General features: G+C 43.9%; 3 protein-coding genes and 1 long non-coding RNA gene across 12 annotated transcripts in view; 2 read left to right on the forward strand and 2 right to left on the reverse strand.

The window, feature by feature from the left end:
* LOC115195002 (tumor necrosis factor ligand superfamily member 10) overlaps window positions 1-95 on the forward strand; it is a 30,878-nt gene extending 30,783 nt beyond the window's left edge. Inside the window, exon 6 of the mRNA XM_029754902.1 lies at window positions 1-95. This exon is cut by the window's left edge and continues 265 nt beyond it. Within this exon, the coding sequence (XP_029610762.1) occupies window positions 1-26 (26 nt within the window). The 3' untranslated portion in view covers window positions 27-95.
* Window positions 96-2,496: 2,401 nt separating this feature from the next.
* On the forward strand, window positions 2,497-5,282 carry LOC115194660 (uncharacterized). Of its 2 annotated transcripts, none has more exons than XR_003878427.1 (2): window positions 2,497-3,163; window positions 3,224-5,282. It is a non-coding gene; the product is annotated as an uncharacterized LOC115194660 (long non-coding RNA). The 2 variants fall into 2 exon arrangements; XR_003878426.1 differs by having other exon boundaries at window positions 3,244-5,282.
* Window positions 5,283-11,493: 6,211 nt separating this feature from the next.
* Window positions 11,494-45,306, reverse strand: LOC115194653 (H(+)/Cl(-) exchange transporter 5). Of its 8 annotated transcripts, none has more exons than XM_029754521.1 (18): window positions 45,223-45,306; window positions 43,198-43,350; window positions 31,815-31,969; window positions 31,019-31,118; window positions 30,480-30,667; window positions 30,117-30,239; window positions 28,278-28,374; window positions 27,767-27,876; window positions 27,505-27,585; window positions 27,043-27,277; window positions 26,568-26,754; window positions 26,335-26,494; window positions 25,891-26,077; window positions 24,598-24,800; window positions 24,224-24,419; window positions 23,234-23,341; window positions 23,040-23,148; window positions 11,494-15,540 (listed from the first exon to the last, which is right to left on the reverse strand). In XM_029754521.1, the coding sequence occupies exons 2-18, from the start codon at window positions 43,340-43,342 to the stop codon at window positions 15,450-15,452; spliced, it is 2,475 nt and encodes an 824-aa protein (XP_029610381.1). In that variant the 5' UTR covers window positions 43,343-43,350; window positions 45,223-45,306; the 3' UTR covers window positions 11,494-15,449. The 8 variants fall into 8 exon arrangements, with proteins under 8 accessions (XP_029610381.1, XP_029610384.1, XP_029610383.1 ...); XM_029754524.1 differs by lacking the exon at window positions 45,223-45,306 and adding an exon at window positions 44,904-44,921; XM_029754523.1 differs by lacking the exon at window positions 45,223-45,306 and adding an exon at window positions 44,741-44,758.
* Window positions 45,307-53,532: 8,226 nt separating this feature from the next.
* On the reverse strand, window positions 53,533-56,130 carry LOC115194657 (protein Shroom4). Its single transcript, XM_029754532.1, has 3 exons — window positions 55,964-56,130; window positions 55,110-55,238; window positions 53,533-54,900 (listed from the first exon to the last, which is right to left on the reverse strand). Exons 1-3 carry the CDS (start codon window positions 56,078-56,080, stop codon window positions 54,742-54,744), a joined length of 405 nt encoding a protein of 134 aa, XP_029610392.1. The 5' UTR covers window positions 56,081-56,130; the 3' UTR covers window positions 53,533-54,741.
* Between the last annotated feature and the right edge of the window lie 1,476 nt (window positions 56,131-57,606).

Raw genomic sequence — 57,606 nt, forward strand, 5'->3', positions numbered from 1 at the left:
TTGGGGCATTCCGTTTGGACCTGTAAAGATGGACGGATGGAAAAGAGAGGGTGGTACACCGCCGGAAGAGGGGGATGGGTGGGATAAAAAGGAAAGGTGGACAGGGTCAGGACACTGCCAGGGTAAGAAAGGGGGGGGGGGGGGGGTGAGAGGAGAGGGGAGGAGGGGAGGGAGGAAGGGGGAAACCCCAAGGATGAAATCCCTACTCCCCCTGCTTCCCTGGACACTCCAAAGTGAATTCTAAAAGGGATCTGTGGATTCCATATGATTCTATATGATTCTATATGATTCCATATGATTATATATGATTCCATATGATTCTATATGATTCCATATGATTCCATATGATTATATATGAGAAAATGCTGGACAGACACTGAGGATCAAATGACAGAAGAATGTATTGGTTTATTGATATATAAATCACATAATAGAATGTGGATCTATGGAACAGAACGGTAGCGAGACAAAAAGATCACATTTGTGATGATGTGATAGCCAAGATTTGTGCCATGTGTTCATAGGTTACATACTGACTGTATAGAATGGAAGGAGTTGATCACAGAATGTAGAATGAGTTCTGTTCTATTCATTCTATTTGTATGAAGTTCACCATCTGTTCTGAGGGTTCTGACTGGACATATGGCCGTTTGGGAAATTAGAAAAAGTACTTTTATTTTGTATCTGTGTTGTGTACAGACCATTTGGAGGAAGAAGAAGAGTTGAGGACTTTTAGACACAGGATGTCAGACTGTTTGGAAGAGGATTCTTGCTTTAGTTGTGTATATGACATGGGACACTGTCAAGCAGGGAGAGAGAGAGACATGGGACACTGTCAAGCAGGGAGAGAGAGAGACATGGGACACTGTCAAGCAGGGAGAGAGAGAGGACTGGGGAGAGAGACATGGGACACTGTCAAGCAGGGAGAGAGAGAGACATGGGACACTGTCAAGCAGGGAGAGAGAGAGACATGGGACACTGTCAAGCAGGGAGAGAGAGAGACATGGGACACTGTCAAGCAGGGAGAGAGAGAGACATGGGACACTGTCAAGCAGGGAGAGAGAGAGACATGGGACACTGTCAAGCAGGGAGAGAGAGAGACATGGGACACTGTCAAGCAGGGAGAGAGAGAGACATGGGACACTGTCAAGCAGGGAGAGAGAGAGACATGGGACACTGTCAAGCAGGGAGAGAGAGAGAGAGAGCGAAAAAGAGAGAGAGAGAGTGAGAGTGAGAGATAGAGAGAGCGAGAGAGAGAGAGAGCGAGAGAGAGAGAGAGCGAGAGAGAGAATCTCTGTAGAATCTCTTACCTGAACTGTGGCACTTTCTCCCTCTCTCTCTCTAAAATTACTCTGTAGAATCTCTGTCTCTCTAAAATGACTGTAGATTCTCTCTCGCTCTAAAATTACTCTGTAGAATCTCTCTCTCTAAAATGACTGTAGATTCTCTCTCTCTAAAATGACTGTAAATTCTCTCTCTCTAAAATGACTGTAGATTCTCTCTTTCTAAAATGACTGTAGATTCTCTCTCTCTCTAAAATGGCTGTAGATTCTCTCTCTCTCTAAAATAACTGTAGATTCTCTCTCTCTCTAAAATGACTGTAGATTCTCTCTCTCTCTAAAATGACTCTGTAGATTCTCTCTCTCTCAGATGACTCTAGAAAGAGACAGCCAGCACAGATCCCCACCCTACACACACTCCTCTCTGACACACACACCTCCCTTTGCAGTCTGGTAAATGTCAGTGGCCAAGCGGAGTGTGTGTGTGTGTGTGTTTCTCCAGTGTTCCTTGGCTCCATGGTTGGCTCAGGGGTAAGGTTAAACAAGCGAACACACTGCAGCAGGGCTCACACACACTGACGCACACACACACTGACACACACACACAAAGCTGGTTGACATTCAATTTAACCCCTGCTTCCTAGAATCTGTGGGGTGGTTTGTATCTGTGTATAAAATTATTGTATGTATAGGTCTATACTGTGATTGTATAGTTCTATACTGTGATTGTATAGTTCTATATTGTGATTGTATAGGTCTATACTGGGATTGTATAGTTCTATACTGGGATTGTATAGTTCTATACTGGGATTGTATAGTTCTATACTGGGATTGTATAGTTCTATACTGGGATTGTATAGTTCTATACTGGGATTGTATAGTTCTATACTGGGATTGTATAGTTCTATACTGGGATTGTATAGTTCTATACTGTGATTGTATAGTTCTATACTGGGATTGTATAGTTCTATACTGGGATTGTATAGTTCTATACTGGGATTGTATAGTTCTATACTGGGATTGTATAGTTCTATACTGGGATTGTATAGTTCTATACTGGGATTGTATAGTTCTATACTGGGATTGTATAGTTCTATACTGGGATTGTATAGTTCTATACTGGGATTGTATAGTTCTATACTGGGATTGTATAGTTCTATACTGGGATTGTATAGTTCTATACTGGGATTGTATAGTTCTATACTATACTGGATTGTATAGTTCTATACTGGGATTGTATAGTTCTATACTGTGATTGTATAGTTCTATACTGGGATTGTATAGTTCTATACTGTGATTGTATAGTTCTATACTGGGATTGTATAGTTCTATACTGTGATTGTATAGTTCTATACTGGGATTGTATAGTTCTATACTGGGATTGTATAGTTCTATACTGGGATTGTATAGTTCTATACTGTGATTGTATAGTTCTATACTGGGATTGTATAGTTCTATACTGTGATTGTATAGTTCTATACTGGGATTGTATAGTTCTATACTGTGATTGTATAGTTCTATACTGGGATTGTATAGTTCTATACTGGGATTGTATAGTTCTATACTGGGATTGTATAGTTCTATACTGTGATTGTATAGTTCTATACTGGGATTGTATAGTTCTATACTGGGATTGTATAGTTCTATACTGGGATTGTATAGTTCTATACTGTGTAAAAATGAGGTTCACCCAAAGCGAAGCATAATAATAGTTTATTTCTTCTCACAGACATCTCTATTTGTGTCTGGTTGTTGTTTTAACCCTTCCACCATTGTTGAGCTTTAACCGAGTGACTCTCACTCACCTTTAGTCAGTCCTCCTAGCTCCCAATACCATGGAGAGCCACAACAACCACTACAGCCCACTAACGGTACCGAGCCAGGTGCAGCGGTACCGAGCCAGGTGCAGCGGTACCGAGCCACCTGCAGCGGTACCGAGCCAGCTGCAGCGGTACCGAGCCAGGTGCAGCGGTACCGAGCCAGGTGCAGCGGTACCGAGCCACCTGCAGCGGTACCGAGCCAGCTGCAGCGGTACCGAGCCACCTGCAGCGGTACCGAGCCACCTGCAGCGATACCGAGCCAGCTGCAGCGGTACCGAGCCAGCTGCGGTTGGAAGATTCCTGGGATTAGGAAGGAATAAGCAGACAATCCAGGAATCCTGAAATAACATCTGACATTTAGCAGAAGCTTTTATCTAAAGCAACTTACAGCAGTGAAACATTTTCATACTGGTGGCCCAGCAGGAATCAAACCCATGACCCTGGCATTACTAGCGTCATGCTCTACCAACTCAGCCGCACAGGACAACCAACTGGGAATTCTGGAAAACCTGGCACTTTGGGGAACGTTACCAGAATGTTATAAATAGTCCACCTACATGTTAACAGAATATGTTGTAGATATCTTGTTCCACAGTACATTGTCTTCCTCTATGGAGTCCCTCTTTGGATCGATATGTCATTGTAGTTATTTTGTGCACAGTAATAGTATATGATACACATCTACCAGAACTATCAGGAACAAACCTGTTGGCTGAACTCTGTTTAATCTGATTCATGTTCAGGGCTTCAACAATCTGTCATCAGTTATCAACTGAACCTATAGGCCATAGGAGGCTGGTGGCGCCTTAATTGGGGAGGCCGGGCTCGTGGTTTCCATGGTGTTTGATGCCATTCCATTTGCTCCGTTCCAGCCGTTATTATGAGCCGTCCTCCCCTCAACAGCCTCCACTGGTGTCGGCATGGATACAACACACACAGTTAGATGTAGTACCCACGCCCTGTAGGAATTGGCAAGGAGCTGTACGTCGTTTACATACAGATCCTGTTCAAACCAAACGTCTCTACTGCCGTGTTGGCTATGGGAATGTCATTATGTTGAATGTGTGTTGTAGACCATTTGCACAAAGTGGGTCCCGTGTGTGTTTTCATAGGTAAATAGGCCATGGAAAGCCTGACAGATTCAAAGCCTTATATGATTATAGTGTATCAATGTAATCACTGACAGATACTATGTGGGCTAGTTTCACTGTCTCTCCCTGTCCTTGGAAAAGATACTGAGTACATTATAACACTTCTCAGTTGTAATATTACTGTTCTTGTTTTATTTCCCATGGGAATGTGGTTCAATGATGTGAACCTCGCTCTGTGTGTGTGTGTGTGTGTGTGTGTGTGTGTGTGTGTGTGTGTGTGTGTGTGTGTGTGTGTACAAACATACAGTGAATGGCAACAACAAGGATGTTAATAGATTCCATTGAAATGACTTGGATTCACAGAACTTTAACCCGCCTAACAATATACGTTTTGTAAAAAGCATCCCAACAAATCAAAGTGTTGTGGACAACAACAGATTGGACAACAACAACAACATGTACCCATCAACGTTATTATAGGAACATGAAACTGAAGCTAAAAGGAAAACTAATGAGGAAGAAATTATTTTTTAAATGATTGAAAAACGAATAGAAATAAAAATGTATCTAAAAACACAAAACTATAATAACCTTGCTACCCATTCACTGGAGAGAGAGAGAGAGAGAGAGAGAGAGAGAGAGAGAGAGAGGCAGAGAGAAGGAGAGAGAGAGAGAGAATACATGTGTATAATGTAAATGTGATGTCATGTATGAGGGAAGAATATCATTATAAACCAGGGGACACATCCTCAGAACCAAATCCTATGTATGTTATTGGTCTTTGCACATCCTTGTTTTAATTCACTCCTAGTTTGCATCCAAAATGGCACCCTGTTCCATATATGATGCACTATTTTCAGTCCTACTGGCCCCGTTTAAAAGGAGTGCACTAAATAGGTAATGGGGTGCCATATGGGACGTAATCCTACCTGTTTCAACAAACTCTCTATAAATGTTTTTTCTGTTTCAACTTGTTTTGTAATGATCATATCATAATGCCACTTGTGGAATGTACATACATATATACATTTTATTCTGACATTACTTTGACTTAATGTTCAATTTGTGTGAAATAAAGTGCTGAATGATGATGATGCTGTATTGGATTATTATTATTGTATTTATTTTTTTACCTGATGCTCAAAGCATTTTAGGATTATATGACAAACTCACCTAATGTTCTGCCGATGTACTTGGTTCGTAATATTAACGTCTGTATTTATCAAACCTTTATGTATTTAACTAATAGTGTCATTGGGAAGCGTTTAACATCTATATTATGAGAGATGAGATAAGATAAGGTATGCCAACCGCAGTCGAATAAAAACAAATGAAAAACAAATAAAACAAATAAAAACAAATGATTTTCATAATAGCGAGATAGGACTGATAGTTTGGTTACCACGACAACTACCGTAGCTATCTAGTAAACTCTACTTCAGTGGATGTTGAACACATTTCTACTGGCAAATGAACACATTTCTAGCGGCAAAATGTGTTAAATTATATCCATGTTATGAAAGGGTTATAATCAATTTGAGGATCTATGTGATCTCTGTAAAATAACGCAACTCCGTGGAAGGTCAGTTCCACTCTGCTAGAGCGTCGTGTTCATTATTTTAATTATTATTATTTTCCGTAGAACTCATAGCCCGTCCTTGATTATCACTTACATATGCATGCATATTATTTTTATTACAGTCAACAGAAATTATCAACCCAAAAATAGATAAGAAAACAGTGACTTTTTGTTAGACGTGACTATGTAAACAAGTAGCTAGATAGAGTGGCAAATTAGATGATATGTTACGTACAGTACCAGTCAAAAGTTTGGACAAACCTACTCATTCAAGGGTTTTTATTTATTTTTACTATTTTCTACATTGTAGAATAATAGTGAAAACATGAAAACTATGAAATAACACATATGGAATCATGTAGTAAACCAAAAAAGTGTTCTATATATATTTTTTTAATATTCTTTAAAGTAGCCACCCTTTGCCTTGATGACATTTGCACACTCTTGGCATTCATTCAACCAGCTTCACCTGGAATGCTTTTCCAACAGTCTTGAATGAGTTCCCACATATGCTGAGCACTTGTTGGCTGCTTTTCCTTCACTCTGAAGTCCAACTCATCCCAAACCATCTCAACTGGGTTTAGGTCAGGTGATTGTGGAGACCAGGTCATCTGATGCAGCACTCCATCAGTCCTTCTTTGTCAAATAGCCCTTACACAGCCTGGAGGTGTGCTTTGAGTCATTGATCCCACCCACCCACCCACCGACTGACCGACCGGCCGGCCGGCAGGCAGGCAGATAGATAGTCTGTCTATCTGTCTGTCTGTCTAACAGACAAATGTGATGATCTTCAGCATCATGAGTCCCCGCCTGCTGGGGTCTGTTCAAAAAAGTTCACTACGTTCCTTGAAGTAGGCTAGGCTATTAATAACCCTACCATGATTAGATGGGTCAAAAGATTAAGGTTCCACCTTATAGATCTCACCAATCTGATCACTTCAACAAGACACGTTTAGAAAGTCTTCCTAGATGCCATGGATTTTCCTCCATCATAGGGTGAGTTGGGAAGCCACAGCGGTCCTTTTGTTCGGACGTGCCTCTCCCAAAATTCAGTGGACAACATTTAGAGCGGAAATATAAATAAATAAATACCTCATCTTCCGTTCCAGCAGTCGCGGCCGGCCCGCTGCGGCCAACCATCCAGTGAGTGTTTGTGCATGCCTGCGTGTTTGTGAATCCAGCGATCGGGACAAGCCCGCTGCGGTCAAATCACGCCTAGATCTCGAGACGAACATTCTGACCAAGATTCTAGCCACTGACCTTTTTATCCTATAGTAAACATCACATCAATCATAATAACACCACATAAAAAACAAGAATAATGATGATTTGTGAAGTATCTCGCCAGCAAAGAGGAGAGGGAGGAGAAAGCTATGTATTACAAATTCTAACCCCGTATAGACTGGTCCTCCTAACAGACTAGGTCTGTATAGACTGATCCTCCTAATAGACCAGGCCCATATAGACTGATCCTCCTAATAGACTAGGTCTGTATAGACTGACCCTCCTAATAGACTAGGTCTGTATAGACTGATCCTCATAATAGACTAGGTCTGTATAGACTAGGTCTGTATAGATTGGTCCTCCTAATAGACTAGGTCTGTATAGATTGGTCCTCCTAATAGACTAGGTCTGTATAGACTGGTCCTCCTAATAGACTAGGTCTGTATAGACTGATCCTCCTAATAGACTAGGTCTGTATAGACTGATCCTCCTAATAGACTAGGTCTGTATAGACTGGTCCTCATAATAGACTAGGTCTGTATAGACCAGGCCTGTATAGATTGGTCCTCCTAATAGACCAGGCCTGTATAGATTGGTCCTCCTAATAGACTAGGTCTGTATAGACTAGGTCTGTATAGACCAGGCCCGTATAGACTGATCCTCCTAATAGACTAGGTCTGTATAGACTGGTCCTCCTAATAGACTAGGTCTGTATAGATTAGGTCTGTATAGACTGGACCTGTATAGATTGGTCCTCCTAATAGACCAGGCCTGTATAGATTGGTCCTCCTAATAGACTAGGTCTGTATAGATTAGGTCTGTATAGACTGGACCTGTATAGATTGGTCCTCCTAATAGACCGGCTCAGAGGAAAAGGATTCCATCCTGGCCTTGTGACTCAAATGACACACATTCCTATCTGTCAGTGTGTGTGTGTGTGTATCAGATCGGAAGGAATTCAGGTTCTCTCCTCCTTCTTTGAGTGTGTGTGTGTGTGTGTGTGTCCCCGATGGGGAGGAATTTTGGTAATTCGAGTCGTGTGTATGTCCACAACACCACTTCATAACTGTGGGACATTTAATTGACAGGCTGGCTAATGGATGTTAACAGACACAACATTGGTCCAGAACTGAATAAACATTTAAACAGTTATCTGGATCAGAAGTGTGTTTGAGAGAGAGACAGACACAACGAGTTTGTGTGTTGGTGTGTGTGGTTTTTGGATCCTGGATTTCTATGGTGGTTAAATATGCTTTTTGACAAATACAGTGGATATAAAAAGTCTACAAACCCCTGTTAAAATGCCAGGTTTTTGTGATGTAAAATAATGAGACAAAGATAAATCATGTCAGAACTTTTTCTACTGTTAATGTGACCTATAATGTGAACAATTCAATTGAAAAACAAACTGAAATCTTCCAGGGGGGAAAATGAAAAATAAAAACCTTACAATAACCTGGTTGCATAAGTGTGCACACCCTCTTATAACTGGGGATGTGGCTGTGTTCAGAATGAACCAATCACATTCAAACTCATGTTAAATCGAAGTCATTACACACCTGCCATCATTTAAAGTGACTCTGATTAATCACAAATAAAGTTCAGCTGTTCTAGTAGGATTTTCCTGACATTTTCTTAGTTGCATCTCAGAGCAAAAGCCATGGTCCGCAGAGAGCTTCCAAAGCATCAGAGGGATCTCATTGTTGAAAGATATCAGTCAGGAGAAGGGTACAAAAGAATTTCCAAAGCATTACATATACCATGGAACACAGTGAAGACAGTCATCATCAAGTGGAGAAAATATGGCACCACAGAGACATTACCAAGAACTGGACGTCCCTCCAAAATGTATGAAAAGACGAGAAGAGAACTGGTGAGGGAGGCTTCCAAGAGGCCTACAGCAACATTAAAGGAACTGCAGGGATTTCTGGCAAGTACTGGCTGTGTGCTACATGTCACAACAATCTCCCGTATTCTTCATATGAATGGGCTATGGGGTAGGGTGGCAAGACGGAAGCCTTTTCTTACAATGAAAAACATCCAAGCCCGGCTGAAGTTTGCAAAAACAAACATCAAGTCCCCCAAAAGCACGTGGGAAAATGTGTTATGGTCTGATGAAACCAAGGTTGAACTTTTGGGCCATAATTCCAAAAGGTATGTTGTTTTTGCACCAAACACTGCACATCACCCAAAGAACACCATACCCACAGTGAAGCATGGTGGTGGCAGCATCATGCTTTGGGGCTGTTTTTCTTCTGCTGGAACCGGGGCCTTAGTCAGGGTGGAGGGAATTATGAACAGTTCCAAATACCAGCCAATTTTGGCACAAAACCTTCAGGCGTCCGTTAGAAAGCTGAAGAAGACGATCCAAAGCACACATCTAAATCCACGAAAGCATGGCTTCGCCAGAAGAAGATCAACATTTTGGAATGGCCCAGCCAGAGCCCAGACCTGAATCCAATTGAACATCTCTGGGGTGATCTGAAGAGGGCTGTGCACAGGAGATGTCCTCGCAATCTGACAGATTTGGAGCACTTTTGCAAAGAAGAGTAGGCAAATATTGCCACATCCAGATGTGCCATGCTAATAGACTCCTACCCAAAAAGACTGAGTGCTGTAATAAAATCAAAAGGTGCTTCAACAAAGTATTAGTTTAAGAGTGTGCACACTTATGCAACCAGGTTATTGTGAGTTTATTTTTTCCCCTCAAAGATTTGTTTTTCAATTGAATTGTTCACGTTATAGGTCACATTAAAAGGTGGAAAAAGTTCTGACGTGATTTCTTTGTCTCATTATTTTACATCAAAAACCTGGCATTTAAACAGGGGTGTGTAGACTTTAAATCCACTGTACATCACATTCTGAAAGCATTCAGACCTCTTGACTTTTTCCACGTTATTACGCTACAGCCTTACTCTAAAATGGTTGAAATCGTTTTTTTCCCCTTCAATCTACACATGACAAAATGATTACAATTAAAAAGCTTTATCATATTTACATAAGTATTCAGACCTTTTACTCAGTACTTTGTTGAAGCACCTTTGACAGCGATTACAGCCTCGAGTCTTCTTGGGTATGACGCAACAAGCTTGGCACACCTGTATTTGGGGAGTTTCTCCCATTCTTCTCTGCAGATCCTCTCAAGCTCTGTCAGGTTGGATGGGGAGCGTCACTGCACAGCTATTTTCAGGTCTCTCCAGAGATGTTCTATCAGGTTCGTGTCTGGGCTCTGGCTGGGCCACTCAAGGATATTCAGAGACTTGTCCCGAAGCCACTCCTGTGTTGTCTTGGCTGTGTGCTTAGGGTCGTTGCCCTGTTGGAAGGTGAACCTTCACTCAGTCTGAGATCCTGAGCGCTCTGGAGCAGGTTTTCATCAAGGATCTCTGTACTTTGCTTCGTTCTTCTTTGCCTCGATCCTGACTAGTCTCCCAGTCCCTGCCGCTGAAAAACATCCCCACAGCATGATGCTGCCACCACCATGCTTCACCGTAGGGATGGTGCCAGGTTTCTTCCAGACGTGATGCTTGACATTCAGGCCAAAGAGTTCAATCATGGTTTCATCAGACCAGGGAATCTTGTTTCTCATGGTCTGAGAGTCCTTTAGGTGCCTTTTGGCAAACTCCAAGTGGGCTGTCATGTGCCTTTTACTGAGGAGTGGCTTCAGTCTGGCCCCTCTACCATAAAAGGCCAGATTGGTGGAGAGCTGCAGAGATGGTTGTCCTTCTGGAAGGTTCTAACTCCACAGAGGAACTCGGGTTCTTGGTCACATCCCTGACCAAGGTCCTTCACCCCGGATTGCTCAGTTTGGCCAGTCAGCCAGTTCTAGATAAGAGTCTTGGTGATTCCAAACTTCTCCCATGTAAGAATGATGGAGGCCACTGTGTTCTTGGACCTTTAACGCTGCAGAAATGTTTTGGTACCTTTCCAAGGATCTGTGCCTCGACACAATCCTGTCTCGGAGCTCTATGGACAATTCCTTCGACCTCATGGCTTGGTTTTTTCTCTGACATGCACTGTCAACTGTGGGACCTTTTATAGACAGGTGTGTGCCTTTCCAAATCATGTCCAATCAATTGAATTTACCACAGGTGGACTCCAATCAAGTTGTAGAAACATCTCAAGGATGATCAATGGAAACAGGAAGCACCTGAGCTCAATTTCAAGTCTCATCGCAAAGGGTCTGAATATTTATGTATTTAAGGTATTTCTTTTTTAGAATTTTTCTAACATTTCTAAAAACCTGTTTTCACTTTGTCATTATGGGGTATTGTGTTTAGATTGATGAGGAAAACAAATGTTAACATTTTAGAATAAGGCTGCAACATAACAAAATGTGGAAAAAAGGAAGGGGTCTGAATGCCTTCCAAATGCGCTGTAGATTTGTTTGATTTAACCCGATTGCTGGGGTTTGGAATCCGTTGTATTAAGAACAACAATGACATCAAATTCCAGACACACTCATGGTTTGACACACACACACACACACACACACACGTCTCTCTGAATGCATAATTTAGATTTAATCAATTTAGCTGACAATATATTTAATCACAAACCCCATAACATTACAATCATAATGAAACATACATTTCCTTCTGTGCAAAAATAAATAATCATACAATAATGTAAACAAAATGGTACATATACATCATGTGAACAAAAACAATACAGACCAATCAATCATATATAAAAGTGTGTAAGCTTCTGCAGGGTGCTAAAACATACATGTCATCATGGTTCATATAACATGTATGTAAAGTAAGCTCTCAGCAGAGCGCTTAGCAAAATGTCCGTATCATCTTCATTGTGAAAGAAACTTCTGGGGAAACGTTTGAGTTTCTGGGGGAAACGTGTGTCTTGGGGATTTGGGCCCCTAGTGGTCACACTAATAGGTCACACAGAATGGACTCGCCCTTTAGAAAACAGGATTGATTGTCCTAAAGCCAGATGGTCTTGTAGTATATTGTGCATGGTTTCACCATGTGGTCATCTAGGGTGGGGTCAAATAGAAATCCCCTGAGTACTTAGACAGTTCTAGAATATAGACAAAAAAAAAAGTTCCAACACTTACTGCCAAGTATTTTGGTAAATTCTTGGGACTGTTCCGTATAACAACTTCAACTGAGCGTTAGGAACTCTGATTTCTAATCGACAATTTACATGAGCCACAAAGTTGAATCAAGGCATATCAATTACATGTAAGACATGGAACAGCGTAATTACATGTCTGTGGTATGATTGGGGTGACAGTGAAGGCCACAGGGTCTTGTTTGACTCAACTTTCCCCTCTCTCCTTTGTTCAGTATTTTTCTCAGGAGTGTTAACAAAGAATAATCCCTCCTTTAAATCCCCCTCTTTACACAACCTCCCATCCTGTCACACACCACCCCCCGTCGTATCAACAGTGTTGGCATTACCTCCATAGTTATCAGTCTACAGAGGTCTGTGTTGTTCTAAGAGGCAGTCAGGAAATGTGCTTCTAATGAGCTTTCACACCTCCTCACCCCCTAAAACCCCTGTCTGTGGTCAGGTGTAAGAAATTAAATCAACAACATCCTGGATAGATCAATTGGGGCCAGACAGAAAAACACACACACACACACACAGGGTGCTCTGAGCCTACTGCCCAGAATTCAGGGAGAATTGAGACTTCTAGAATTCTGGGAGGGGCACAAATATGGGAATCCCTCATAGGGCATGGTAACAATACAACATTCCACGTTCAGAAGGACAAATCATTTCACTTCTGATAAGCTTCTTAGGAACTGCCAGAGGTGCTCATTGTAAGTAGTCTCAGCGATAGTGCTTTTAAACCCCAACTATCAAACAAAGGTTGGCAGTAGCATAGGAAGTGGTCCCTACAGCATGGAGAAATAAAGAAACTGGCCAGGGCTCAGCACAAACTAGACCACACCTTATTGCACTTCCTGTTACAAGACAAGAGAGAGAGGGGTCACGCGGCGGTCATGTCTAGACGGGATACAGCTTTTGTGAAATTGACATCAAAAGCAGATTTTCTTTTGCATTTTAGCTAACCTTAACCTAATTCTCCTAACCGTAACCTAATTTGCCTAACCGTAACCTAATTCGCCTAATCTGCTGCGTAAATTCTAGTAAACCTGCTGCGAAAAAGCCAATTTTGACAAAAGCTGTATCCCTTCTAGACTAAACCTCACGCGGCTCGACAGGCAGGCGGCATTGTGACATCATATTTGGAATGAGAGAGCGAGCGAGCGAGAGCGACGGTGGGGATAGTACAGAAGAGAGGGAGGGTTTGTCTAAGGACAGAGAGAGAAACAGAGGGAAGGGACAGAGAATAGAGTGGTTGGGTGGGTGGATAGACGGATGGGATGACAACATTTCTATAAAAATGAGAAGACCAGGGAAAACACCGCAATAAAAAGAAGAATAAGAAGATGATAATTTGGTCCTCCAGGGCCATATGAATGGGATGCATCCCAAACGGTGCCCTATCCACTATAAGCCCTGGTCAAAAGTAGTGAACTATATTGAGAATAGGGTGTCATTTGGGACAAAGACATAAGGAGATGGTTATGACAATCTGATCACCATTGTTGATTATAAACACAACCCTTCCCATGAGCTCATCAACACACACACAAAAACACATCCCGTTTGATTCTCGATCCCTAAAAAATATTTCAGAATCAGAAAGAGAGAAGAGATTAAACAGTTCATACTCAAAGTCCCAAAGTCCTATTTAAACCAACAACTTCACAAACTTGGAAAGGCAATATAGTTTATGTACAACTCTCAGAAACGCGAGTCCATTTTGGCAAATTCCCCATCTCTGTAAAATATTCCCTAGGACACACACACACACACACACACACACACACACACACACACACACACACGCGAAGGGGCCTAAAGAAAGGCCTTGAAAGAGGCCAATCCACCCCTATATGACTCATTGGGAATCAAGGGAGCTCTGACTCTACCACTGAACCCAACACACACACACACGTGTCTTCTGATGTGTAGGTGTTTGAGGAATGTGTGAATTTGAGCAGCTCTGTAACCTGATCTCCATGTGAAGTCTCCTTGGATCCGTTTAGCTCTCTAATATCCTGTAGCTAAAAGCATTCTATTCAAATAACCTGACTGTGTGTGTTGTCAACCTTTTCCCACGCCTGTCGCACATCAACGTGATGAAGAACCAGGTAGTCATGGTAACATACCCATGTGGTAATGGGGGCTATTTTAGGAGGAATTCTACACTTCGATGTTTCCCTTTTGTGTTCTAGCTTTACCTCAGCAATGTGCAATGCGCACGCGCACACACACACACACACACATCTGTATCTAACAAGCACAGACAAGACAACATGGAGGACAGACTCACTGACAGTTTTAACCACCTGAGATGGACCCTACAGCGATCCAGATGGACCCTACAGCGATCCAGATTGGGTCTGAAATGGAACCCTAATTCCCTACATAGTGTACTACTGCATCAGTAAGAGTTTGGTCAGCACTTCCCCGCCACCTCTCTTCACCCGTCCTTTTCTTTTCTCTAGAGCTCAGTGGAACCTTATATTTTCCATCATGATTAGCCATTTCTGAAATTCTCTCTTTTCATACCTCCATCTCACCCTCATCCTTCCATCTCATTCCTCATCTCTCTCTGTACAGCTATAGTACTGGTTGAAGTGCAGGAGAGAGAGTTCTGTCTATTAGTTCGGCAGGTCTATTACACGTTAGTCATTTAGCAGACACTCTTATCCAGAGTGACTTACAGGAGCAATTAGGGTTAAGTGCCTTGCTCAAGGGCATGTTGACAGACTTTTCACCTAGATGGCTCGGGAATTCAAACCAGCAACCTTTCGGTTACTGGCCCAACACTCTTACCCACTAGGATTTTTGCCACCAAATGATTTTACTTCATGATTTTCCTTCTCAGTGTCTTCTCTCCTATTTTTCCATCCTCCTCTTTGTAGAAATGTGTCCATGTTACTGTATCCACCAGCCCTCTTCTTCAGGTGAGTCCTACTGAGAAAACAAGACCGTATCATCTCTCCTATAGGCTGGTGTCCTCTTCCAAGTCTCATAGAGCTCCGTTGAAGAGGGTAGAGTCTGGGTCTCCGTTGAAGAGGGTAGAGTCTGGGTCTCCGTTGAAGAGGGTAGAGTCTGGGTCTCCGTTGAAGAGGGTAGAGTCTGGGTCTCCGTTGAAGAGGGTAGAGTCTGGGTCTCCGTTGAAGAGGGTAGAGTCTGGGTCTCCGTTGAAGAGGGTAGAGTCTGGGTCTCCGTTGAAGAGGGTAGAGTCTGGGTCTCCGTTGAAGAGGGTAGAGTCTGGGTCTCAGTTGAAGAGGGTAGAGTCTGGGTCTCAGTTGAAGAGGATAGAGTCTGGGTCTCAGTTGAAGAGGATAGAGTCTGGGTCTCAGTTGAAGAGGATAGAGTCTGGGTCTCAGTTGAAGAGGATAGAGTCTGGGTCTCAGTTGAAGAGGATAGAGTCTGGGTCTCTGTTGGACATCTGAGCCATGTGTTTCAGAATGTCTTTCTTAGTGATGATTCCCAGCAACCTCCTGAGAGAGAGGAGGGAGACAGAGAGAGGAGAAAGAGAGAGAGTTTACCATTAGAAATGAACAATGACAATGTGTTTACAAAGAGAATTTCCTGCCAATAGAGCATTCTTCAATTTAAATCGAGAGAAGAGAACGACACAGAGAGAGTTTACAATTGCACAAAAAGGGAGAAATGTTCAGAAAAGGGAAAGTTGTATCCAATTTAAAAGGTCTGGTTTTGTGTTCAAATCAAAAAGACCCATCATACCAGCCAACCACACAACACACATCACCAGGGAAGGTCTCTGGGTTGAAATATCTCTCTATGGGTATGGAAGATGTTCTGTTGACAAACTCCAACCTCTTCTCTAATCAGGCCAGATGTTGTATGGGATGGAGGGATGAGGGGACATCATTAACGTAATTTCCGGTCACAACTTGTGGACTCGTTTACCCCTCACTCAACTTTTTCACCCCGGACATGGTTCTACAGGACCTCCACCAGCCGAAGCTAAGTAGTAACATTAACATGATGCCTTCTAATTGCAGTCACTGTACATCATAATATACAGGAGAACGAGGGTAATTTCAGTGTAGGAAAGGATGAAACAGTGTCTGTGCCACCAGTAAGTACAGATAGTAGTACAAATCCCCTCACACAGTCCCCGCAGCCGGACAACTTTCTCATGGCTTCTGGAAGGAAATGCTGTAGGAATGCTCAACCGGTGTCGCTCATTCAGCCGACAGAAACTTTCAACCGGTTCTCCCCATTAAGCAACGAGTCGAGTCAGAGGCCGAGCCTTCTCTGGTCTCTACTCCTCCCGTTACGGGGTCTGAGACGCCGAAGCCTTCCACCATTAGCTCTGACAAATTGAAAACCCTAGTCATTGGCGACTCCATTACCCGCAGTATTAGACTTAAAACGATCATCCACTGTTTACCAGGGGCAGGGCTACCGACGTTAAGGCTAATCTGAAGATGGTGCTGGCTAAGGCTAAAACTGCAGAGTGAGAAGCGTATAGGGATATTGTTATCCACATCGGCACCAACGATGTAAGGTCACCAAGCGCAACATAGCTTCAGCATGTGAATCATCTAGAAAGATGGGTCAACATCGAGTAATTGTCTCTGGCCCTCTCCTAGTTAGGGGGAGTGATGAGCTGTACAGCAGTCTCACAACTAAATCGCTGGTTGAAAACTCTTTTCTGCCCCTCCCAAAAGATAATAATTGGTGCTCTTTCTGGGACTCAGCCGAAAACAGGACCAAGCCTGGCCTGCTGAGGAGTGACGGACTCCATCCTAGCTGGAGGGGTGCTCTCATCTTATCTACGAACATAGGGGAGTTAGAGCCCTGTCTAGCTCCACAATGAGATAGCCAGCCTGCCAGCTTAGTGGAGTCTGCCACTAGCACAGTCAGTGTAGTCAGCTCAGCTATCCCCATTTAAAAATATATATATATATATATATATAAACACGACTGCGATTTTGTCTTTTGAGCTTCTAGTCATGAAATCTATGCAGCCTACTCAATCACTTTTTATAGTTACTGTTTACAGGCCTCCTGGGCCATATACAGCGTTCCTGTCGGACCTTGTAGTCATGGCAGATTATATTCTAATTTTTGGTGACTTTAATATTCACATGGAAAAGTCCACAGACCCACTCCAAAATACTTTCAGAGCCATCGTCGACTCAGTGGGTTTTGTCCAACATGTCTCTGGACCTACTCATTGCCACAGTCATCCTCTGAACCTAGTTTTGTCCTGTGGAATAAATATTGTGGATCTAAATGTTTTTCCTCATAATCCTGGACTACCACCATTTTATTACGTTAGCAAATACAACAAATAATCTGCTCCGACCCCATCCAAGGATCATCAAAAGCTGTGCTATAAAATCTCGGACAACCAAAAGATTCCTAGATACCCTTCCAGACTCCCTCCACCTACCCAAGGGCGTCAGAGTACAAAAATCAGTTAACCACCTAACTGAGGAAATCAATTTAACCTTGCGTAATACCCTAGATGGAGTTGCACCCCTAAAAACAAATAACATTTGTCATAAGAAACTAGCTCCCTGGTATACAGAAAATACACAAGCTCCGAAGCAAGCTTCCAGAAAACTGGAACGGAAAATGGCGCTACACCAAACTGGAAGTCTTCCGACTAGCTTTGAAAGAAAGTACAGTGCAGTATCGAAGAGCCCTCACTGCTGCTCGATCATCCTATTTTTCCAACTTAATTGAGGAAAATAAGAACAATCCAAAATGTATTTTTGATACTGTCGCAAAGCTAACTAAAAAGCAGCATTCCCCAAGAGAGGATGGCTTTCACTTCAGCAGTGATGAATTCATGTACTTTGTTGACGAAAAGATCATGGTCATTAGAAAGCAAATTATGGACTCCTCTTTAAACCTGCGTATTCCTCCAAAGCTCAGTTGTCATGAGTCTTCACAACACTGCCAGGACCTGATCAAGGGAGACATTCAAGTTTTTTAATACTATATCTCTTGACACATTGATGAAAATAGTCATGGACTCTAAACCGTCAAGCTGCATACTGGACCCTACTCCAACTAAACTACTGCAAGAGCTGCTTCCTGTGCTTGGCCCTCCGATGTTGAACATAATAAACGGCTCTCTATCCACCGGATGTGTACCAAACTCACTAAAAGTGGCAGTAATAAAGCCTCTCTTGAAAAAGCCAAACCTTGGCCCAGAAAATATAGTTATTTTTTTTATATGTTTGAAAAAACTGTTGCGCAGCAACTCACTGCCTTCCTGAAGACAAACAATGTACACGAAACGCTTCAGTCTGGTTTTAGACCCCATCATAGCACTGAGACTGCACTTGTGAAGGTGGTAAATGACCTTTTAATGGCGTCAGACCATTCTTTTGGGAGAGATTGGAAACCCAAATTGGTCTACACGTACAAGTTCTGGCCTGGTTTAGATCTTATCTATCAGAAAGATATCAGTTTGTCTCTGTAGATGGTTTGTCCTCTGACAAATCAACTGTACATTTCGGTGTTCCCCAAGGCTCTGTTTTAGGACCACTATTGTTTTCACTATATATTTTACCTCTTGGTGATGTCATTCAGAAACAATGTTAACTTTCACTGCTATGCGGACGACACACAGCTGTACATTTTGATGAAACATGGTGAAGGCCCAAAATTGCCCTCCCTGGAAGCCTGTGTTTTAGACATAAGGAAGTGGATCGCAGCAAATGTTCTACTTTTAAACTCTAGGTCCCAAGAAACAAAGATCTTCTGTTGAATCTTTCAATTAATCTTGATGGTTGTTCAGTCGTCTCAAATAAAACCTCAGCGTTACTCTGGACCCTGATCTCTCTTTTGACGAACATATCAAGACTGTTTCAAGGACAACTTTTTTCACCCATCTAAGTAACATTGAAAAATCAGAAACTTTGTCTAAAAATGATGCAGAAAAATTCATCCATCCTTTTGTCACTTCTAGGTTAGACTACTACAATGCTCTACTTTCCGGCTAAAGCCCTAATTAACTTCAGTTAGTGCTAAGCACAGCTGCTAGAATCTTGACTAGAACCAAAAGATTTGATCATATTACTCCAGTGCTAGCCTCTCTTCACTGGCTTCCTGTTAAGGCTAGAGCTGATTTCAAGGTTCTACTGCTAACCTACAAAGTATTACATGGGCTTGCTCCAACCTATCTCCCCGATTTGGTCCTGCCGTACATACCTACACGTACGCTACGGTCACAAGACGCAGGCCTCCTTACTGTCCCTAGAATTTCTAAGCAAACAGCTGGAGGCAGGGCTTCTCCTATAGAGCTCAATTTTTATGGAATGGTCTGCCTATCCATGTGAGACACGCAGACTCGGTCTCAACCTTTAAGTCTTTATTGAAGACTCATTAGGTCCTATGATTGAGTGTAGTCTGGCCCAGGGGTGTGAAGGTCAACGGAAAGGCACTGGAGCAACGAACCACCCTTGCTGTCTCTGCCTGGACGGTTCTCTTCTCTCCACTGGGATTCTTTACCTCTAACCCTATTACAGGGGCTGAGTCAGTGGCTTACTGGTGCTCTTCCATGCCGTCCCTAGGAAGGGTGCGTCACTTGAGTGGGTTGAGTCACTGACGTGATCTTCCTGTCCGGGTTGGCGCCCCGCCCTTGGGTTCGTGCCATGGGGGAGATCTTCGTGGGCTATACTCAGCCTTGTCTTAGGATAGTAAGTTGGTGGTTGAAAATACCCCTCTAGTGGTGTGGGGGCTGTGCTTTGGCAAAGTGGGTGGGGTTATATCCTGCCTGCTTGGCCCTGTCCGGGGATATTGTCGGACGGGGCCACAGTGTCTCCCGACCCCTCCTGTCTCAGCCTCCAGTATTTATGCTGCAATAGTTTGTGTCGGGGGACTAGGGTCAGTCTGTTATATCTGGAGTATTTATCCTGCCTTATCCGGTGTCCTGTATGAATTTAAGTTTCTCTCTCTCAGCCCTAGGATAATGCCTCAGGATTACCTGGCCTGATGACTCCTTGCTGTCCCCAGTCCACCTGGTCGTACTATGGAACCCTGACCTGTTCACTGGATGTGCTACCTTGTCCCAGACCTGCTGTTTTCAAGCGCAGGAGCGGTAGAGATTCTCTGAATGATCAGCTATGAAAGGCCAACTGACATTTACTCCTGAGGTGCTGACCTGTTGCACCCTCTACAACCACTGTGATTATTATTATTATTATTATTTCACCCTGCTGGTCATCTATCAACATTTGAACATCTTGGCCACGTTCTGTTATAATCTCCACCGGCACAGCCAGAAGAGGACTGTCCACCCCTCAGAGCCTGGTTCCTCTCTAGGTTTCTTCCTAGGTTCCGGCCTTTCTAGGGAGTTTTTCCTAGCCACCGTGCTTCTACATCTGCATTGCTTGCTGTTTGGGGTTTTAGGCTGTTTTCTGTATAGCATTTTGTGACATCTGCTGATGTAAAAAGGGCTTTCTAAATACATTTGATTAATTGATTGAGGGGAGAGGGATGGAGTGGGATATGTATGACTGTTTGTTCTCTGGCCTCTAGTGGTGGAGTGATGCAAGTTGGCAGAGCTAGATATCTGTCAGTCATTCCCTGGAAATGGAGATGTGTGTGTGTGTCTGTGTTCTCTGGCCTCTAGTGGTGGAGTGATGCAAGTTGGCAGAGCTAGATATCTGTCAGTCATTCCCTGGAAATGGAGATGTGTGTGTGTGTGTGTGTGTGTGTGTGGGAAGACAAGGGTGTTAACCCATACAATTTCTATTGCATTCAATGTTTTAAGATTTTTTATATTCAATACAGAACTGCATAAAAAAATAAAAAAAATACCCAGCCAAAACATCTCTCCACTTTATGTGGTTGACAAGTTCCAGACGATTTAGTCAGAGAATGTAGAATGATTAGAGTGAATAGAATATCATTATGACCACGGGCAGCATCATAAGAGGTCGTTGCTCAATAGAACTAAGTTCTAACGTTAACTGACATACTAGCTAGTGGCTGCAGGTTCCTGTGTGACAACATGGGGCTTTTCTAAATGAAGTCCGCGGAAAACTAAACTGGGTCTATATATTTATTCATTTACAACGCTAACAGACAATTTCCAAATCTACCCTCTCCAAAGACGATCTTTTCCAGTTATCATGGCGTCTTTCTGAGTCTCTCTCTTTAACTTCTCAGGGCTACGTGGAACGCTACCGTCCCACCCACGGTTCACACTATTCAACAGCCAGTGAAATATCAGGGTGGCAAATTCAAAACAAAATGTCATAATTCAAATTTCTTAAACATACAACTATTTTACACCATTTTAAAAGATCTACCTCTCCTTAATCCAAACACATTGTCCGATTTCAAAAAGTCTTTACGGCGAAAGCATAAGATTATGTTAGGACAGTGCCAACACATGAAAAACCACAGCCATTTTCCAAGCAGGAGAGGGGTCACAAAAACCCAGAAATACAGCTAAAATTAAGCACTAACCTTTGACGATCTTCATCAGATGACACTCCTAGGACTCAATGTTACACAATACATGTATGTTTTGTTCGATAAAGTTCATATTTATATTAAAAAAAATAATAATTTACATTGGCACGCGATGTTCAGAAAATATTTTGCCTCCTAAACTGCCGGTGAATCAGCACAACAATTTACAAAAATACTAATCATAAATGTTGATAAAATATTAAACTGTTATTCAAATAATTATAGATAAACATCTCAATGCAACCGCTGTGACAGATTTAAAAAAAGCTTCACGGGGAAAGCACACTTTGCACTAATCTGAGTACGGCGCTCAGAAAAATACATCAGGCAATACAGATACCCACCATTTTGGAGTCATCTAAAATCATAAATAGCATTATAAATATTCACTTACCTTTGATCTTCATCAGAAGGCACTTCCAGGAATCCCAGGTCCACAATAAATGTTGTTTTGTTCAATAAAGTCCATAATTTATGTCCAAATAGCTCCTTGTTGTTTGCGTGTTTGCGTGTTCAGTAAGCTACTCCAAATGTAGGAAGCGCGCTGAAAATTTCACGACGAAAAGTAAAAAAAAGTTATATTTACGTTCGTAGAAACATGTCAAACGTTGTATAGCATCAATCTTTAGGGCCTTTTTAACATAAAACTTCAATAATATTCCAACCGGACGATTCCAATGTCTGGAAAAACGTTATGGAACACAGCTACCTCATCACGTGAATGCGCACCAATGAACTCATGTCATTTTCTGAGTCACCAACTTCCCGGCCTTCTTGTTCGCTCTCTGTTCACTGCAAAAGCCTGAAACATGGTTCTAAAGACTGTTGACATCTAGTGGAAGCCGTAGGAAGTGCAAAATGAACCCTAAGTCACTGTGTTAGATGGGCAATGACTTGAAAAGACTACAAGCATCAGATTTCCCACTTCCTGGTTGGATTTTTCTCAGGTTTTTGCCTGCCATATGAGTTCTGTTATACTCACAGACATCATTCAAACAGTTTTAGAAACTTATAAGTGTTTTCTATCCAAATCTACTAATCATATGCAAATATTTGACTCTGGGCCTGAGTATTAGGCAGTTTACTCTGGGCACGCTTTTCATCCAAAATACTGCCCCCTATACTCTAAAAAGTTAAAATGGCCATAGAAACAGCCCCTCACCGTTGATTGACCGGGGTCGGAGGAATAGAAAGCCACTGATCTGGTGATGAAAATGACGAGGGTATCAAGTGGATTTTGATTGGTCCAAACCGTGGAAACACCTCCAAATGTTACCGCCTCCCAATGCCGGAAAATGGAAGAGGTAGAACCAAGAGCTGAGCAGTTTAAACTAGCAACGGCCTCAACCTCTCTCCTACCCCGTAGTCTGTTCCTCAACCCCTCCAAACCCTATGTACGTAATTTGGTACTTTTGACAATAGCTTCAACTTGCCCAAATCCTCTCAGATCTCCACGTATGCAAAGGGCCTAGGCTGTAGGGGTTGATTTAGGACCAGGCTGTACAGTAACCACTACTTTCCTACTCACCCGTTGTGTGTAACCAGACACTGTCGGAGTCCCAGCTTCCTGAAGATGTCCAAAGCTATCGCCATGGGGGTGTGGTCTGTCACAGTGAAGGGACTAAGGTCCAGGATACCTACAGAATAGATCATAATAAAATGCAAACATAACGTCATATATAAACATACCATCTGAGTGTGTGTGTGTGTGTGTGTTCTTACCTCGTAGTTTGACGACAGGGGGGCCGGAGAAGGGCTGGGGAGGCACGTGTTCCAAGAAGAACACCAACGAGGCACTGACCACCCCCTCCTGTCGCTTACGGGCGTTGTCTATTGGGGGAGTAGAGGGAGGGAGGGAACGCGGGAGGAGTTATTCATAGCTGCACACAACTAGAATATACACTGAGTGGACAAAACATTATGAACACCTGCTCTTCCCATGACATAGACTGACCAGGTGAAAGCTATGAACCTTTATGTCACTTGTTAAATCCACTTCAATCAGTGTAGATGAAGGGTAGGAGACAGGTTAAAGAAGGATTTTTAAGCCTTGAGACGTGTATCATTCAGAGGGTGAATGGACAAGATAAAATATTGAAGTGTCTTTGAACAGGGTATGGTAGTATGTGCCAGACGCACCGGTTTGAGTCAAGAACTGCAACGCTGCAGGGTTTTTCACACTCAACAGTTTCCCGTGTGTTTCAAGAATAGTCCACCACCCAAAGAACATCCAGCCAGCTTGACACAACAGTGAGAAGCATTGGAGTCAACATGGACCAGCATCACTGTGGAATGCTTTCAACACCTTGTAGAGACCATGTCCCAACGACTTGAGGCTACCACTGGGGGGTGCAACTCAATATTAGGAAGGTGTTCTTAATGTTTTGTACACTCGGTGATATGCAGAACACACACACTGACTTGTAATGGGCCTCACAGACACACATACCTGAAGATCACACATTAACAGACACACGTTAGCAAATACAGGTCAGACACAGTCTAACATTGATACACCTTACTGTCAACTATGTCCATTGGCAAACATACCCCCTGTGGCACTGATTGGCAAACACTGTGCAAACAGAGCGAGCGAGGGAAAGAGAGAGAAAGAGAGCGAGAAAGAGAGAGAGACAAACACACTGTGCAAACAGAGAGAGAGACAGACAAACACAGAGACACAGACAGTCACATATAGACAGAGATACTCACCTAGAGATATGACCAGGTCCCTCCTCAGTACGAAGCCCACTAGTCTCTGAGACTCCTGTGACACCACTACGGGGAAGCCACTGTAGTCCGTGTCTGCCATCACCCCTTCTATCTCCCCTACACTCATACCCTCCTGAGTGAGCACGACTAGGAGAGGGTCCGATGGCCTAGGGCGCATCACGTCCTGAGCCAGGGTCTGAGAGGAGTTAAGATAGGATCAGAGGAACCTCAAAGCTCTATATAGGCTAAATGAAAGACAAGAAAAATGCTACTCTTACAACATAAAGCAATCTAACTTTGTTCGGATGAGAATTAGTAGCAAGAAGCTGTCTGTGATTCATGCTCCCTGAACAAAAATAAATCTAAAGACTTACCTTGTGTTCATACTCCTCTTTGGTTTCCAGGAAGGGGTAACCGTTGAGTCGGATGTGGGCTTCGTAGATCCCCTCACGCCCCAACGCGTCCGCTACCCACTTAGACGTCATGATCGCAGCCATCAGAGGAACGATGTACTCCAGACCGCCCGTCAGCTCAAACATGATGACCACCAGCGATATGGTCATACGGGTGACACCACCTGGAGAGAGGAAGGAGGTATTGGTCAAAGGGGGGGGGGGGAGAAGGTATTCGTCAAAGGGGGGAGGGAGGAGGTATTCGTCAAAGGGGGGAGAAGGTATTCGTCAAAGGGGGGAGAAGGTATTCGTCAAGAGGGGGGAGAAGGTATTCGTCAAAGGTGGGAGAAGGTATTCGCCAAGAGGGGGGGAGGGAAAGAGGGATGGGACAGTATCTTGGGGAACAAGTTATTGAAGACACTTCTGACTACTGCATACTAAAAAAGGAACACTATAGAAGTGTGATTTGAACCACTAAGATAAACCCCAGACATACAGCAACCCCACCATAGTGGTCTAACCCCACTGTAGTATTCTAGTGACCTCCTCACCCAGACATACAGCCGCCCCCACCATAGTGGTCTAACCCCACTGTAGTATTCTAATGACCTCCTCACCCAGACATACGTCTAACCCCACTGTAGTATTCTAATGACCTCCTCACCTAGACATGCAGCCACCCCCACCATAGTGGTCTAACCCCACCGTAGTATTCTAGTGACCTCCTCACCCAGACACGCAGCCGACCCCACCATAGTGGTCTAACCCCACTGTAGTATTCTAGTGACCTCCTCACCCAGACATACAGCCGACCCCACCGTAGTATTCTAATGACCTCCTCACCCAGACATACAGCAACCCCCACCATAGTGGTCTAACCCCACTGTAGTATTCTAGTGACCTCCTCACCCAGACATACAGCAACCCCACCATAGTGGTCTAACCCCACTGTAGTATTCTAATGACCTCCTCACCCAGACATGCAGCCGCCCCCACCATAGTGGTCTAACCCCACCGTAGTATTCTAATGACCTCCTCACCCAGACATGCAGCCGCCCCCACTGTAGTATTCTAATGACCTCCTCACCCAGACATACGTCTAACCCCACTGTAGTATTCTAATGACCTCCTCACCCAGACATACAGCCGACCCCACTGTAGTATTCTAATGACCTCCTCACCCAGACATGCAGCCGCCCCCACTGTAGTATTCTAATGACCTCCTCACCCAGACATGCAGCCGCCCCCACTGTAGTATTCTAATGACCTCCTCACCCAGACATGCAGCCGCCCCCACCATAGCGTAGAGCCCTGGTGTGATACAGTCCGCCCCTGACGAGCACCAGCCCTTGACGATGAGCCAGTCATGATGGTTTAACGCCATCTGTTCCATGGCAACTCCCAGTAGTCTGCCTGCTATCGCCCCTACAGCCATACTGGGGATGAAGAGACCGGAGGGAACCTGGAGAGATGGAGGGAGTGGATGAGCATGGACCCAATTGTCAAATAATGATTGTCCTTCTTGCTGTTACTAGTGTCCTAGCCACAAGCTGCCTCACTACAGAAACAGGCTCCTACCCTATGGGCTGTCCTGGCTCGGACAAGGTGATCAGAGAATATATCACACAAAAATATCACCATTTTTTAAATAAAAAATATGTAAAACAAGATTAAAAAAAAAGTAAAAATCACACAATCCACCTCCTATCCTATACCTACCTTCATGCCGAAGGTAACCACGGTGACCAGCATCTTGAAGAAGAGGGCCAGTGCCAGTTGCCATAGCGCTGTGTACACACCTGGTCCAGCTGGCCTATCAGGGAGTGTGTTACTGAACGCCCTATCAGTGAGGCTGGCACTAAACACACCAGAGTCAGACCTGAAGGAATTAAATAAGTAAATATTAGTTGACAACATTTAAAAACACACACACTCCCTTCCCCAGTTAGTACCTGTTCTCAGAGCTGTTGTAGTCACACAGCTGTGAGGAATCCAGTAGAGAACAGTCATTAAACAGTTCTGAGATCAGCTCTGACCCACTCATCCTGGTGTAACTGTTAGGGAAGGAGAGGAGGGCTGTGATTCCAGTTACCACCAAGACCTCCAGCACCGGGTAGTGGCCCAGACGAGTGGTCTTACCTGGAGAGAGGAGGAAGTCCATCACTTCATTATTGTGTTAATCAATTAATAATCAATTAATAAACCATTCAATCAGTTAGTCAATCAAAACTGGAACAGGAGAGAAACAGAGGGTCATTCATTATAAGTAGTCTTTCTCTCCTCCCTCCCTCCTCCCTCCTCCCTCCTCATCCCTCTCCTCCTCCCTCATCCCTCTCCTCCTCCCTCATCCCTCTCCTCCTCCCTCATCTCCTCCCTCATCCCTCTCCTCCTCCCTCTCCTCCTCCCTCATCCCTCCCTCCTACTCACGTCTTCTGCACCAGGCGATATTAGCCCTGATGAAGAGCGCCCCCCAGAGGCCACCGAAGATGCCCAGCAGGATGAACGGGACCAGCTCCACCATGTGCCAGGGGGTATGGAACTCCACGTAGAACAAGACAAGTCGGCTGTTACCAAACGGGTTGATGGAGCGGAGAGTGAAGGCTGCCACCAGCGCAGCGAAGAACGACCTCCACAGAGTCTTCAGAGGGAAGTAGTAGCTCACCTGGACAGAGGGAGAAGAGAGAAGGTCTGGAAGTCTCCTGCACCGGTCAAAAGGACTAGTTTCATATACACGCAGTAGTAAGCATTTGTTCAAGTCGCTTACTTAGAATTTTAGAGCTCAACAATAACATTGGTGAAGAAAAAGTAACATTGGTGAAATCTCCGGGCTTATACCCGAATGTTTTAGTCTCATAATTCAGGTTAAGAGTTGGACATGGGTTCCCTTACCTCTTCCAGACTGAACAGTACTCCTCCTATAGGGGCTCCAAAGGCCACAGACACACCCACTGCTGCGGCTGCAGATAATACCTAGGACAGATGGGTAGATCACTATACACTAACACAAAATATTCAGATGAAGGTAATAGAGACAATAAGAGGAGGCCTCTGCACAGTATTGAGATGCAACCACGATTCTAACAAAATGGACAATTATCTATTTCATCTCTACTGAGATGATTCAAACATCAGTCCTCCTCTCTTCTCTCACCTCTCGTCGTTTTGCTTCGTTCTGTCGGTACTTTGTGAACAGATGACAGAGGATGTTAGCACAGCAACATGCTACATGGACCAGGGGGCCTTCCTTGCCAAGACTGAGACCTGTAGAGGCAGAAAGACAAGTCAGTGTTTATGTACAGTTTGTAGAGGCAGAAAGACAAGTCAGTGTTTATGTACAGTTTATAGAGGCAGAAAGACAAGTCAGTGTTTATGTACAGTTTATAGAGGCAGAAAGAGGGAGAGAGATAGTTGCCATAAGGGCAACCAGTGCAGCAAACATTGTAAATACAACCTATATCAGGTTTTTTATTTTCCCTTTCATACTTTAACTATTTGTACATTGTTAGAACACTGTACACTTCTGTGAGTGTAATGTTTACTGCTCAGAGAGAAAGCGAGAGAGAAAAAAAACAGGAAAGAGAGAGCGCGAGAGCGATAGAGAAAGCGAGAGAGCGATAAAGTGAGAGAGCACTTGAGAGAAAGACGGAGCGTGAGAGCAGTACCAGAAGAGACAGCCAGGACCAGGGTAATTGTCTTGATGATCAGGGTCCATTTCCCCAGGTAGCCTCTAATGATGAACCCAGAGAGGATGGTCTTTATCTGGGGAGACACGGGAGGGGAGAGGGGGTTAGGGTCTGGAGGTTATGGAGAAAACCAAGTGAGGCTTCTGTAGAAGCAAGGAAATTTGGTTCAAGTTCATTAGGGCACGCCGTAGCAAATCATTTTGCAACGAAAAATTAAAACAACAAGTTTAGGATTGGTCACATCCAGGTGGTCAATCCTTGTTTCAGTCAGTTTTCTACCGTTTAAACACAACCAAGTGAAAAACCCAAACTAACACACTCACCAAAAAGCACAACCAGACAGTTTGCAGAACAAAGACATGCTTACTCGATCACTCAGACAGAGGTGAACATGAGGACATCGATGTTAAAAATGGTGTGGTTGTTGCAAAACACTACCAATGTGTCAATAATGGGTTTTAAAACATCTCTCTTCAATGTGGGACCTTTGACAGGCTTTCACACTGCTGTTACCTCAGTTTGAGATGTCAGTCAAGTCCCAATGGGACCGTCTCTTTCTCCTACAGGGTCTGTGTCCTACATGGCACCCTATTCATTATATAGTGCCCTATATGTCACCAGATAAATAGGGAACTACGTAGGGAATGGGGTGCCATTTGAGGCATTAAAAAAATATATATTTAACTAGGCGAGTCAGTTAAGAACAAATTCTTATTTACAATGACTGCCTACCCCGGCCAAACCCAGACGACGCTGGGCCAATTGTGCACCGCCCTGTGGGACTACCAATCACAGCCAGTTGTGATACAGCCTGGAATCATTGTACATCTCCCCATTTCAAATCATGAAGGGATTCATTGTTTTGTTTGGTGACATTTGCCCCAATATGACAAGGGAGATAAAAACGCAGTCGGGGTTTTTTTTTTTGGGGGGGGGGGGTTGGCACGTTGTGTGTGTGTAAATGACTGTGTGTGTGTTCTGTCGCCAAAAAAAACAAGGAACAGATCTGATTCTATGCGTGAGCCAAACATATCATTGGACAGTGTGTCTGCCAGCGTCATGATGCTAGTGTGTGTGTGTGTGTGTGTCAGTAGTTGTGGCTACAACTGAAAGTGTTTTAGCCCAATTTCGAAGGACAAGAGGTCAGTGACAACCCCAATAACACAGATATGGTCTTCACTCCAAAACAAACTGGCCGCATCCCAAACGGCACTCGATTCCATATATAATATAGTGTCCTAGTGGACTTTTACAGAGGATAGGGTGTCATTTGGGACTGTTTTCTCAGAAATACAGACGAGAGCGATCCCGGTATGGCTTTAAACACCTGGTAGTGATTACATTTAGAAAATTGTACAAAAAATAAAAAAGTGAGTTTCTGAAATTCAATGTTCATGTTGACACGTCAGAGTACGTTTTCAAAGATAAATATTCCTTTTTGGTGAAGTATTAATCACTTCAAAAGTCTGTTACGTATATCATTGTGCTTTAAGTGATGTAAACCACACATCTGCATCTATTTTTTGTATCCCATTTATTTTTTATATGTTTTTGTATTTCAGAAAAATATCTCCTTGAGCAGTCTTAGCACTCTGGATTTAGTAAAACAGAGGGTTTCTAAGGGTTCAATAGAACTGGACGCACTTCGATGAGACTGAAAAAGGCCAGGAGTGACAAACAAATATTTTTTTCAGAAAAAAAGCTTTAGTCTTTTGTAACACTTTTGTCATATCTGAGTGTGTGTCTGTCTGAACCAAAACTGTGTTAGTTAGCCCACTGAGCTAAAGGCTGAATGTGTGTGTGTGTGTGTGTGTTCACCTCTGGTATTCCTGATCCACAGGCGTAAGGTGCAAAAGCCCGGACCAGAATGACAGCCAGGAAGGAGAACAGTAGAGCACACAACATGAACATCAGGTAGTTGACTATGTACGCTGCTGCCCCCTACAGGACACAGAGGAAAGACAGGGTTGAACAGTACTGTAATCTGGTCATGTGACTAGACACCAAGTAATGTGTCTCAACCACCACCAGAGGGAACTCACACACAACTGAAAATTCATCACAAAAAAAGTCACAAAAAAAGTAGAAACTCAAATATGGGAAGTTATTATTTTAAAATGATCAACAAATGCTTACACACACACACACACACACCCCTCCCGCCCTCTTCCCCCTCCTCACCTCTGAGCTACCACCCAGCAGTTCAGCCCAGCTCTGCCACTGTGGACACTTGTCCCTCTCTTGAAAGGTGGTTTGGTTAGAGCCCCAGCAGCAGTGTTCATGGTTGAACCAGAAGCCAGACAGACACACACCTTCCTTCAGGTCTGTTAACCAGTGGGCTGAGATGTCTATACAGCCTGCTAGAGCACCTGGAGACAGAGAGAGAGGACAGAGAGAGAGAGGACAGAGAGAGAGAGGACAGAGAGAGAGAGGACAGAGAGAGAGAGGACAGAGAGAGAAGAGAAGAGAGAGAGAGGACAGAGAGAGAGAGGACAGAGAGAGAGAGAGGACAGAGAGAGAGAGGACAGAGAGAGAGAGAGAGAGGACAGAGAGAGAGAGAGGACAGAGAAGAGAGGACAGAGAGAGAAGAGAAGAGAGAGAGGACAGAGAGAAAGGAGAGAGGAGAGAAAAAGAGGGAGATGAAAGAGGGGATAGAGTTTGAGAAAGAGAAAGGAGCAAAGAGGAATATTCTACTGTATAGGAAGCTGAGTTACACACACCAGACATGAGTCCTATGAGCAGCATGAGGAGCCAGCCAGAGAAGGCATCACTGATGCTGTGGAGCAGGGCCCAGGTAGACTGCTCACTCTTACTGGTGATCTGGAGAGGGAGGGAGGGAGTTTTCATTAGGCCATCACCCTTATTTCCTCTAAGGTCAGCTACGGTTACTGTAGTGACCATGGCAACATGACATCATGACACGGGCTGGCCTTCCTTAGCTCTTAGGAGACAAAGCCATTGGTACATTTTCATTCCTAATGCAACACTGAGACAGCTCCCATTTCACCTACAATGTCCAGTGGACAAATGCCAACTACCTGCGTGTTTTGTTGACTGCGTGTAAGGCCCGTGCTGAGCTGGAAGGTCATTCAATTAGACGCTTGTCTCTTCGGATGAGTTCATAGCGAGGGTTAAAACTACGGTGGTCAACGAAGCGGGGGGGATGTCAATGTTTTCACCTAGACGCACCACACCGTCCCAAAGCATCTTGCTCAATGAAATTGGTGTTTTTAAAACTGTTTTGTGTTGGAAATGTGTCACACTTCGAGTGCTGCTATACTGGCCAGGTATCGACTGTAAAATAGATTTTAATCTCAGTGAGACTAACCTGGTAAAATGTCATTTAAATAAAAAGTCTCTTCATCAATTCATCGTCTTTCCTCGCCTCCTTCCCAACACTCATTGGAGAAGGTCAGAGGGGAGGGGCCATGGGCTTCCTTCTCCAATGAGTTCTGAGAAGATGGCTGTGAGGAACCAATGAAAGATGAATAGAGAAAGCTGTGACCATGAACCCACCTCTCTGTGGCGGTCACGGTCCTTGCTCTTCTCTCTGACCCAGTCGATGGTATTGAAGTCTTCGTAGGTCCCTACCCCCGGTACCGGCTCATCTAGTAGGTCCATCAGCTTACCGTTACCGGTCATACCATTAGAGTAACCGGTATTACCGTAGCCTTGGAGGGAGGGAGAGAAGGATTTGTTAAAACACACACACACACACACACACACACACACACAGTTACCAACTAAATAAAATGTGAAAGAGCATTATTAGAAAATAAATGTGCATTGTAGACTCCTATCGATAACGCCTTTGAAAACAATACTACATACATTATTAAAATAACATTTGTGTGACTGACCTTAGACACATTTCCCAAGAAACAAAAACTCCACAAACCAGACAGGCAGAGGATGTTTCCCAAACAGGACCCTATTCCCTACGGGACAATCAACTCCTCAGTCTGTCTTTTCTTCTCAAAACCCATTGGATGAGAAAGCCAGAGGTCCCTCCCCTCTGACCTTCTCCTCCAATGGGTTTAGAGAAGGAGGCGAGGAGATTCTCTTTTAACCACAGCCCTTTGAGGAATAGAGTGCCATTTCAAACCGAGTTAGCGCCCGCGAAAATAACCACATAAACAACTAATCAACATCTCTCTAACGACAACAGGAAGTGACACAGGAAGCAGCCCGATTTCAGCTTTTTGTGCGAAACACAATACGGTCCCTGGTGAAAACACAGTGGTTATTCCACTGAAAACAACACAGCAGCCACCAATCGTCAGTCAGAGTGGAAGTCTTGTTTCCCCAAATGTCACCCTAGTCCCTTTATAGTGCACTACTTTTGACCAGGACCCATAGAGCTCTGGGTCAAAACTAGTGCACTTCAGAAAGTACACTATGACTTTTAACACATTTTGTTGTATTACAGCCTGAAGAACGGATTCAATGGACTTCAGACAATACCCCATAACGTCAAAGTGGAATTATCTTTTTAGAAATGAATACAAAATGTACAGCTGAAATGTGTGTCAATACGTATTCTACCCCTTTGTTATGACAATCCTAAATAAGTTAAGGAGTAAAAATGTGCTTAACCAGTCACATAATAAGTTGCATGGACTCACTCGGTTTGCAATAATGGTGTTTAACATTTTTAAATGACTACCTCATCTCTGAACCCAACACATATAGATAATTGTAAGGTCCCTCAGTCGAGCAGTGAATTTCAAACACAGATTCAACCACAAAGACCAGAGCGGTTTTCCAATGCCTCGCAAAGAAGGGCCCCTATTGGTAGATGGGTAAAAATAAAACAAAGCAGACATTGAATATCCCTTTGAGCATGGTGCAGTTATTAATTACACTTTGGATGGTGTATCAATACACCCAGTCACTACAAAGATTCAGGTGTCCTTCCTAACTCAGTTGCCGGAGAGGAAGGAAACTGCTCATGGATTTGACCATGAGGCCAATGGTGACTTTAAAACAGCTACAGAGTTTAATGGCTGTGATGGGAGAAAACTGAGGATGGATCAACAACCTTGTAGTTACTGAACAATACTAACCTAAATTAGAGTGAAAAGGAGGAAGCCTGTACAGAATAAAAATATTCATGTTTTGCAATAAGTCACTAAAGTAAAACATTTTGCAAATAAATTAACTTTATGTCCTGAATACAAAGCGTTATGTTTGGGTCAAATCCAACACATCCCCGAGTACCACTTCATATTTTCAAGCATGGAGTTGGCTGCATCATGTCGGCTGCATCATGTCATGGGTATGCTTGTCATCGGCAAGCATACCCATGTTGATAAAAATAAGAGCTAAACACAGGCAAAATCCTAGAGGAAAACCTGGTTCAATCTGCTTTCCAACAGACACTAGGAGACAAATTCACCTTTCAGCAGGACAATAACCTAAAACACAAGGCCAAATATACACTGGAGTTGCTTACCAAGACAACATTGAATATTCCTGTGTGGCCTAGTTACAGTTTTGACTTAAATCTGCTAGAAAATCTATGGCAGGAGATGAACAATGGCTGTTCAGCAATGACCAGTAACCAACTTCACAGAAATTATGATTTTTTTTAAAGAATAATGTGCAAATATTGTATACTCAAGGTGTGTAAAGCTCTTAGAGACTTACCCAGAAAGATTCACAGCTGTAATCCCTGTCAAAGGTGATACTAACATGTAGTGACTCAGGGGTGGGAACACTTACGTAAATGTATTTATTTTCAGTAAATTTGTAAAACATGTTTTCACTTTGTTATCATGGAATAAGTCAAAGGTTATGAGAATACTTTCTGAAAACACTGTATTCACATGTTTATTTTACGGTCTATTTTGTATTGTCTATATACATCCTATCTAGGAATCTAAACAAAACGTTATTGAACGTTTTCAGGCCATGGACTGAACCTAAACCTATAGTGGACAGACAGGGCTGTATTACTTTCAACAGTACAGTCGGAAAGAATTCAGACCCCTTGACTTTTTCCACATTCTGTTCCACATTTTGTTACATAGCCTTATTCTAAAATAACCCATAATGACAAAGCAAAAACTGGTTTGTAGACATTTTTTGCAAATTTATAAAATTTTAAAAAGAAATATGACAATTACATAAGCATTCAGACCCTTTACTCAGAACTTTGCTAAAGCACCTTTGGCAGCGATTACAGCCTGGAGTCTTCTTGGCACACCTGTATTTGGGGAGTTTCTCACAGTCTGATCTGGAGGTAAATGTTTATTATTTTTAATACATTTGCAAACATTTCTAAAAACCTGTCTTCGCTTTGTCATTATGGGGTATTGTGTGTAGATTGATGAGGGGGGAAAATTTTTTAGAATAAGGCTGTAACGTAACAAAAATGTGGGAAAAGTCAAGGGGTCTGAATACTTTCTGAAGGCGCTGTATAAAGCATAGGGCTCAACACTAGCCATATGTATTACCTTTATTTACATACCTAATCTAGAACCTGATTCTACTGTAATAAAGATGAACAAAACGTGTCATAGCTATGATCAGATCACACCTCACAATGTGACTGAAGAAAGGTAGGCTGCAGCTATAACAAGGTGGAGACGGGCTGCAGCTATAACAAGGTGGAGACGGGCTGCAGCTATAACAAGGTGGAGACGGGCTGCAGCTATAACAAGGTGGAGACGGGCTGCAGCTATAACAAGGTGGAGACGGGCTGCAGCTATAACAAGGTGAAGACAGAAACGGCCAGCAGTGTAAACGTACACAGTGGTTCTATTGTCACTGTGGGGTTAAATGATCTCAGGTGATGACAGGACACGCCTGGCTGGTTTCTAAAGGGAAGAGAAACTATGTCTGTCTGCCTGCCTGGCATCTTAAGAGTTTGACATGTTGTCAGTGCTTGCAAATGAGACATGCTAAATAGTTCCATTTGTAAAATTTCAAGTTCATGTATTTGATCATTAGTCAACAAATACAAACCTTGAATGGAGTACTCAAGTACTACTCTAAACCAGTTATATACACAGAGACATACAGTACAGCAAGCCAAGCTTTACAGGAGGTTAGCTGAAGGAAGAGACGTGCCTACAGTACAGCAGGCCAAGCTTTACAGGAGGTTAGCTGAAGGAAGAGACGTGCCTACAGTACAGCGGGCCATGCTTTACAGGAGGTAGCTGAAGGAAGAGACGCGCCTACAGTACAGCAGACCAAGCTTTACAGGAGGTTAGCTGAAGGAAGAGACGTGCCTACAGTACAGCGGGCCATGCTTTACAGGAGGTAGCTGAAGGAAGAGACGCGCCTACAGTACAGCAGACCAAGCTTTACAGGAGGTTAGCTGAAGGAAGAGACGTGCCTACAGTACAGCGGGCCAAGCTTTACAGGAGGTTAGCTGAAGGAAGAGACGCGCCTACAGTACAGCAGACCAAGCTTTACAGGAGGTTAGCTGAAGGAAGAGACGCGCCTACAGCACCTAGCATCAAATCCCACGCTTGCACACACACCAGATGAAGGGCAGGCTACCCAGAGGAAGACCCTGCATCACATCAGGATGAACGCAGCCTCTGCTTCAACCCACAGTTTTAAAATAGCTGATCAGAACCCCAAAATCTAGGTCATAGGAAACGAACAGCTCAGTCCAGGACCACAGATGAGCAAACACACACACACACACACACACACACACACACACAACCTTTAAAAAAAAATAGTGTTAATGACTGTAACTTGAAGTGAAACTCTAGTCTCACAGACTGAGCCTCAATAGATTGTCCATTCAAAGTACTTTATTAAAAATGTGCATCGGGGAAACAGCCCCAATGAGTTGAGTGATAGAGCTCCTCTGTAAGGTTAGCTCAGTATGCTGAATCAGCTGACAGAAGAGAAGTTTAAAAATTAACAATTCATCTCATTGCAACAACCTAAAAAAACACATCGTAGCAGTGAATCACATGGACTCCGGACCTCCTCCAGCACACACACACACACACCCACCCCCCCCCCCCCCCGAGATGGCTGGATAATTGGCTGTAATATGTAATCTATGTACCACTACTGATAAGACATAATAAAATACAATTACACAGTTGTGTAATGAGGAGAAATAATATTGGAAACAACTATTTCAGGCAATTATCATTCTATAACATGCTGACCACACAGCCCGCGTGGCGCGTGCGCTGCAAAATAAATTTACACATACATGTTATTCAATCATTGCACCAATACTGCTCGCGAGCGTCTGCGTGGCCAGGCGCTGAAATAAAACTTGGTTCTATTTGTGACGCTTGACGCGCTGCAAGTCCCGCCTCTCCCATCTCCTCATTGGTTTTTAGGAGCGTATACCCACGTGGGTGATTGAAAGATGAACTGAGGTCCACAGTCCAGTTGGTGGTGGTAAAGCACCTTAAAGTTGGTTGCCAACCGCCATATGTTATTTTATTATTTCACCTTTATTTAACCAGGTGGGCTAGTTGAGAACAAGTCCTTTATTTAACCAGGTAGGCTAGTTGAGAACAAGTCCTTTATTTAACCAGGTAGGTTAGTTGAGAACAAGTCCTTTATTTAACCAGGTAGGTTAGTTGAGAACAAGTTGTCATTTACAACTGTGACCTGGCCAAGATAAAGCAAAGCAGTTGACACAAACAGAGTTACACATGGAATAAACATAGTCAATAATACAGTAGAACAAAAGAAAACAAAAAGTCTATACAGTGAGTGCAAATGAGGTAAGATAAGGCAATAAATAGGCCATGGTGGCGAGGTAATTACAACATAGCAATTAAACACTGGAATGGTAGATGTGCAGAATATATATATGAGAATGTGCAAGTAGAGATATTGGGGTGCAAAGGAGCAAGATAAATAAATGTATAAATAAATACAGTATGGGGATGAGGAAGTTGGATGGGCTATTTACAGATGGGCTATGTACAGGTGCAGTGATCTGTGAGATGCTCTGACAGCTGGTGCTTAAAGTTAGTGAGGGAGGTAAGAGTCTCCAGCGTCAGTGATTTTTGCAGATCGTTCCAGTCATTGGCAGCAGAGAACTGGAAGGAAAGGCAGCCAAAGGAAGATTTGGCTTTGGGGGTGACCAGTGAGATATACCTGCTGGAGCGCGTGCTACGGGTGGGTGCTGCTATGGTGACCAGTGAGCTGAGATAAGGCGGGGCTTTACCTAGCAGAGACTTGTAGATGACCTGGAGCCAGTGGGTTTGGCGACGAGTATGAAGCGAGAACCAGCCAACGAGAGCATACAGGTCGCAGTGGTGGGTAGTATATGGGGCTTTGGTGACAAAACGGATGGCACTGTGATAGACTGCATCTAATTTGCTGAGTAGAGTGTTGGAGGCTATTTTGTAAATGACATCGCCAAAGTCGAGGATCGGTAGGATGGTCAGTTTTACAAGGGTATGTTTGGCAGCACGAGTGAAGGATGCTTTGTTGCGGAATAGGAAGCCCATTCGGAATAGGAAGCCCATTTTGGATTGGAGATGTTTAATGTGAGTCTGGAAGGAGAGTTTACAGTCTAACCAGACACCTAGGTATTTGTAGTTGTCCACATATTCTAAGTCAGAACCGTCCAGAGTAGTGATGCTGGACGGGCGGACAGGTGCTGGTAGCGACCGGTTGAAGAGCATGCATTTAGTTTTACTTGCATTTAAGAGCAGTTGGAGCCCACGGAAGGAGTTGTATGGCATTGAAGCTCGTCTGAAGGTTAGTTAACACAGTGTCCAAAGAAGGGCCAGAGGTATACAGAATGGTGTCGTCTGCGTAGAGGTGGATCAGAGAATCACCAGCAGCAAGAGCGACGTCATTGGGGTATACAGAGAAGAGAGTCGGCCCGAGATTTGAACCGTGGCACACCCATAGAGACTGTCAGAGGTCCGGACAACAGGCCCTCCGATTTGACACACTGAACTCTATCAGAGAAGTAGTTAGTGAACCAGGCGAGGTAGTCATTTGAGAAACCAAGGCTGTTGAATCTGCCGATAAGAATGTGGTGATTGACAGAGTCGAAAGCCTTGGCCAGGTCGATGAATACAGCTGCACAGTAATGTCTCTTATCGATCGCAGTTATGATATCATTTAGGACCTTGAGCGTGGCTGAGGTGCACCCATGACCAGCTCTGAAACCAGATTGCATAGCGGAGAAGGTACGGTGCGATTCGAAATGGTCGGTAATCTGTTTGTTAGCTTGGCTTTCGAAGACCTTAGAAAGGCAGGGTAGGATAGATATAGGTCTGTAACAGTTTGGGTCTAGAGTGTCTCCCCCTTTGAAGAGGTGGATGACCGTGGCAGCTTTCCAATCTTTGGGAATCGGAGATGATACGAAAGAGAGGTTGAACAGGCTAGTAATAGGGGTTGCAACAATTTCGGCAGATCATTTTAGAAAGAGGGTCCAGATTGTCTAGCCCAGCTGATATGTAGGGGTCCAGATTTTGCAGCTCTTTCAGAACATTGGCTATATGGATTTGGGTGAAGGAGAAATGGGGGAGGCTTGGGCGAGTTGCTGTGGGGAGTGGAGGGCTATTGATCGGGGTAGGGGTAGCCAGGTGGAAAGCATGGCCAGCCGTAGAAAAATGCTTCTTGAAATTCTAAATTATAGTGTATTTATCAGTGGTGACAGTGTTTCCTAGCCTCAGTGCAGTGGGAGGTGGTGCTCTTATTCTCCATGGACTTTACAGTGTCCCAGAACTTTTGAGTTTGTGCTACAGGATGCAAATTTCTGTTAGGAAAGCTAAGGCTAGCTTTTTCAAACTGCCTGTGTATATTGGTTCCTAACTTCCCTGAAAAGTTGCATATCACGGGGGCTATTCGATGCGAATGCAGAATGCCGCAGGATGTTTTGTACTGGTCAAGGGCAGTCAGGTCTGGAGAAAGCCAAGGGCTTTATCTGTTCCTGGTTCTACATTTTTTGAATGGGGCATGCTTATTTAAGATGGTGAGGAAAGCACTTTTAAAGAATACCCAGGCATCCTCTTCTGATGGGATAATGTCAATATCCTTCCAGGATACCCGGGCCAGGTCGATTAGAAAGGCCTGCTCGCTGAATTGTTTTAGGGAGCGTTTGACAGTGATGAGGGGTGGTCGTTTGACCGCAGAACCATTACAGATGCAGGCAATGAGGCAGTGATTGCTGAGATCTTGGTTGAAAACAGCAGAGGTGTATTTGGAGGGCGAGTTAGTTAGGATGATATCTATGAGGGTGCCCTGTTTACGGATTTGGGTTTGTACCTGGAGGGTTCATTGATAATGTGTGTGAGATATAAAGTCCAAAGAAGAAGAAGCCTGAAGGAGGAGAGATGAAGAGAAAACAAACTTGGTTTACCCTTTAATTTGTGGATTAATGGTCGGAGTAGAGGATCTTGTGCATTTCAGGTAAAATAACAACCCAATGTTTTTATCCCAGGACAAATTAGCTAGCAACAGAAAGCTAGCTAGCTAAATTGCCATAAATGTTTAATGCATTTCGACCTGTACCCAAATTAATATAGTTTGTTTTGATATTTCAACCTGCGTGTCCTGATCGCATCTGGTGTGGGTGGACAAAAATCAAACATGCGAGCGATGGAGCGCGAGCGGTGTGGTCAGCATGTAAGATCAGATTTTAATTAGAAAATTATAATTTTTACACTCTCACAAAACAGGATCAAGTCTCAACTGACACTGTATCCCCCTTTTAGTAACAATGCACTAGGTAGTGGACCTGGTTATAAGTGAAGCCACAGGGTTCTAGTCAAATGTAGTGCACAAATCATGAAGTCGGGTGCCATTTAGGACACTACCCAAGTCATGCATACTGTAATTCTTATTTGTCCACTCTGTCCACTTTAGGAAATCATGTGACTGAAGAATGAACTGCCATTTCTACAAGCTCCATTCAGATAGAACAGAGGAACTATCCGAGAAACTAGCAGAAGGAAAAAAAGAGAAGTGGCGTCCAACTGACATAGATGCCAAAGCTAGGGGCCTAAACAACAATAAACGTCCTCTCACTGTCATCTGCGTTTATTTTCAGCAAACTTTAACTCTTCCACCAAGGCACCTGCAATTTCCCAGACATTTCTTGGGGGAAATGGCCCTAGCCCTCACCCTCCGATCCAACAGGTCCCAGACGTGCTCAATGGGATTGAGATCCGGGCTCTTCGCTGGCCACCGCAGAACACTGACATTCCTGCATTGCAGGAAATCATGCACAGAATGAGCAGTATGTCTGGTTGCATTGTCATGCTGGAGGGTCATGTCAGGATGAGTCTGCAGGAAGGGTACCACATGAGGGAGGAGGTCTTCCCTGTAACACACAGCGTTGAGACTGCCTGCAATGACAACAAGCTCAGTCTGATGATGCTGTGACACACCGCCCCAGACCATGACGGACCCTCCACCTCCAAATCGATCCCGCTACAGAGTACAGGCCTCGGTGTAACACTCATTCCTTCGACGATAAACGCGAATCCGACCATCACCCCTGGTGAGACAAAACTGTGACTCGTCAGTGAAGAGCACTTTTTGCCAGTCCTGTCTGGTGGGTTTGTGCCCATAGGCGACGTTGTTGCCGGTGATGTCAGGTGAGGACCTGCCTTACAACAGGCCTACAAGCCCTCAGTCCAGCCTCTCTCAGCCTATTACGGACAGTCTGAGCACTGATGGAGGGATTGTGCGTTCCTGGCAGTTTCTGGGCGTTCCTGGCAGTTCCTGGGCCTTCCTGGCAGTTGTTGTTGCCATCCTGTACCTGTCCCGCAGAGTCAGTAGTAAGGCCTCTTTACAGTCCTAAATTTTTTCATAACTGTGACCTTAATTGCCAACCGTCTGTAAGCTGTTAGTGTCTTAATGACCGTTCCACAGGTGCACGTTCATTAATTAAGCATGGGAAATAGTGTTTAAACACTTTACAATGAAGATCTGTGAAGTTATTTGGATTTTTACGAATTATCTTTGAAAGACAGGGTCCTTAATCTTACTCCCTTCCATCAAAAGGTTCTCATACGCTTTCTGTCCACCGTAACCCCAAACCATCTCACTGGGAATCCACCAGCCACACTCTGGCTAATACTAACTGGGAGAAAATGCCATACTCTGAAAAACGTACTCATAGTATAGGAAGTGTGTTGGGGAGAGGGGCTTGGGAACCAGCCTGTGATAGGTTGAGGGGCTTGGGAAACAGTTTCTGATAGGCCAAGGGGCTTGGTGACATTGGGAAATAGCTTCTAATAGATTAAGGCTGGGGTTTTGCATAATGGCTGCTGTGTGACATGGGCTGTGTGACCCAATGAGCTGTGACACTAGTGAGACGTGGGGGAGGCTCTTGTGGTTGCCTGGCTCAGTTTCGTTTTGATTCTTGGTAGACTAGCCCCTTGCTTTCTAGGCCCTTTACAGTTAGTGTTCACAGATCTAGAATGACTGGACAGAAGTAAGAAACATGAGGGCAATGTAGTCATCACCATAACAGCCTGTAGCCCTATTGCTAACCATTCAAGGGATACTAGGGACCAGGAGAAGGGGTTTGTGACTGAAATGGAACGAGGCCAATGTGTGAGTCAGGATCCCAGAGAAACTGGTGGGGGTAGGTTCCAGTCAGAGATGTCGTAAGAGGGGAGACATGCTGTACTGAGGAAGGAAGGAGGGTGATTTGTACAGGCTTAGATGAAGGAGAAGGCCACAATCTCACAGTTCACAATGCTGCTTTGGCAATACAAATATGTACTTATGTCATGCCAATAATAAAGCATGTTGAATTGAGTATAATACAGGGGGGGGGGGGGGGAAGTACTGCATTAAACTCCCCCCTCTATCGGTCTGCCTCTGTCTCCCTCCCCATCTCTCTCTCCCCGTCTCTCTCTCCCCCTCCCCGTCTCTCTCTCCCCCTCCCCGTCTCTCTCTCCCCCTCCCCGTCTCTCTCTCTCTCTCCAACCTTCCCCCTCACCTGACCCTGTAGAAATCAACATTTAGTCTTGGAACAGCGTGATCTGGTGTAATCATTGACTGACAATTACCACGGTAACAGACGTGTGACAGGGGAGCTGTCGCTAGGCTACGTTGATGAACATTTATTTCCGAAGGAGTATGAAGTTTAAAGAGCAGTTTAAATTGGTGATTTAAATCTCGGAGAACAAGGAATATATTATACTGTGGAAATACTTTTGGACGGAAGAAAATAAATGATTCCATGTGAGGACAGAATAAAATAGTACAGTGGAGAAGCTTCTCTGTGAATGAGTCTGACCACAGACCAGACATCTGGGTACTATCCACAAAGCCTCAGAGTAGGAGTGCTGATTTATGGGTAATGTGGACACCATTCCCCAACCTTGGCCGTTCAGTACAGCACCGTTTCCTTTCAATTGAATGTTCCAGAAAGTAAAAACGTACTGAATGCAGCCCAGAATGTGGGGGACCTAGTTCCAGGAGTTTATTTAATGCCTGCTATGTTAGGTACCCCTCCCCCCACCTGTCCACTGATCCTAGCATTTCGCTACACTCGCAATAACATCTAACCATGTGTACATTGACCAAGAAAATTTGATCAGCACTCCTATTCGGAGTGAGATGCTTTATGGATATGATACCTGGCCTGACCACAGAAACACAAAGCCAAGTTTCAAGTAAGGCTTAATAGGGGCTGTGACATCATCAGAGAATCACCAGTATCCAGGCAGAGTCGGGCTACTGTCAGAGGAGATGAGATAGATTACACATCGACTTGAACGAAGAACCATGCAGCTGTGCTGCAGGAGGGCGATAAGCTTATCAAAGTAGTCTCTGTAGACAACTGTCATGTCTTCAATCAACCCCACTCACGAACACTCAAAATCCAAAACAGTTGTAACTCACAAAAACAGACACAGCAATGACTCCCCAACTATTATTTCATAGCGTCTAGTTCTCTCCCCCCGGTAGTGTAGTCGCGTACCTGAGCCGTATTCGGGGTCTAGAGGCGGCACGTCCTCGGTGTTGGAGAAATCGAGCGTGGCTCCAGCTATATCGACCAACTCATCATCGCTAGCCGGGTTGTGAAGGCTTTCATAGGTCTCGTTGCAATACCCAGCGTTGTCCATTCCAGCGCCTATAAATGGAGTAAAAAAAAATTTGGATTATACGTTTCTGTCAATTAACAACATATTCAGTATTAACTTAAAGTTGAATATACCTCGGTCGTTATTCGATGTGTATTTTCTATATAAATTCTTCCAATATCGAAACATTACTTTGTAAAGAATGAGAAACTCCCTACAACTGTTCTCCCCGGCTTGACTAATATGTGGTTCAGCAGACAAGAGGACGAAGTTAAATACTTTTTGACATATCGCAGGCTACTTCCCCTTCACACAGATGTAGTTGTCGGGACGTATTTAGGATTTGCAACCCAATGCCCTATATATATATATATATATCGCTATAGAGAAGTCAAAACATTTTGCTCAACCAATAGATTTCTTGATATCCTATGCTGAAGACAAACATTGGTGGGTCGTAAAAAATGCAAACGATAACAAAAACACAAACGCGATAACTGATAATCGACTCTCCACACACACACACACACACACACACTCCACTTTTCTAACGAATAACAACGTCCCTTCCTTGACATATGTTACACGTTTACCTTCTAACGGAGTAGGCTAAACTTCACACAAGACTAACATCTATACGTCGCTACTCACACGTCTGGCTGCTGTTGCCCTTGTAACTAACTGCTGATGTACCAACATCAGTGAATGAGTCAGTAAGCAAGTTACACTGTAACTCTAGACACATGATCAACCGATAAGCGGATACAGTAAGTGCTGTTGCTACATTTGTAACATTGTCTGCAACAGCTGATTGTTGTTACACAGTTGAAACACTTTACCGTTTAGGCTAGTGTTAATATTATATGGTAATCCCCCCCAGATCGGGTTATGTTATGGTAAATTCTAGACTACTCTATTTTACTACATCGACATTCCCTACACGGAATACAATCAGAGCAAGACCTTTGTATGTGTGCGCTTAGCCAAGTAGTGACATATTAGTCTTGTGACAACGATTGATTCATTATTTCTGTCGACTGTAGACAAATTACTACATTTCCTGGTCTGCGTTCAGTACGTTTTTTTTGCGTTGACGTAAACGGTGCTGCTCTAAACGACCATTTGATAAACTGGGAGTGGTTGGGGATGGCTGTCAGCACGGCCACTGCAGCGTTAAACACGTCACTCACCGCTTCAACACTCCCCGCCACACGGGACAAAACGTACATCAAAAGTTCAATTATGTACAATAACGTTTTTTTTGGGGGGGGGGGACGTGTCGAGTACAACCCGTTCCGCAACGTAGCAAACGTTCATGCGAACTGAACGTAGCTCATGTTTGAAGTTGTTGGTTTCTTTGTAATCCTACGGAAAACGACGCGTCACTTCTTACAAGTTAAGATTCAAAACATATGCAGAAAGTTCAGAGCTTGCCAAAACCGATGTCATCTTCTTTGGAATAGAAGTTGTTCCCGTTGGTTGTTTTTATGTCTTTGTTCAGACAGCTCAGGTCATAGCCTAGTGCACACCGTTTTTAAAATGTAAACAAAACGTTTTGTAACTGAACATAAACGTTTCGGACGTGTTCAGCTTAATCCCTCACCGGTTTGGTTCCTAATGAACACGACACCGACTGATGTTGACGTGACAGTTTCAAGCTACCAGCGGAAGAAACCGTGTTAGTGTCACAGATCAGGTTATCGGTGATCCTCAGGTCCACTAAAGGGATCAACTTTCGACTTGTCTGTTCTTCTGACTCACCCCGTTTACAACAAACATGCAACAAGCAACTGTTGACAAAGCACATTTATCATACTGAATACCCCCCCCCCCAATATCCCATTCTACTGTATTGAATATGAACTCAACGAATATAATAATATGCTAACTTTTCTATAAGGGAACTAAAATACTGTACTTACAAGAACTTCTGTGCAGTTGCTTACCAACAACTGTTGATTCCCGTTCTTACTACACGTGAGAGCTAAATAGGGACACCTTGTGGGGATTTTAGGCCTCTTCTTCCGTAGTCGAGTGGGGGCCTTCTTTGTAGTCTCTCCCTCTTTTTCTCTTTTCTTTCTGTTTCTTTCCCTCCCTCCTGAGTTAGGTCAGGGCCACTTCCTTTCCACAACCCCCTCATAGCAGACTGATGTTTATAAGTGTTTCATTAAGGCTTGTATGATAGATGGATGGAGGAGAGAAAAAAGAGAGTATGTGTCTGTGTCCGTGGATGTATAATCAGCTGTTTCTCCCTCCTTCATTCATTCCCTTACCCCTCCCTCCCTTTACCCTCCCCCACCCACATTTAGGAAAACATCCATCTTTTTTCTGCCTTGCCGGGTCAAACTAGTCGAGGGGGGGGGGCTTTCTTTCATCCATCTTTTCCCCTTCTTTGTTTACCTCTTTCTGTAGCCCGGCAGAAACGGGTCAACTGTTGGAAGGTACTTCCTGCTACACTGATAGTGATTCCACAAATATTAATACAAAATACTTCCCTCGCAAAAAGTAGTGCACTAGGTCTATACTAGTCCTGGATTAGCAGACAACACTAGTGGAAGGTGTACTCGGGTACTCGCACTACACTCGTTTATGGGCATTGTGTATTCTCACTTCTTAATCCCCACTGATGCGTTATCAAAGTAATGTAGTGAAGGTATAGGTCGAATCAATTAATAAGGCTGATGGAAGAAGATCACAATGTTTAGCTTCAAATGTTTATCAACTATTATTTCTTCACATTCTAGGCGCAGCAATGTGCACACGGCGGCAGGCCTACGCACAAAAATGTTCCAAAATGCATTTTACAGGAAAACACCATTCTAGCGGTTTCATGAACAGAGATGGAAATCACCATTAGAAATGTTGAAAGAGGCGAGGATCTAAAGATGCAACAACTATCATTGGTTGCTATATATATGATTAGGATAATGCCTTCGGCTGCTAGACAATGAAAGAAAGTTGAAAGACAAACAATAGAACAGGAGTGCACATATGAGGAAGTCTTTATAAAATAATTGCCTTCACGTTTCTACGGTGGGATTTTGGCTAAAGGCTACTTTGAAGCAAGGTAAAACATGACTCATAACGTAAAGTCAAATGTCCAGGTTTCAAACCATTAAGGAACAGGAGAAATACAGCGATGATAATGACAGACCTAACTGTCTTCTGGTAGATGGAAAGACTTTCCCAAAAACCTTCTCAATTAAATGCCAACTAGCTACAAAGTAGCCCATGCTGTTAGAATGATATCGTGAGGATTATTTGAGTCAATCCATTGGCCATTTCTTTTGCAAACTCCATCTCATCTGCTATAGAAACACTGCTAACCAAATAATGCTAGGTGCCTGTGCACTTGAATTAAAGCACAACTACACTTTACAAATCTAATTCTCCTGGTGTATTTTAAGCATTGTTGTGGATTTATAAACTGGTTGGTTCAAGCCCTGAATGCTGATTGGCTGACAGCCGTGGTATATTAGACCTGTATACCACGGGTATGACAAAACATATATTTTTACTGCTCTAATTAAGTTGGTAACCAGTTTATAATAGCAATAAGGCACCTCAGGGGTTTGTGTTATATGGCCAATATACCAATATACTCTGCGTCGTGCCTAAGGACAGCCCTTAGCCGTGGAACATTGGCCATATACCCATACACCACACCCCCTCGGGCCTTACTGCTATTAAAATGGCAAACAGTGTGTATGGCGTTGTGTGGACTAGCGGTTTACTGATGTCAACATTGTGAACAGAGTGTCCCATGGTGGCGGTGGGGTTATTGTATGGGGCAGGCATAAGCTACAGACAACAATCACAATTAAATTGTATTGATGGCAATTTGAACGCACAGAGATACCGTGACGAGATCCTTAGGCCCATTGCCGTGCCATTCATCTGCCGCCATCACCTCATGTTTCAGCATGATAATGCACAGCCGCATGTCGCAAGGATCTGCACATAATTCCTGGAAGCTGAAAATGCCCCAGTTCTTCCATGCCCACCACACGTCACCAATTGAGCATGTTTGGGATGCTCTGGATCGACATGTACGACAGCATTCTCCAGTTCCCGCCAATATCCAGCAACTTCGCACAGCCATTTGAAGAGGAGTGGAACAAAGTTCCACATACCACAATCAACAGCCTGATCAACTCTATGCGAAGGAGATGTGTCGTGCTGCATGAGGCAAATGATGGTCACACCAGATACTGACTGGTTTTCTGAGCCACAACCCTACATTTAAAAGAAAGTATGTGGACACCCCTTCAAATTAGTGGATTTGGCTATTTCAGCCACAGCCGTTGCTGACAGGTGTATAAAATCGAGCACACAGCCATGCAATCTTCATAGACAAACATTGGCAGTAGAATGGCCTTACTGAAGAGCTCAGTGACTTTCAACGTGGCACCGTCATAGGATGCCACCTTTCCAACAAGTCAGTTTGTCAAATTTCTGCCCTGCAAGAGCTTCTCCGGTCAACAGTAAGTGCTGTTATTGTAAAGTGCAAACGTCTAGGAGCAACAACATACAATGACATTCTAGATGAAGCTGTGCTTCCAACAGTTCGGGGAAGACCCTTTCCTGTTTCAGCATGACAATGCCCGCACGCACAAAGCAAGGTTCATACAGATATGGTTTCTCAAGAACGGTGTGGAAGAACTTGACTGGCCTGCACAGAGCCCTTACCTCAACTCCATCGAACACATTTAGGTTGAATTGGAAAGCCGACTACAAGCCAGGCCTAATCGCCCAACATCAGTGCCCAACCTTACTAATGCTTGTGGCTGAATGGAAGCAAGTCCCCACAGCAATGTTCTAGTGGAAAGCCTTCCCAGAAGAGTGGAGGCTGTTATAGCAGCAAAGGGGGGACTAACTCCATATTAATGCCCATGATTTTGGAATGAGATGTTCGACGAGCAGGTGTCCACATGCTTTTGGTAATGTAGTGTATGTGACCAACAGATGCATATCTGTATGTGAAATCCATAGATCAGGGACTCATGAATTCATTTCAATTGACTGATTTCCTTATAAGAACTGTAACTCAGTCAAATCTTTGAAATTGTTGCATGTTGCGTTTATATTTTTGTTCAGTGTATTACACACACACACACACACACACACACACACACACACACACACACACACAGTCTCTCTCGCTATTCTTCATTTCTGCTCTGTTTACCTAACTATTAGTTACGCTAAATGACAACATCAATCACAACAACTCATGAACACACACACAAAGACACTACACACATCACGACTCAGAACACACACACAGAGACACTACACACATCACGACTCGGAACACACACACAAAGACACTACACACATCACGACTCAGAACACACACACAGAGACACTACACACATCACGACTCGGAACACACACACACAAAGACACTACACACATCACAACTCAGAACACACACACACACAAAGACACTACACACATCACGACTCAGAACACACACACACAAAGACACTACACACATCACGACTCGGAACACACACACAAAGACACTACACACATCACAACTCAGAACACACACACACACAAAGACACTACACACATCACGACTCAGAACACACACACAAAGACACTACACACATCACGACTCGGAACAGACACACAAAGACACTACACACATCACGACTCAGAACACACACACACACAAAGACACTACACACATCACGACTCAGAACACACACACACAAAGACACTACACACATCACGACTCGGAACACACACACAGACACTACACACATCACGACTCAGAACACACACACACAGAAAGACACTACACACATCACGACTCAGAACACACACACACAAAGACACTACACACATCACGACTCCGAACACACACACAAAGACACTACACACATCACGACTCAGAACACACACACAGAGACACTACACACATCACGACTCGGAACACACACACAAAGACACTACACACATCACGACTCAGAACACACACACAGAGACACTACACACATCACGACTCGGAACACACACACACAAAGACACTACACACATCACAACTCAGAACACACACACACACAAAGACACTACACACATCACGACTCAGAACACACACACACAAAGACACTACACACATCACGACTCGGAACACACACACAAAGACACTACACACATCACGACTCAGAACACACACACAGAGACACTACACACATCACGACTCGGAACACACACACACAAAGACACTACACACATCACAACTCAGAACACACACACACACAAAGACACTACACACATCACGACTCAGAACACACACACACAAAGACACTACACACATCACGACTCGGAACACACACACAAAGACACTACACACATCACAACTCAGAACACACACACACACAAAGACACTACACACATCACGACTCAGAACACACACACAAAGACACTACACACATCACGACTCGGAACAGACACACAAAGACACTACACACATCACGACTCAGAACACACACACACACAAAGACACTACACACATCACGACTCAGAACACACACACACAAAGACACTACACACATCACGACTCGGAACACACACACAGACACTACACACATCACGACTCAGAACACACACACACAGAAAGACACTACACACATCACGACTCAGAACACACACACACAAAGACACTACACACATCACGACTCGGAACACACACACAGAGACACTACACACATCACGACTCGGAACACACACACACAAAGACACTACACACATCACGACTCGGAACACACACACAGAGACACTACACACATCACGACTCAGAACACACACACACAAAGACACTACACACATCACGACTCAGAACACACACACACAAAGACACTACACACATCACGACTCAGAACACACACACACAAAGACACTACACACATCACGACTCAGAACACACACACACAAAGACACTACACACATCACGACTCAGAACGCACGGTAGTTGAAATAGTATTATTAATTATGGTACTCGTCTCACATGTTTTTTTTTACAAAAAGATTTTTGCAATAAATCAAATAAAAATGACATAGAAAACAAAATACACATCCGTATAATTCTAGATTTAGGAGTAAATCCTAACCTGACTAAGTGAATTTTCAACATAACTGTACGTTTGGATTGGTCCCAACCCCATAATTGTGAGATTTTATAATACAACGATAAACAGTACAGTAGGCTGTAATACATGTCAATATACACAGTCCTCGTCCCAAACGGGACCCTCTTCCCTACATAGTGCACTACTTTTGACCAGGGCCCGTAGTGTTCTGGTCAAAAGTAGTGCACAATGGAGGGAAGAGGGTCCCGTTTGGGACGCATACAGTAAAAACCAACACAGCATGGATGTTCTGTGTAACTTTCAACAAAACAAGTATACATACTCCTTTGGCATTGAAATTAAAACAGCAATCTACAGTAAGTATGGTCTTAAGGGGTAATATTTTCATCAACGAAGCAGCGTTGTCTTGTTTGTGTGTCCTCGTGCATGCTTTGGTCAAACAGCCAATAAGACACTTAAAAAAAAAAAATGGTTACAATTGTATTTGGATGAACTTTGCCATATGACATATACTGTAGATGACATTAGTTGACATACAGATGACATTAGTTGACATAAGGATGACATTAGTTGACATACAAATGACATTAGTTGACATACAAATGACATCGGTTGACATGCAGATTACATTAATTGACATATGGATGAACTTCTCAGGATATATTTACACACAAGGATGGATTCCAGTTATAACAAATGGATATCACTGTACACAACATGTAATAATAAACAACAACAAATGCATGAATATACACTCTTAAGACGCGGTGTGGTAGTGTTAGGGCTCCGGGATGAAGTTTCCCCTAGGAACAGGTCTAGGATCAGCTTCCCATCACCCAATCATCACCTTAACCATTAGTGGGGGAAATAGAAAACTGACACAGGATCAGCTTCTAGGGGAAACTTCACCCTACACCAATATACATCCTCCAAGACATGGTGTGGTGGTAGTGTAGGGGAACTGTCAAACCCCAGGGTGTAAGATGTGATGCAGGTATCTGGATCATACAGTTGAAGTCGGAGGTTTACATAAACTTAGGTTGGAGTCATTAAAACTCATTTTTCAACCACTCCACAAATTTCTTGTTAACAAACTATAGTTTTGGCAAGTCAGTTAGGACATCTACTTTGTGCATGACACAAGTCATTTTTCCAACGATTGTTTACAGACAGATTATTTCACTTATAACTCATTGTATCACAATTCCAGTGGGTCAGAAGTTTACATACACTAAGTTGACTGTGCCTTTAAGCAGCTTGGAAAATTCCAGAAAGTTATGTCATGGCTTTAAAAGTTTCTGATAGGCTAATTGACATCATTTGAGTCAATTGGAGGTGTACCTGTGGATGTATTTCAAGGCCTACCTTCAAACTCAGTGCCTCTTTGCAAGACATCATGGGAAAATCAAAAGAAATCAGCCAAGACCTCAGAAAGAAAATTGTAGACGTCCACAAGTCTGGTTCACCCTTGGGAGTAATTTCCAAACGCCTGAAGGTTCCACATTCATCTGTACAAACAATAGTACGCAAGTATAAACATCATGGGACCACGCAGCCATCATACCGCTCAGGAAGGAGACGTGTTCTGTCTCCTAGAGATGAACGGACTTTGGTGCGAAATGTGCAAATCAATCCCAGAACAACAAAGGACCTTGAACATGCTGGAGGAAATAGGTCCAAAAGTATCTATATCCACAGTAAAACGAGTCCTATATCGACATAACCTGAAAGGCCGTCAGCAAAGACGAAGCCCCTGCTCCACAACCGCCATAAAAAAGTCAGACTACGGTTTTCAACTGCACATGGGGACAAAGATAATACTTTTTGGAGAAATGTCCTCTGGTCTGATGAAACAAAAATACAACTGTTTGGCCATAATGACCATCGTTATGTTTGGAGGAAAAAGGGGGAGGCTTGCAAGTCGAAGAACAGCATCCCAACCATGAAGCAGCATCATGTTGTGGGGGTGCTTTGCTGCAGGAGTGTCACGCCCTGACCTGAGAGAGCCCTTTTTATGTCTCTATTTAGGTTTGGTCAGGGTGTGATTTGGGTAGGCATTCTATGTCCTTTTTTCTATGCTTTGTATTTCTTTGTTTTGGCCTGGTATGGCTCTCAATCAGGGACAGCTGTACATCGTTGTCGCTGATTGGGAGTCATACTTAGGCAGCCTGTTTTCCTTTGGAGTTTGTGGGTAGTTAATTTCTGTTTAGTGTTTTGTTATACCTGACAGAACTGTTTGGCTGTCATTTTCTTGGTTTATTCAAAGTGTCTCGATTAAAATTAAATATGAGCACTCAACACGCTGCGCCTTGGTCTACTTCTTCAGACAGCCGTTACAAGGAGGGACTGGTGCACTTCACAAAATAGATGGCATCATGAGGACGGGAAAGAATGTGGATATATTGAAGCAACATCTCAATACATCAGTCAGGAAGTTAAAGCTTTGTCGCAAATGGGTCTTCCAAATGGACAATGACCCCAAGCATACTTCCAAAGTTGTGGCAAAATGGCTTAAGGACAACAAAGTCAAGGTATTGGAGTGGCCATCACAAAGCCCTGACCTCAATCCTATAGAAAATGTGTGGGCAGAACTGAAAAAGCATGTGCGAGCAAGGAGGCCTACAAACCTGACTCAGTTACACCAGCTCTGTCAGGAGGAATGGGCCAAAATTCCTCCAACTTATTGTGGGAAGCTTGTGGGAGGCTACCCGAAACATTTGACCCAAGTTAAACAATTTAAAGGCAATGCTATCAAATACTAATTGAGTGTATGTAAACTTCTGACCCACTGGGAATGTGTTGAAGGAAATAAAAGCTGAAATAAATCACTCTCTACTATTATTCTGACATTTCACATTCTAAAAATAAAGTGTTGATCCTAACTGACCTAAAACAGGGAATTTTTACTAGGATTAAATGTCAGGAATTGTGAAAAACTGAGTATAAATGTATTTGACTAAGGTGTATGTAAACTTCTGACTTCAAGTGTATGTGATCGGGATCTCAACATTCACACTTGTAAACTACTGAGTATGTAGTGAATAATGTGTTGTCCACGGATGCTAAGTAGTACGGCAGAGAAGATACTGGGACATAATGGATTATGAGTGGAGAGAAAGAAGCTCTTCTCTCTTTTTCTGCACAGATTATTTGATTATATTCAACAGTTTAACGAAAAACACTTGTCTAGCACCCTAGAGTCTCCCTGTCGTATACAGAGGAGAAGTTATAAATAAATAAATACTTTCTCCAGGCCTCTTCAGTAACACACGCTCACTAAACAACAACAATGACCACGTAGTGTGTGATTGTGAGGATCGTGTCGGTAAGTTAAAGATCCACAATGTAACACCAAAGAGTAGGTGTGTGTTTTTACTGCACCAATACTGCCAAGCGAAGACTTAAAACACTCTCTCAATAAGTGTTGAGTGTCAAGAAAAAGGACTGAAGTGTTTTTGAAAAGTGGGCAGCACTTTTTAAGGACACACTGGGGTTGTTCAGTGGTACCCATGTCCCATCCTCTAGGGTCTCTGTGTGTAGGATGGCTGTCTCCCCATAGTGCCTATACCCCAGGCCAATCTCCAACCCCAAGCCCAGGCTCTCCCATAACCCACTAACCTTCTCTTCTTCCTGGCCTTTCAATTAGTGCCCACACCCCAGGCCAATCCTCCCATGTCCCATCCCTAACCAGTCCAACAAAGTCCTCTATTTCTAGACCAAGACCCAAGCCAAGACTGAGGCTCTTCCCATGGCAATGTCAATGTGATAGTGTCCATAGCCAATGGACAGCCCTAACCCCAGCTGTAAGGTTTCATGGTTGGTTTAATAGTGTCCATAGCCCATAGACAGCCCTAACCCCAGCTTTAAGGTTTCCTGGTTGGTTTAATAGTGTCCATAGACAGCCCTAACCCCAGCTTTAAGGTTTCCTGGTTGGTTTAATAGTGTCCATAGCCCATAGACAGCCCTAACCCCAGCTTTAAGGTTTCCTGGTTGGTTTAATAGTGTCCATAGCTCATAGACAGCCCTAACCCCAGCTTTAAGGTTTCCTGGTTGGTTTAATAGTGTCCATAGCTCATAGACAGCCCTAACCCCAGCTTTAAGGTTTCCTGGTTGGTTTAATAGTGTCCATAGCTCATAGACAGCCCTAACCCCAGCTTTAAGGTTTCCTGGTTGGTTTAATAGTGTCCATAGACAGCCCTAACCCCAGCTTTAAGGTTTCCTGGTTGGTTTAATAGTGTCCATAGACAGCCCTAACCCCAGCTTTAAGGTTTCCTGGTTGGTTTAATAGTGTCCATAGCTCATAGACAGTCCTAACCCCAGCTTTAAGGTTTCCTTGTTGGTTTAATAGTGTCCATAGCCCATAGACAGCCCTAACCCTAACCCCAGACTCTCCCTCAGCCCCCTTAACTGTTCCTCTCCCAGTCTGATCTTCTCCTCCAGCTGTCTCTGTTCCACCAGTAATGCTGCCTTCATCTTCACGTAGTGGCTGTAGTCACGGTGCTGTGGATTGATAGAGTTTAATTGATTGACACATCAATAATAGCACTGGTATAGTAATCATATGATAATATATGCCATTTAGCAGACAGTTTTACTCAAAGCAACTACCAGTAGTGCGTGTATATGTTTTTTGTATGGTTGGCTCCAGCGGGAATCAAACCCACAAATGTCATGTCCTACCAACTGAGCCACATCTCTAATGAAAGTACCTGTTCTGGGGAGAGGCATCGTCCCAGAACCCTTCCTACAGCCTGCTCTCTGTGGTCAACATGTTCCTTCAGGTCCTGGGCTTCAGACAGCTGGACCTGTAGCTGTCGCTTCTTCTCCAGGAGGAGGAGCTGTGGAGGGAGGGGAGGGGAGGAGAGGGGTGGAGAGGGGGGAGGAGGGAGAGGAGGAGGGAGAGGGGGGGGAGGAGGGAGAGGAGGAGGGAGAGGGGGGGAGGGAGAGGAGGAGAGGGGGGGAGGAGGGAGAGGGGGAGGAGGGAGAGGGGAGGCGGCGGAGGGAGAGGAGGAGGGAGGAGAGGGGGGGGAGGGAGGAGAGGGGGGGGGGAGGGAGAGAGAGGGGGGGAGAAGAGGGAGGAGAGGGGGGGAGGAGGGAGAGGGGAGGCGGCGGAGGGAGAGGAGGAGGGAGGAGAGGGGGGGGAGGGAGGAGAGGGGGGGGGAGGGAGAGAGAGGGGGGGAGAAGAGGGAGGAGAGGGGGGGAGGAGGGAGGGGAGGAGGGAGAGGGGGAGGAGAGGAGGGAGAGGGGGGAGGGGAGGAGTTTGTTTTAATGTTGTCCATTCATTCATTCATTCATTCATTCATTCAGTCTGTCTGTCTGTCTGTCTGTCTGTCTGTCTGTCTGTCTGTCTGTCTGTCTGTCTGTCTGTCTGTCTGTCTGTCTGTCTGTCTGTCTGTCTGTCTGTCTGTCTGTCTGTCTGTCTGTCTGTCTGTCTGTCTGTCTGTCTGTCTGTCTGTCTGTCTGTCTGTCTGTCTGTCTGTCTGTCTGTCTGTCTGTCTGTCTGTCTGTCTGTCTGTCTGTCTGTCTGTCTGTCTGTCTGTCTGTCTGTTTGTCTGTCTCTCACCCTCTCGTGGTGTCCAGTCTCAGCGTCCAGGTTGGCCAGGGAGCTCTCCACCCTCAGTAGCCGACCAGAGAGAGACAGTAGCAGACTGACCACCTTATCCAGGTCCCCGATAAACATCCTGAACTTATCCACCTCGTTGGGTTTACAGACCACTAGCACCAGGCTCTCAACCTAGAGGGGAGAAGACCTGGTTTAAATGTGTGTGTGTGTGTGGGGGGGGATGCCTACTCATTCCAGTCAAAAGTTTGGAAATGCCTACTCATTCCAGTTGTTTCTACATTGTAGAATAACAGTGAAGACATCAAAACTATGAAATAACACATATGGAATCATGCAGTAACCAAAAAAGTGTTTAACAAATCAATATATATTTTATATCTGAGATTCTTCAAAGTAGCCACTCTTTGCCTTGATGACAGCTTTGCACACTCTTGGCATTCTCTCCAGGTAGTCGCCTGGAAGGCATTTCAATTAACAGGTGTGCCTTGTTAAAAGTTAATTTGTGGAATTTCATTGAGCCAATCAGTTGTGTTGTGACAAGGTAGAGGTGGTATACAGAAGATAGCCCTATTTGGTAAAAGACCAAGTCCATAATATGCAAATAACAGCTCAAATAAGCAAAGAGAAACAACAGTCCATCATTACTTTAAGACATGAAGGTCAGTCAATCTAGAAGATTTCAAGAACTTTGAAAGTTTCTTCAAGTGCAGTTGCAAAAACCATCAAGCGCTATGATGAAACTGGCTCTCATGAGGACCGCCACAGGACAGGAAGACCCAGAGTTACCTCTGCTGCAGAGGATAAGTTCATTAGGGGTACCAGCCTCAGAAATTGCAGCCCAAATAAATCCTTCATAGAGTTCAAGTAACAGACACATCTCAACATCAACTGTTCAGAGGAGACTGTGTGAATCAGGCCTTCATGGTCAAATTGCTGCAAAGAAACCACTACTAAAGGACACCAATAAGAAAAAGAGACTTGCTTGGGCCAAGAAACACGAGCAATGGACATTAGACCAGTGGAAATCTGTCTTTTGGTCTGATGAGTCCAAATTTGAGATTTTTGGTTCCAACTGCTGTGTCTTTGTGAGACGCAGAGTAGGTGAACGGATGATCTCCGCATGTGTGGTTCCCACCGTGAAGCATGGAGGAGGAGGTGTGATGGTGTGGGGGTGCTTTGCTGGTCACACGGTCTGTGATTTATTTAGAATTCAAGGCACACTTAACCAGCATGACTGCCACAGCATTCTGCAGCTATACGCCATCCCATCTGGTTTGAACTTAGTGGGACTATAATTTGTTTTTCAACAGGACAATGACTCAAAATACACATTCAGGCTGTGTAATGGCTATTAGACCAAGGAGAATGATGGAGTGCTGCATCAGATAACTGGCCTCCACAATCACCTGACCTAAACCCAATTGAGATGGTTTGGGATGAGTTGGACCGCAGAGTGAAGGAAAAGCAGCCAACAAGTGCTCAGCATATGTGGGAACTACTTCAAGACCGTTGGAAAAGCATTCCTCATGAAGCTGGTTGAGAGAATGCCAAGAGTATGCAAAGCTGTCATCAAGGCAGGGTGGCTACTTTAAAGAATCTAAAATACTACATGATTCCATATGTGTTATTTCATAATTTTGATG

This window comes from Salmo trutta, chromosome 5 (assembly GCF_901001165.1).
Source record: "Salmo trutta chromosome 5, fSalTru1.1, whole genome shotgun sequence".
Classification (NCBI taxonomy): domain Eukaryota; kingdom Metazoa; phylum Chordata; class Actinopteri; order Salmoniformes; family Salmonidae; genus Salmo; species Salmo trutta.

Coding starts and splice junctions, on each gene's coding strand:
- LOC115194653 (XM_029754516.1), bottom strand. CDS start 44,045: ATGTGTCTAGAGTTACAGTGTAACTTGCTTACTGACTCATTCACTGAT. Junction 26,078..26,334: donor TGGTTACCTTCGGCATGAAG/GTAGGTATAGGA, acceptor CCATCTCTCCAG/GTTCCCTCCGGTCTCTTCAT. Junction 24,801..25,890: donor GGGGGCGGCTGCATGTCTGG/GTGAGGAGGTCA, acceptor TCCTCTCTCCAG/GTGGTGTCACCCGTATGACC.
- LOC115194657 (XM_029754532.1), bottom strand. CDS start 56,080: ATGTTTATCGGGGACCTGGATAAGGTGGTCAGTCTGCTACTGTCTCTC. Junction 55,239..55,963: donor AGACTGGACACCACGAGAGG/GTGAGAGACAGA, acceptor CTCCCTCCACAG/CTCCTCCTCCTGGAGAAGAA. Junction 54,901..55,109: donor GATGCCTCTCCCCAGAACAG/GTACTTTCATTA, acceptor ATCAATCCACAG/CACCGTGACTACAGCCACTA.